This window comes from Oncorhynchus gorbuscha, linkage group LG01, assembly GCF_021184085.1.
Source record: "Oncorhynchus gorbuscha isolate QuinsamMale2020 ecotype Even-year linkage group LG01, OgorEven_v1.0, whole genome shotgun sequence".
NCBI classification, from domain to species: domain Eukaryota; kingdom Metazoa; phylum Chordata; class Actinopteri; order Salmoniformes; family Salmonidae; genus Oncorhynchus; species Oncorhynchus gorbuscha.
The window spans coordinates 26,676,066-26,748,154 of record NC_060173.1 but is presented as its reverse complement, the minus strand read 5'-3'; the positions used below and the strand labels follow the sequence as shown (position 1 = coordinate 26,748,154).

Below are 72,089 nucleotides of genomic sequence, written 5' to 3'. Positions count from 1 at the left end.
CAACTTTTCTCTTCACAAGAGAGAGTTTGGGAGAAAGGCTGCCCTGAGAGTTCTGCTTTACATACAGACATAATTTAAATGGTTTTAGAAACTTTAGAGTGTTTTCTATTCAATAATAATTTTCATATGCATATATTAGCAATTTTGGGAAAAAATATTTTCAGTTTACTATGGGTACGCACTTTCTCCAACGGGGGCAGTATAGAGGGGTAGTCTTAAGAGGTTAACAGGGATGTAAACAAATTTGTCCCAAAATTTGAGAGAAATAAGCTTTATATGAGTATTGAACATTTCTGGCATCTTTTATTTCAGGTCATGAAACATGAGATCAAAATTTAACATAATTTTGTTCAGTGCATCACATGTAACCTCATTGCTCTAATACTCTGGCTGTTGCCCTCTTCATTTTCTGGATGAAAACAAATCTTCCATTATGTTTCAGAAATGGTGAAAGGTTATTGTGTAATGACGTTCGTCTGTTGAATGAAGAGAGTCAGACCGAAATGCAGCGTGTAGGTTACTCATGACTTTAATGAAAGTATCGCGGTACATGAAATAACTGAACTAAATACAAAAACAACAAAACGGAACGTGAAACTAATTACAGCCTATCTGGTGAATACTACACAGAGACAGGAACAAACACCCACAAAATACAACGCGAACTCAGGCTACCTAAATACGGTTCCCAATCCGAGACAACGAGAATCACCTGACTCCAATTGAGAATCGCCTCAGGCAGCCAAGCCTAACTAGACACAGCCCTAATCATACACAATCCCAATTAATACAAACCCCAATATGAAACACAACATATAAACCCATGTCACACCCTGGCCTACCCAAACATATACCAAAAACGCAAAATACAATGACCAAGGCGTGACATATTGGTTCATTAATAATTAAATTAAACAAAACCTACCCTACTGTACTAGTGATAAGCCAACAAAGAGCATCGGCAAAATTCTACACTATAGTGTGTCCTTGTTTTGTAAATAATATTTGAAAAAATAACACTTTCTTGTGTGCTAAAAACAAATTCCTGCAAATAAAAACAAATTCCTGCAAATGTATTACTTTGTGTATGTTTTTGGTGTTGATGTTTCAGTCAAGTTGACCTTTTAGGGTAAACATTATGCATGACGCCACTGTGTTTTTCTATATCTATGATTCATTGAATTGGGTTCTTTTGTGGTGTTGTGGTGCCCAGATTCATATTTGCTCCCAAAAATACCCATGTCATTTATATTTGCAGGCATTTTTAAAAACATGCTTAATGATGTTCACATGTCTATGGTACAGTGCGTGTCTTTGTTTCCTCTTATACTTCTTGACAGATTGTTCCATCCTCCACAATATTCCTCAGAAACATTAAGACTTTTATAATTGCACCAGGCTGGTGATTAAACAGTGGGAACGTGTGGCTAAATTGCTTAACTGCAGCGATAAGGAGAACAAAGACAATTGCGTTGACATTTTATTAGCTTTAGCAATAAGTCATTCTATAGTGATAAGGTGCACATACTGCCTGAGCAGCATTTCTTCAAACACAGAGAAGTGTGACAGAGGGTGGATAGGAAAGGGCTTAATTCAGAAGATCAGATATGGCACAGTGTAACTTTTTAGTCTAATCAATTTAATATGCTGTCTGAGAGTCCTTTAGGTGGCTTTTGGCAAACTCCAAGCGGGCTGTCGTACCTTTAACTGAGGAGTGGCTTCCGTCTGGCAACTCTACCATAAAGGCTTGATTGGTGGAGTGCTGCAGAGGTAGCATGGAAGGTTCTCCCATCTCTACAGAGTAACTCTGGAGCTCTGTCAGAGTGACTGTTGGGTTCTTGGTCACGTCCCTGACCAAGGCCCGTCTCCCCCGATTGCTCAGTTTTGCCGGGCGGCAATCTCTAGGACGACTCTTGGTGGGTCCAAAGTTCTTTCATTTAAGAATTGTGGAGGCCACTGTGTTCTTGAGGACCTTCAATGCTTACAGAACATTTTTGTACCCTCCCCCAGATCTGTGCCTCGACACAATCCTATCCCCTGAGCTCTACGGACAATTCCTTCGACCTCTTGGCTTGGTTTTTGCTCTCATATGCACTGTCAACAGTGTGTGCTTATACAAATCATGTCCAATCATTAGAATTTATCACAGTTGGACCCCAATAAAGTTGTAGAAACATCTCAGGGATGATAAATGCTATGTTAAGCAATGCATGTCTGGTGTATTGATCTAGTGAGCATGTACACTACATTGAACAGCAAATTGTTTCTTAGCAAAGCAATTCATTTTCTCAGCTTGTTTCTTGTTGGGTGGTGTCTGATCTTGTTCGAGGAGATGTGGGAGCTGGCAGTGTTTTTGTTGTCTGACCGTAGATACCCCAAGCTAGTTCTTCAACTACAGAGTGGCTAGCTAAATAGTTAGCTTGGGTTTAGTAATGCAGTGTTACTAGCGTGGCAGTTCTCCAAAGTTATGTGTTGGCTTTTAACTTATCAAGACAGCTAGCTAGCTATGTTTCATGGAACATTTTGGGATATATCATCAACATTGCACTGTGGTCCACAAATGTACACACCACTGTTTTGGTATCATTGACTAGCTAGCTAGCTGGCTCGCTAATTGTCATTAGGATGTGAGCTAGGTAGTGGAGCTAGCTAGTAGCTAGCTATGTGTCAAGGTCAGCTGTTGTCTGACTCTAGCTATTTAGCTAATTCCAGGCTGAAGTAATTTGTGTAAAATCCTTCCATAACTAAATACAGCTAGCTAGCTTTCTTTGCCTGTTGGTTAGCTAGCTAGCACTCATCTGAGTGGTGTTAGCTAGCTAGATAGCTATTGGAGACGAGACAGAGGTTTCCGTTTGGATAGGTCACAGCTCGGAACATAGAACTTATAGATTTCCAATCAAGACCCGCTGCATTCTCAGTTTGAATGAGACTGTATGATCTGTAATACCAATTCTGACAATCATTTTCTGTTTTTCATTCAACAGAAATGAAAAATCAGCCAGTTAGACCCCATGTAATTAATTATCTTTCCAAATGTTTTTGATGGAAGAGATAGCAGAAAAAATATTGGTTTTAATTAAATCAACACCTTTTCAGATATTCCAATGGATTAATATTTAATAATAATAATTCATATTTCTAATTAATATAATAATATAATAATAATAATTAATATTTAATAATTAATATTTCTCTCTGATTCGCGTGTCAGTGTTGACAACTTATTGAGAGTTTTTCCTAGCCACCGTACTTCTACACTTGCATTGTTTGCTGTTTGGGGTTTTAGGCTGGGTTTCTGTACAGCACTTTGAGATATCAGCTGATGTACGAAGGGCTATAGAAATCAATTTGATTTGATTGGAATTTGTTGAATGTCTTCATGGGGATAGGGCTGTCTACTGCCCCCGCTGGAGTAATTGCGTGCCCATAGTAAACATATTTTTTTTGTCAAAAGTTGCTAATATATGCAAATAAAAAATATTATTGAATAGAAAACACTCTAAAGCTTCTAAAACCGTTTAAATTATGTCTGTATGTAAAGCAGAACTCTCAGGGCAGTCATTCTCCCAAACTCTCTCTTGTCATCATAAAAGTTGGCCCAACTTTGACGTCATCGCCCCCACCCGTCCCAAGCAGTTACAGGTCTGGGAACAGTCTCGCTGTCTTCAGGGCGATCTCAGCTTTCAATGGGGCTTCTCATTGTGAGAATCGCGCGCTCACGAGAGTTTTGGCGGGCCGAAACCTTTCGGTCACGCGAAAAAAACGGTCACTTTTATGCGCGCTCTTTTTTCCAAGATCGATTATACAATGCATGCGTTTCTGTTCGTCCTCACGATTGCTGTACACCTTTATAACATGTTAAAGCTTGATTATGAAGTTAGTTTGACAAGTTTAATCCACATATAGTATGTAAGTTCGACGTTTTGGTGCGCATCCACTTGACTTTTGGCTACATTTCAACCGAAATGTGTCGTGTTCGAGAACCGAAAGACACAGACTGCAAAACTAAACACTGTTTTTGGTAAGTATAATTCCTTCCACGTCTTCTGATGGAAGAACAGCAAAGTTAAGGGAATATTTATGTGGTAAATTTTGGTTTATGTGGACTCCAAGATAGAGGAGCCATAATGCTACTTTTTGAGCACCGACTCATAGTATAGCCTAGTGAACGAAACTTGTAACGTTAAAAATAAATGTAACACAGCGATTGCATTCAGAAGAAGTTTATCTAACTATGTATATGTAGAACATGCATATTTAATCAAAGTTTATGATGTGTATTCCTTGTTAGCTGACGTTATCTGCCGGAGCTATCGTCATTTCTCAGGACATTTGAGTAGCATTTTTTGAACGACGCATCATTGTAAACAGAGATTTATGGATATATATATAGCATATTATTGAAAAAAAAAACATAAATGTACTGTGTAACATGTTATATTACTGTCATCTGATGAAGATTTCAAAAGGTTATTTTTCTTTTAATCCTGCGTTTGTTGATTGCATATTTTTTTCAACCTGGCTATGCAAATTAGCCGTGTCTTCGGTGGTGGTTTGACATAAATATGTGCTATGTTTTCGCCGTAAAACATTTTAGAAATCTGACTTGCTGGGTAGATAAACAAGGTGTTTATCTTTCATTTGAGCCATTGGACTTGTTAATGTGTGGAGGTTAAATATTTTTAGGAATATTTTTGCGTTCCATGCGCCACCTTCCAGCTGAACGTGGGGGGGGGGTGTTCCAAAATTGGAACCCTAGTCCCCTTCTGGTTAAAAAATACCTATGGGAGAATATTATATTTCTATCCAGCCTTCTCAACCGGTGTGCCAAATTTCATTCTGTAATATGTGTTGACAGAGTGTTGACAGAGAAATTATGAGGGGGAAAATTATCGTCCCGTCTATAATGTATAAAATCACTTTTGAGAATGCTGATTACTTAGGACACCTGACTCAGTTCCTTCTATTTGACATATCCCATCATAGGCACAATTAGTCATTTTCATTTAGTCATTGTTTACCAAGAGCAGAATAGCTTTCTTCCATCATTTTGATCGAGAGTAAATGAAAGCCTGTCTCCCAACAGTTGTATTGAAGTGCTGAAACAAGGAAACATCAGATCAATCCAACCAGAGTAAAAGTTAACATTCCCAATGATGGGCTTAATTCATTAATTCAATTCCCACAATATTGATAGAAACAGTATATTTAACTTATTTTGGTATGTATTTCAGTCTCTAATACTTAAATGTTTCAAGCATGATTATCGACCTGTAGCACTCACACCTGTAGCCATGAAATGCTTTGAAAGGCTGGTCATGGCTCACATCAATACCATCATCTCAGACACCCTGGACCCACTCCAATTTGCATACCGCCCCAACAGATCCACAGATGATGCATTCTCTATTTGCCATTTCTTCAAACAATCATCTTTATTCAATATCGATTTAATTATTGCAATAATGAGACTGGTCAAACCAACAGTCTTAAGAATGCTAAGTCATGGCTGGTTTCACCCTCCCTGGCTTAGTTTCCCAGATGCAAGGTTGATTTTGAGACAATGAGGGATTGTTCTACTCCTAAGCTTTCTTTAGTAAAACACATTCTTGTCTATGTAATGTAGTATGTAATGTAGTCTTTAACTAATTTGTCAGCTCAAGCCATCTCTAGTGACCATACTCCCAGATTAGCTGCAGAGAACTAGAGTGCAGACCATAAAAACACATCATTAGTAGGACAGAAATATCTTACAATTAGTTCAATATTAATTGTTAACCATTATAATCAAGTAAATCAGGTAAATACGTAATTTTTCTATCACACATTCCACACTGCCCTATCACCACCTGGACAAATGGAACACCTACATGAGAATGCTGTTCATTGACTACAGGTCAGCATTCAATCCATTGTGCCCTCCAAGATAAAGTTCAGTACCATTTGACTAAACACCTCCCTCTGCAACTGGATCTCGGACTTCCTAATGAGCCACCCCCAGCTGATGAGTGTAGGCAACAACACATCTGCCACGCTGACCCTCAACACGGTAGCTCCTTAGGGGTGCCTGCTTAGTCCACTTCTTTACTCCTTGTTAACCCATGACTGCTTGGCCGCTCTTGACTCCAACACCATCATTAAGTTTGCCAACGACATGACGGTGGCAGGCCTAATCAGCGACAATGATGAGACAGCCTATAGGAAGGAGGTCAGAGACCTGGCACTTTGATGTGGGAACAACAACCTGGCACCTTCTCGTCAACAGGACAAGAAGCTAAACGTGGACTACAGGAAATGGAGGGCCTAGCACAACCCCATTCAACTCGCCTGGGCTGTAGTGGAGCAAGTCGTGCTCTTCAAGTTCCTTGGTGTCCACATCACTAAGGACCGATCATGGCCCAAATACACCAACACATTCGTGAAGAGGGTACGACAACGCCTCTTCCCCCTCAGGAGACTGAAAAGATTTGGCATGGGCCCTCAGAACCTCAAAAGGTTCTACAGCTGCAACGCAACATTGAGAGCATATTAACTGGCTGTATCACCGCTTGGTATGACAACTGCTTGGCATCCGACTGTAAGGTGCTACATAGGGTAGTGTTTATGGACCCATTCTTCACTGGGACCAAGCTCCTTGCCATCCATGACCTCTATACTGGCCGATTTTCAGAGGAAGGCACTAAACATTTGCAAAAACTCCCGCAACTCAAGTCATAAACTGTTCTTACTGCTTCCTCACGGCAAGTGGTACTGCAGCACCAAGTCTGGGACCAAAAAGGCTCCCGGACATGAGACTGATGTACAGAAATGACTACCCAGACTATTTGCATTGACCCCATTTTTTTTCACTGACTCTCTTGCACTGGCTCTATGCACACTCACTGGACTCTACCCACACACACTACACACACACACACACACACACACACACACACACACACACACACACACACACACACACACACACACACACACACACACACACACACACACACACACACACACACACACACACACACACACACACACACACACACACACACGCACTTTCACACACACACACACACACACTTTCACACTTACACACACACACACACACACACACACACACACACACACACACACACACACACACACACACACACACACACACACACACACACACACACACACACACACACACACACACACACACACACACACACACACGCACTTTCACACACTTCACATCCAATGCTGCTACTCTCTTTATCATCTATCCTGATTGCCTAGTCATTTTTACCCCAACCTACAGTTGAAGTCGGACATTTACATACACTTAGGTTGGAGTCATTAAAACTCGTTTTTCAACCACTCCACACATTTCTTGTTAACAAACTATCGTTTTGGCAAGTCGGTTAGGACATCTACTTTGTGCATGACACAAGTCATTTTTCCAACAATTGTTTACAGGCAGATTATTTCACTTATACTACACTGTATCATAATTCCAGTGGGTCAGAAGTTTACATACACTAACTTGACTGTGCCTTTAACCAGCTTCGAAATTCACGAAAATTATGTCAAGGCTTTAGAAGCTTCTGATAGGCTAATTGACATCATTTGAGTCCATTGAAGGTGTACCTGTGGATGTATTTCAAGGCCTACCTTGAAACTCAGTGACTTTGCTTGATATCATGAGAAAATGAAAAGAAATCAGAAAAAAATTGTAGACCTCCACAAGCTTGGTTCATTCTTGGGAGCAATTTCCAAATGCCTGAAGGTACCACGTTCATCTATGCAAACAATAATACGCAAGTATAAACACCATGAGACCACGCAGCTGTCATACCACTCAGGAAGGAGACGTGTTCTGTCTCCTAGAGCTGAACGTACTTTGGTGCGAAAAGTAAAAATCAATCCCAGAACAACAGCAAAGGACCTTGTGAAGATGCTGAAGGAAACTGGTGCACTTCACAAAATAGATGGCATCATGAGGTAGGAAAATTATGTGGATATTTTGAAGCACCATCTCAACACATCAGTCAAGAAGTTAAAGATTGTTCGCAAATGGGTCTTCCAAATGGACAATGACCCGAAGCATACTTCCAAAGTTGTGGACAACAACGTCACGGTATTGGAGTGGACATCACAAAGCCCTGATCTCAATCCCATAGAAAATTTGTGGGAAGAACCGAAAATGCATGTGCGAGCAAGGAGGCCTACAAACCTGACCCAGTTTCACCCGCTCTGTCAGGATGAATGGGCCACAATTCACCCAATTTATTGTGGGAAGCTTGTGGAAGGCTACCTGAAACATTTGACCCAAGTTAAACTATTTAAAGGCAATACTACCAAATACTAATTGAGTGTATGTAAACTTCTGACGCACTGGGAATGTGATGAAAGAAATTAAAGCTGAACTAAATCATTCTCTCTACTATTATTCATACATTTCACATTCTCAAAATAAAGTGGTGATCCTAACTGACCTAAGACAAGGAATTTTTACTAGGATTAAATGTCAGGAAATGTGAAAAACTGAGTTTAAATGTATTTGGCTAAGGTGTATGTAAACTTCCGACTTCAACTGTATTACCTCAATTACCTCGTACCCTGGCACATTGACTCGGTACCAGTACTCCTTGTATATTGCCTTGTTATAGTTATTTTATTGTGTTACTATTTCATTTTCTTTCTTTTTTAACTCTGCATTGCTGGGAAAGGGCTCGTAAGTAAGCATTTCATGGTATAGTCTACACACCTGTGTATTTGGAGCATGTGACAAATACCGTTTGATTTGTATACAGCTTGCCAGCTCATATAGAACCTGAAAACCAACAAAAAAATATTTGAAAAAATCTTCAATTTACCTGTAGGTGATAGATCAAGTACGGAATTACTTCTCCTCAACGTAATAGAGACATCGGAGAGACATGGTAATTTTACAAGATACACCTTCACAAACCAAACAAGGGTGATGGGACATCCATCATCGCACCTGCATAATCACATGAAGGCGCTTTGTCTCACCCATCTATTTAACTCATACATAGAGAATAAACTGCAGATAATCTGTTTATGCTGGTCTGTCACTGCAAACATCCACAGCATAAATACATTGATAGGTGTGTAGGTGCCTGGGACATGTCTTTAACCTGTGCCAGTCCCTATGCCAGCTGTCCTCAGCAGCTGTGGTGGTTCCAAGAACGATGGTGATCAGAACATTTTGAAAATTAATACAATTAATAAAAACTAATTTAAAAAAACACCATGCTGCAATCACACACAGACACCATTTAAATGCAAAACATCATTGCATGTTGTGGATCCAAAATCCCCAGGCTGTTGACCAAGCTTATGACTGAAGACAATGACATTACTTGGCTTTCAGTCTTCCTAGTAGCTTTGATTCTCTCAACTGGTCAACACAACTGTATCTCACCAATGCTACATGAATAATTGATCCACTACTCTGGAAATAAGTTTCGGTGTACTTACTATTTTCTATTGTTTGCCATTCAACATTCAAGTCATTACATACAGTGCCTTCAGAAAGTATTGAGACCCCTTGACTTTTTTTCCACATTTTGTTAGGTTACAGCCTTATTCAAACATTGATTGAATTGTTTTTTTTGTTCCCTTATCAATCTGCACACAATGCCCCATAATGACGAAGTAAAAACAGGTTTTTAGGCAGGTTTCTCCCATTCTTCTCTGCAAATCCTCTCAAGCTCTGTAAGGTTGGATGGGGAGCGTCATTGCACAGCTATTTTCAGGTCTCTCCAGAGATGTTAGATCGGGTTCATGTCCAGGATCTGGCTGGGCCACTCAAGGTCATTCAGATTCTTGTCCAGGAGTAATTTGCGTTGTCTTGGCTGTGTGCTTAGAGTCATTGTCATGTTGCAAGGTGAACCTTCGCCCCAGTCCGAGGCCCTGAGCGCTCTGGAACAGGTTCTCTCTGTACTTTGCACCGTTCATCTTTGCTTCGATCCTGACTAGTCTCACAGTCCCTGCTGCTGAAAAACATCCCCACAGCATGATGCTGCCACCACCATGCTTCACCGTAGGGAAATGCCAGGTTTCCTCCAGACCTGACGCTTGGCATTCAGGCCAAAGTGTTCAATCTTGGTTTCATCAGACCAGCAAATCTTGTCTTTAGGTGCATTTTGGCAAACTCCAAGCAGGCTGGCCACTACCATAAAGTCCTGATTGGTGTAGTGCTGCAGATATGGTTGTCCTTCTGGAAGGTTCTTCCATCTCCACAGAGGATCTCTAGAGCTCTGTCAGCGTGACCATCGGGTTCTTGGTCACCTCCCTGACAAAGGCCCTTCATCCCCGATTGCTCAGTTTGGCCGGACGGAAAACTCTAGGAAGTGTCTTGGTGGTTCCAAACTTCTTCCATTCAAGAGTCAACTGTGGGGACTTTCAATGCTGCAGAAATGTTTTGGTACCCTTCCCCAGATCTGTGCCTCAACACAATCCTGTCTCGGACCTCTACAGATAATTCCTACTACCTGATGGCTAAGTTTTTGCTTTGACATTCACTGTCAACTGTCAGACCTTATATAGACCGGTGTGTGCCTTCCCATATCATGTCCAATCAATTTAATTTACCACAGATTGAAACAGGATGTACCTGAGCTCAATTTGGAGTCTCATAGCAAAGGGTCTGAATAGTTATGCAAATAAGATGTTTCAGGTTTTTATTTTTTTAAACCTTTTCTAAAAACCTGTTTTCGCTTTGTCATTATGGGGTATTGTGTGTAGACTGCTGAGGAATTGTTTTTTATTTAATCCATTTCTTAATAAGGCTGTAACTTAACAAAATGTGGCAAAAGGTAAAGGGGTCTGAAGGTACTGTATATGTTGTCAGCTATTTGATTTAAGATAAGAGCACTGATATTGAATCATTATCACAGGTAATCACTACCCTATCCTCCTGATTTGAAACATCATCAATCTTATCAACCCCCTCAAAAGCACTCCAGCAAAAAAGGGTCCAGTCTCTCATGCAGCTAATCAATATTCCCATAATGTCCATGCACAACAGTGTAAAGGCATCTGAAACCCCCTGGTAACTTCAACACTGTAGTACAGTAGTCAGCACTGGGCTCCCCCATGACCTGCAGTTGACCGTGAAGCTAACCACCCAGCTAATTAGCACAGTGCTCTCTCCAGGGCCATCCTATCTGATGTGCAAATCAGGGTGACCCACAGCCCATCAACCATCAGGCATCAGATGACAGAGCTTCACTATCCATTGTGGGATTGTACCGTCCTTTGCAAATTGCCATGGCTTGAGTACTGGTAAGTGAATATAAGGTCTTAGGAAATACAGTTGTCATAATGGAAGAAAACATGTAACACAATGTTTACAGATGTTGAGAGAAATTAAAACTGAGAAAAACATACTATTTTTCAGTGTAAAGCAGAACACAAAATACCATGGCTTTGGTTGTACCTCCCATGACAATTCTACATTTTACAAAGTTAAGTTAAAGTAAAGTTAAGTCAAGATTTAAGAATAGTCAAGTGTCATATACATGCTGCCACTACTAGGCAATGTGGCTACGAGAATAAACTTTCCCCTCATCATTCCCTTAGAAAGAGAAGAACTTGAATAGTCACTTTAAGTAGGGACCTGGGCATTGGGCTACTCTAGCTAATCATTCCGTGTTATGTAAGGTCGGTGGTCTTCCTGATTTAAAGTGGGGGTCCACCTAGGTTATTTAAACATTTTCACACAAAAAAACATTAATCGTGCTCTTCTAACTTCATCGACTGACACTGTAGTATATTAGAATTTCACAATGAAATATATGTTGGAATAAAAGACTAGTTCAAAGAGCTTACTTTATGCTTCAGTTTTTAATGCCTGTAGTTGTGTCAGGATATGGGCAGCACAAACATTGTTGCAGTGATGCTGTTGTCAGTGTAGGGAAACCCTTCATGTAATTTTCACTTGTGTTATTCCTCATATATACTACTCAAGATTCTGATCAGTGACCCCTCTCTTTGCCATTATATTCTGTTTCAGGAACATGAAAAATATCTGGCATATAGGGGAAACCATAACCAAACAAACTAGCATGCTAGACAGCATTATTACATCACCCAGAAGCACAACAGAATGCTAATGTGACCATCAAAGGAATATTGTCCATGATGTTATGCCAATAAGAAGATCCCCTACAGGTTTCTCTTCACTTGTTGTTTGTTGTGTTTCTCTGGGATTTCCTGTCAAGTGTTGACACTGAGAAACATGTGGTGACTGTACAAGGCCGGATTCATCCTGCTAAAGCCACTTGAGTAGGATCCCTCTGAGGCAGCTCATACTCTGGCTCTCTCAGCCACTCCTCCTACCTTAACACCACAGAAATTGTTTTGTTACCTGAAACCGTCATGCGTGCCTGAATAATATCTTGTTGTCGCTTTAGGGAAATCAAGTGTCAGTCTAAGCAGACGAGTACAAAATGTGTTTCGCAAAAAAAGATAAAAAAACGAAGGACACGTAAATTATAAGCAGACAGTTCCTTGGCTGTCAGAGAAAGATAAGACGAGATTGTTTCAAGCGATTTCAACCCCCCAAAGCTCTTACGTGAGTGAGAAACCTTTTTCTCTTTGTTTTATGACTTTTATCTCCCTGTTTTCATATATATAATCTATGGGAAAGGGGCTTTTTGAGTGCTGATAAGATATCCTGAGGGGTATCCATCAGGGCCACATCAAAAACAAAACAGAAAGATTTTGAAGAGTGGGTGTTAAAATTCACATTTAATTCTGTGAAAAATACCTTCTGAGGTCTGGATTCTAGAGAACATCAATGTTGTGTTTCTCCCCTACTTGAACCGTTGCCTTCTCGCTCCTGTCCAGGAAATGATCTCTGACTGCTACAGAGGTGGCTGGGGTTGGGGCTGTCATGGGAGGAAGAGGAGGAGTGTGCAGGCTGTTTGACAGCTGATGGCTGCCTCCAGGCTGGATTGTTCCAGTGGTGCTTTTGAAGTGTCCTGTCTGTATCTGGATACAGTAGCCTACAATTCATGGAAGGAATTTAGAGCAGACCTCCCATTTCTGTACCTAGGAGCACCATTCTTGATGTTGTTTTGCATGTCGCACACACACAAACACACACTTTACCTATATTCCCATTGAACCTGAGCCAAGGACACCAGGGAAAGCATAGGACTAGTGACAGAAAAGGGTAAACAATACATGTCGAAGTAAATCCTCTCCACACTTACCTCACCATTGTGTGTGTTTTTGCTTCACACTGTTAGTGAAGACTGTATCATAGGCCTGATTAAACTAAAACCAGATACCGGGTTTCCGTTTTTTTTTCCGGTTATCATGGTTCATTCATGCAATTCATTTAATCTTCTCATGTGTGAGTTCCAATATATCTCTAACCATCACCCCTGTGTGAGTTTTTTTATGTGCGTGATGTCAGAATGTTCTCACTCTTCCAAAATGTGATTGTTACGCAACTGGACAGTTACCCATGTGCCCTCAAACCAAGGCAGGCTGCCTGTTAATTATCTATAGGCTATGTTTCAACTGGACAGTTACCCGTGTGCCCTCAAACCAAGGCAGGCTGCCTGTTAATTATCTATAGGCTATGTTTCAACTGGACAGTTACCCGTGTGCCCTCAAACCAAGGCAGGCTGCCTGTTAATTATCTATAGGCTATGTTTCAACTGGACAGTTACCCGTGTGCCCTCAAACCAAGGCAGGCTGCCTGTTAATTATCTATAGGCTATGTTTCAACTGGACAGTTACCCGTGTGCCCTCAAACCAAGGCAGGCTGCCTGTTAATTATCTATAGGCTATGTTTCAACTGGACAGTTACCCGTGTGCCCTCAAACCAAGGCAGGCTGCCTGTTAATTATCTATAGGCTATGTTTCAACTGGTCAATTTCAAATTATTTTCCAACAAGTTTTACTTCCTAAAAACATTTTGAATGAATTCACATAAGAAGAAACCCACTTCACTGTTGCAGACAATTTATGTTTGAGGCTTTAGTGAGCTGGACAAACTTTTCTCTTCAACAAACTTTCCTCTTCAACGAGAGCCCAAGCAATTCCCTAGTGATTTCCCAGATCAAATATGAAGACATTGTGCATCTCTAGGCAGAACAGGCCTTGCGCAAACGTTTTCGGGCTGACGCCTGCATTGCCTTCATGGCTGTTTTCCTTACAAATGTGACTTTGGACATGTGTGCGTTCCTATCAAAGTAAGTGGCTTATTTTCTGTATATCGTGTTATCGTTTCTGCTGTAGCACACCGTATGTAAATCTAATTTTATTAATCACATGTGCAGAATACAACAGGTGTAGACCGTACAGTGAAATGCTTACTTACGAGCCCCTAACCAACAGTGCAGTTTAAAAAAATCTGGATAAGTATAAGAGACTAAAGTAACAAGTAATTCAAGAGCAGCAGTAAAAAATCAAATAACAATAGAGGGGGGCGCCGGTACAGAGTCAAAAAAGTGACAATGCATAGATTAAAGTGACAATGGATAGATAACAACAGTGTGTGTGTGTGTGTGTGTGTGTGAAGGGGGGGGGGTCAGCAATGTGAATAGTCTGGGTAGCCATTTGACTAGATGTTCAGGAGTCTTATTGCTTCGGGTAGAAGCTGTTTAGAAGCCTCTTGGAACTAGACTTGGTGCTCCGGTACTGCTTGCCGTGTGGTAGCAGAGAGAACATTCTATGAAGAGGGTGGCTGGAGTCTTTGACAATTTTTATGGCCTTCCTCTGACACCGCCTGGTATAGAGGTCCTGGATGGCAGGAAGCTTGGCCCTAGTGGTGTACTGGGCCGTTCGCATTAACTTCTGCAGTGCCATACGGTCGGAGGCTGAGCAGTTGCCATACTGGGCAGTGATGCAGCCCGTCAGGATGCTCTCCTGTAGATGTAAAACCTTTTGAGGATCTGAGGACCCATGACAAATCTTTTCAGTCTCCTGAGGGGGAATAGGTTTTGTTGTGTTCACTTCATGACTGTCATGGAGTGCTTGGACCATGTTAGTTTGTTGGTGATGTTGACACCAAGGAACTCTCAACCTGCTCCACTGCATCCCCGTCGATGAGAATGCTCGGTCTTATTTTTCCTGTTGTCCAAAATCATCTTTGTCTTGATCACTTTGATGGAGAGGTTGTTGTCCTGGCACCACACGACCAGGTCTTTGACCTTCCTATAGGCTGTCTCTTTGCTGTCGTTGGTCAGGCCTACCACTGTTGTGTCATTGGCAAATTGAATGATGGTGTTGTAGTCGTGCCTGGCTGTGCAGTCATGAGTGAACAGGGAGTACAGGAGGGGGCTGAGCACGCACCCCTGATGGCCACTGTGTTGTTACCTACCCTTAGCACCTGGGGGCGGCCTGTCAGGAAGTCCAGGATCCAGTTGCAGACGGAGGTGTTTAGTTCCAGGGTCCTTAGTTTATTGATGAGCTTTAAGGGCACTATGGTGTTGAACACTGAGCTGTAGTCAATGAATAGCATTCTCACATAGGTGTTCCTTTTGTCAAGGTGGGAAAGGTCAGAGTTGAGTGCAATAGAGACTTTATCATCTGTGGATCTGTTGGGGCAGTATGCAAATTGGAGTGGATCTAGGGTTGCTGGGATGATGGTGTTGATGTGAGCTATGACCAGCCTTTCAAAGCACTTCATAGCTACAGATGTGAGTGCTACGGGTCGGTAGTCATTTAGGCAGGTTACCTTAGTGTTCTTGGGTACAGGCACAATGTGGTCTGCTTAACCTCCCAAGGCTAGGGGGTGGTATTTTCACATCTGGATGAGAAGTGTTCCCAAAGTAAACTGCCTGCTACTCAGGCCCAGATGCTTGATATGCACAGTATTAGTAGATTAGGATAGACAACACTCTGAAGTTTCTAAAACTGTTTGAATGATGTCTGTGAGTATAACAATACTTATTTGGCAGGCGAAACCCCGAGGACAAACTATCCAGGAATATTTTTTTTTTGAGGTCACTCTCTTTTCAATGAGTTTTCTATGAGGATCTAGAATTCTAAGGCATTTGCTTGCAGTTCCTATCGCTTCCACTGGATGTCAACAGTATTTAGAAATTGGTTGATGTTTTTCCTTTGCGAAATGAAGAAGTAGGGCTGTTCAGAACGTGGGTCGAGTCTAGTGTACTGTTGTGGTTGGGGCGCTCGACCTGAAAGCTCGCTCCACTATGTTTTTATCTGCTATTGAACACAGTATGTCCCGTCTTAAATTTTATCTATTATTTACGTTAAAAAATACCTAAAGTTGTATTAGGAATATTGTTTGAAATGTTTGGACAAAGATTACAGGTAACTTATTAGATATTTGGTAGTCATGTTGCGCGAGTTGGAACTGGTGTTTTTCTGCATCAAACATGCCAAAAAAATTGACATTTTGGAGATATAATGACGGAATTAATTGAACAAAAGGACCATTTGTGATGTTTATGGGACATATTGGAGTGCCAACAGAAGAAGCTCTTCAAAGATAAGGCATGAATTATATAGTTATTTCTGAGTTTTGTGTCGCGCCCTGAGGAATTAAATATGATAGTCTGTGTTTGTTTGATGGGGTGCTCGCATGGTTTGCTTTCGCCTTAAATCTTTTTTTTAAATCTGACACCGTGGCTGGATTAACAAGGAGTTAAGCTGTATTGTGATATATTGCATGTGTATTTTCAAGAATGTTAAATATTTACAATTCTGTAGTTTGAATTTGGCGCCTTGCACTTTCACTGGATGATGGTCAGGTGGGACTGTAGCCTCCCATCTAGCCTAGAGAGGTTAAAACATGTTGGTATTACAGACTCGGAAAGGGAGAGGTTGAAAATATCAGTGAAGACACTTGCTACTTCGTCAGCCCATGCTCGAATGTATGTATGTATGGATCATAATGTATTTATTGTTTTATTCACATGTTTTCAAGTACTGGTGATGAATAATGCATTCCGATTCTTGCATAGATTGTAATGGACACATGACGTGTGTAAAATACTTTTTTGAATGTTGTACTGATTATGATGAGCTAATGATAAGCTATTTACCGGATATGTTTGGCACCATGTTTGTGGACATCATACAATGCATTCTGGTTGTCATTTAAGCATCTGTCAGACCAAAGCTGTTATAGCAAGGGACAGTTCACTCGACTGACTTTTGGTGCTTTCAAGACAACTGTGAACTCTTAAAAATACTAGATAAAATTATGACATCAATGATCTTCAGGTAGGAAAGTTGGAGCTCTAGAAGGAGACCAGAGCTCCCGAGTTCAAATTCAAAACTATTTTTCCAGTTGTCTTGAACGCACTGAATTCGGAGATTTCCCTGTTCCCAGTTGTTTTGAACATGCCATCAGATTGTAACTTTGGTACTTCAGGATTGCCAGCTCAGACCTCCCTTTCGGCAGTTTTAGTTTTTATTTAGCGTATAAACTTATTTTTTGTTTTTTGTTTGCCCCCATTTATTGATAAATCCTCCATCATAGTAATATGACACCCCAACATGGACTTGAAACCACCCCCCCACAAATTCAATTAACCCCCCCACAAACGGTTTCATCCCTGTTTAGCTTTCACGCTATGGTTAGGCTAGGCAGTAGGCTTGCATTTGGTGTGATGATCTGTGAGGTGAAAACCTTTCATTTGCTTTGTGATTTGTCAAATAAGGTAAATGACTTGTCAAGTCATGTGCTCCGGTTCTTGTATACTCTGTAACAAGTACATCAACGATTTGTAATATGCTGAAAAGTGGTTAAACTAAGTTCATATTTTTCAGGCAATGAACGTAGCCATCTTTGACTTTGTTTATTTGCGTTTTATAGCGAATGGCCTTTTGGGATTAAGGAGTTTTCTCCAAGTCAAACATAAACAAACATTGCTTGCGTCATAAACAATTTACCTTCTCTTAGCTTAGCTGACACCCATCTATTTTCAAAACAATATTACATTTCTCCCTTGTGCTCACCAGAGATGTGGTACATTGTAAACTAGTCTCGCTGTTAGGTCGCTAACTTATGTTTAGTTTTTTTGTCAGCAAAACCTGTTATTTAGACTGGTTTATGGAATGGGTTTAGCTGTGTATCCCATCTTTTACAATAAAATATGAAATTGAGGAATAAAGTTGTGAAGACCTTTATTTCCCATCAGTACAAAACATTGTTGAGACTCTTTTCAGACAACAATGATGTTTAGACGCATTTATTGCATCATACGTTCTGTCGCTACTGTTCCAATCACATGTTTGTGATCGTACGCTGCAGGGACCACTCAACAATGATCACAAATAAGTGATCGTACGTGTCAAAGGGTTAATCATGTTTACTCAATATCACCATTCAATGAAAAGAGCTTGGCTGAAGAATTCATAATCTTAACAATATGTCGATCACTGCAAGGCTATGACTAGCTCAAATCAGGTTTCCTGGTCCTCATGTCAATGTGAATCTGCATGTTTATAAGCATGGCTGTTAGAGACACGGAGGAAGAAAATGGCCTAATGGATCCATGTAAATGAAGATGGAGAGTAAATAGACGTGGAAATTTTGAAATTGGGCTGGCACGCTAATCAGAGGCAGACGGGAGACACCAATCAGTCTTCCAGGACGGAGACCGGGCACATCCAATGGCACTTCTTATTTCCATTCTCCACGCTCGTAAATCCTGTCAGCTCCCTCACACACAGACAGCGGCTGCATTTCACGCTGTTCTCTGAGCCACAATCAGCAGAGCCACAGTCTCTGTGGCTGGAGGAGAGGAGAGAGGGAATGAGACAGAGGGAGAGAGATTTATGTTTTTTTTTTATTCGGATCCCCATTAGCTGTTAAAGAAGCAGCAGCTATTCTTCCTGGCATCCACACAAAACATAGGACAAAATACAGAACACTAATGGACTTGAGGTATGGTTTTTAAAACTGATTTTATTGCTTGCCTGAGTTACCTGAGGTGGAGGAGAATTCCATGTAGTCATTGCTCTATGCAGTACTGTGTGTCTCCCAGCCTCTGTTCTGGACTTGGGGACTGTGAAGAGATCCTTGATTGCGTATCTTGTGGGGTATGTATGGGGTTTTGAGCTGTGGTTTGTGTCTGAACAGTCTATTCGGTACTGTCAGCACGTCAATACTTCTTACAAAGACCAGCAGTGATTCAGTCAATCTCTCCTCCACTCCGAACCAAGAGAGACATACGTGCATGTTATTGAAATTGGCAATTCATGTACATTTGATGGCCAGACGTGCTGCTCGGTTCTGGGTAAGCTGCAGCTTTTCTAGGTACGTTTTTGCTTCATCTGAACATACAACTGGGCAATAGTCAAGATGCGACAAAACCAGTGCCAGTAGGACTTGTTTGTTTGCATGTGAAAACAGAACATATCTTTATAACAGATGGACCTCTCCCCATCTTTACAACAACATAATCAAAATGCTTTGACCATGTTTACACAGTTTACAATCTACACTGAACAAAAATATAAATGCAACATGTCTTGGACCCATGTTCCATGAGCTGAAATAAAAGGTCCCACAAATGTTCCATACGTACAAAAAGCTTATTTCTCTCAAATGTTGAGCACACATTTGATTACATCGCTGTTAGTGAGCATTTCTTATTTGCAAAGGTATTTCATCCACCTGACAGGTTTGGCATATCAAGAAGCTGATTAAAAAACATGATCATTACACAGGTACACATTGTGCTGGGGACAATAAAAGGCCACTCTAAAATGTGCAGTTTTGTCACACAACACATATGTGTCAAGTTTTGAGGGAGCATGCAATTGGCATGCTGACTGCAGGAATATCCACCAGGACTGTTACATTAGAATTTAATGTTAATGTCTCCACCATAATCCGCCTAAACATCACGTTAGAGAATTTTTCAGTACGTCCAACCGGCCTCGCAGACCACGTGTACATGTGGGCAAGCGGTTTGCTGATGTCAACGTTGTGAACAGAGTGCCCCATGGTTTGGTTATGGTATGGGAAGGCATAAGCTATGGACACCAAACACAATTACATTTTATCTTTGGCAATTTGAATGCACAGAAATACTGTGACGCGATCATCAAGCCCATTATCGTGCCATTCATCATCACCTCATATCATCACCTCATCATCACCATCATAATGCATGTCCCCATGTCACAAGGATCTGTACACAATTCCTGGAAGCTGAAAATATCCCAGTTATTCCATGGCCTGCATACTCACCAGACATGTCAGCCATTGAGCATGTTTGGGATGCTCTAAATCGACGTAAACGACAGCGTGTTCCAATATCCAGAAACTTCATACAGCCATTGAAGAGGAGTGGGACAACATTACAAAGGCCACAATCAACAACCTTATCAACTCTATGAGAAAGAGATGTGTCACGCTGCATGAGGCAAATGGTGGTCACACTAGATACTGTCTGGTTTATCTGATCCATGCCCCTGACCTTTTGACAGATGCATATTTGTATTTCCAGTCATATAAAATCCATAGATCAGGGCCAAATTTATTTATTTCTGATTTCCTTATATGAATTGTAACTCAGTAAAATCTTTGAAATTGTTGCATGTTGCGTTTATATTTTTGTTCAGTATAATATAACACCAAGAGGTTTAGTCTCATTGACTTGCTCAAAAGCCACATTGTTCATTACCAGATTCAGCTGATGTCCAGTACCTACATGTGTCACGACTTCTGCCGAAGTCGTTGCCTCTCCTTGTTCAGTCTTCTAGCCATCATTGATCCTTTTTTCATTTTCCATTGGTTTTGTCTTGTCTTCCCACACACCTGTTTTCAATCCCATTCATTACATGTTGTGTATTTAACCCTCTGTTTCCCCTCATGTCTTTGTCAGAGATTGTTTTTATTGTCAGTGTAGTGTGATTGTTGTATAAGTGCGTGTCGGGTCCTCGTACCAATGTTTGTTTGTTTGTTTGTTTGTTTATGTACATTTAGTGTTATGGAGCATACTATGTGGACTTTATTAAAAGACTCCGTTTTACACTCCATTTGACTCTCCTGCGCCTGACTTCCCTGCCACCTATTACACCTATGCATGACAACATGGGTAATATATGGTCAACAATATCTAAGGCTACCAAAAAAGGGTTCTCTGGCTGTCCCCATAGGAGAACCATTTGAAGAACCCCTTTTGGTTCCAGGTATAACCCAAAATAGTTGTTGTTTTACCCAATAAATTACTGTGAGTTTATATATACAGTATATAGCACCTGTAATACTGAGGGATAAATACAAATTGAGCTTGGTTTAGATATTATTACCCCTGTACTCTATTCATTGGGGGATTTTTTTTCTTCCTGGCATTTGTTACACATCCATTATGCTCTGTGTTTGATTATTTTAATACAAATAATATTCAAATTCCCGAATGCAATGCATTTCTCCCACAGGAAAACAGCTGCAGTGCAGCAAGGCAGTTTGATGGCACTGGGTCTGACTCCCATCATGGTATTACAGTCACATGGTATCACTCTGCACAAAACCAATATCAGCATCAACAGCACTTTGGCTATACCGTAAACCATGTAAGACTCCTCTGTTTTCACACCATGTGTATTTCATTGCTAGGTTATATGTTATTTTATATGTTGTGTAAGTTGTTTACTTTTGAAATGTTTTTTTTTTCTGTGGCCTCCTTTTCTGAGATCTCAGGCTCTGAGTACTCACAATAGGAGAGGCGAGGTGTTGACATGTCACTCCATTTAAGTTGAGAGCACAGCACACATTTAAGAGAGAGTGAGAAGGACAGATTGGTACCAATAGAACAAGTGAGTGGGAGGGTGTGGGAGTGTTTGTGTGTTACACTGCTATTTTCTCTTTACAGTCTCTCTGCAACTCCTCTGATTCCTCACGAGGCCAAGACTAACACATACACACTCTACTCTACTCTGGAGTGGCACATTTGGAGTGGCTGACCAGCGAGGAGCAGAGAAGTGTTAATGCTGTCGGGGAGGAGAAAGGCTGAGCCCTGAGTGGTTTGTTGTCTCCCTCTGTGAATTACACATTCTGTTGACAGTAGATGAGATTCTGCCATCTGAAGAATTACAGCTGTACATAGGGATGTCAAGTGCCACTCAGCGAGGAGTCTCCACTATGATTGCAATCAATATCGGTTAAAGTGGAGGTTAACAGCACAGTGACTGTCAGTAGTTTCAGCTGGTTGGTTATTGGCATCGTATCTGTGAACTATTGACACAATTTCCCTTCCCACAGATTCCCTCCGAGAGGCTCTTAGTAACTTGAAGCAGAATAGCTGTAAATATAGTTGTTTCTGGGGAATTTGTAAGGGAAAATACATCCAAAGCGTTCCTTATAATTTGGTCAATATATCCCAACCACAACTGAAATAACAATTTCTGTATTACTTGAAACTGTTGGTCAGTTCAGAAAGTAACCACGCCTGGCAATTTTATGCAGAACCACTGTGTGAAAGTCAGTTCTGGATCTGTTCAGTTCGATTGAACGTTTCTACATTGTATAATGTCTTGTACTGAACAACACATTTCCCCAAAACACTTTTCAACATTCTTGAACAGACTTTGAGGTAGCTTACGTTTGCTCCATTTGGTGGGTGTGGTGGGGTGTGGCTTGAAGCAATGAGTGGCGTACTTGAAGCGCAGTGGTACATTTTGAACCCACAACCCACCCCTCCCCATTTTTCAACTGGTCATTCAACAGCACCGTTTCCATTTCATTTAACCTTGCATTACATTTTTTCATACTGAACGCAGCCCTGGTGACTTTTTTACTCCAGAATGTATGGTGGTACCATTCAAATATAATTTTCCCCTCCAAAAAATGTTCCTAACTGATTTAGTTTAGTAGCTATAACTAAATAGGCTGAAGCATCGGGTTGCCCATCTGTATTTGTGCTAATCATTAGCTAGACCAATGCATCTCAAACTTTTTCAGTCATGGCCACCGTTCATCATGGTGGAAGATTCTATGCCCCCTCACCTCCCTCAATTAAATGAACTGCAACTATTGTTACACAAGAATTAAGTATAAGAATACCTTTTATTCAACCAAAAACAGTATATACAAACACCAGTATCTGGTTTCCCTTCCATATTGAAATAAAAACAACTATTCATGAAGGAGAAATAAACCTGCTTACTGCTGTGCAATATCACATCCATCTCTATCAATAAAGACTATTGTCATGATTCTCCTATGATGATCCAAAAGATCAGACTGCAGTGGATCAGCTCTACAGAGTTATATCTCCCACAGAGGGAGGAGGGATGGATGTGGGGTTTTTATAAACCATAGGCAGCTGACAATTCCTTTTGGGGTCTAGTTTGGGTGATTGGAATGTCTGTGTGCCTTATGAAGAGTTTGCTGCCTAAAAACTACAACATCAAACAATGGACACTGGAACATATTTCAACATCTTAATGTTATTAAACAATGAATTTATATTTTGTGAAAGTAGCTTGAAGACGTTGTAACGAAAACTTTGTAACTTGTAGAGTTTTCATACCGTGTATGTCATGTTTACATATTTTACGTTGCATATTTTACGTTGCATGGAAAATATATAGGATGAAGAGAATGTTTTGTTGACAATAAGATGATTTTAGTTCTCTAACGAGATCATAGTAAATTGTGAAACCTTGCCTCGTAACTAGCCACGCCCCAGGGAACCCAGAGAGCGTGTCAATATGATGTAAACGCCCCCTTTTTACCCGAGGGTATAAAGCATTTGAGTTAAGAATTCATTTGGGGGTGGGGGGGGGGGGGTGGCCTGTTTTGTGACTATGTTTAACAGCAGAGAAAGCACCCTAAATTATATTTTTTTCAATTTGAAATTTGAGGATTTTTCCTAGCAACCCCAACATTAGAAATGTTAAACATTGCCATTATTCATATTTCCACGAAAGCTGTACACTACCACGGTACAAAGATTGTCTTAGGGTCATTTTTGACCTGGCAGTTATAAAATCATTTACACACACACACACACACACACACACACACACACACACACACACACACACACACACACACACACACACACACACACACACACACACACACACACACACACACACACACACACACACACACACACACACACACAATGATAAATTGAGATTGTGTGATACTGACTGAACTAAACTATTGTGCATGTGCAGCATCTCCCCTCAACTAACCCACATGACTCAAGTTCACAGACAAAATAAAAAACATTTTAGACAAAATAAAAACAATTTCAGACAAAATAAAAATGTATTGAAAGCATTGTTTACAATTGGGGAATTCAATCAGAGGCTATGCACTCCTCTCAACAAGGGGGAGAGAGGCCTTCTCATCAAAGTTTGCCTTCACCCCACCACCACTCTAGTTTCTTACCTCCCAAAGAGGAACACGAATGTGGTCCCCCCAAGCACACTGCACAAAACGGCTGAGATCAGTATACGTGAGGGCAGGAAGCCAGCCATCATCCTGGACTACAACCACAACAAAGGAGGCGTGGAAAACCTGGACAAGGTGATTGGAATTTAGAGCTGCAGGAGGATTACTGCCTGCTGGCCGATGGTCATCTTCCATAACATCATTGATGTGTCCTCATACAATGCCTTTGTGATATGGAACAAGATCAACCCTACCTGGATGCCTGATAAGCGGAACAGGAGGAGGGTGTTCTTGGAGCAGCTGGGAAAGGCACTTGTAACCCCACACATTCAAAGAAGGGAGCGCCTCCCCCACACAGCAACCACTGCAGTGCTTGTGAAAGCTGTTCAGGGGGCTGTATCTTGTCCTGATCCACCGGAGGCTGCAGCTGGGACAGGCAAGAGGAGGAGATGCCAATAATGCCTGCCAAAGAATAACTGTAAAACAAATAATATATACTGCACATGTGAGAAATACATCAGTAAAGTCCATGAACACACACTTGCAAACTGTCCTACATGTGCTAATTAGAGTTGATTTATGTTCTTCACATTTTTGTTTTGTATCTATTATCTTATTATATTGTTATGTATTGTTGTTGTTTATACACCTTGTGGGTGGGAGCAATTCGTGGCGGATGGTTTCTCATCAGAGGCAAACGGAAAAATACTGCAGCTGGAGATTACGCAATAATTGCAACGGAGGACACCTAGCGACCACCTGGTAGATGTAGTCTCTTATGATCAATCTTCCAATGATATGCCTACAAATACATCACAATGCTGCAGACACCTTGGAGAAAACGTGGAACACGTAAGCTGACTCCTAGCTCCTCCACAGCCATATAAGAACTCATTGGCATGAGGCGGTTTCAAAAAATGTGGCACTTCCTGATTGGATTTTTATCTGGGTTTCGCCTGTAACATCAGTTCTGTTGTACTCACAGATAATATATTTGCAGTTTTGGAAACGTCAGAGTGTTTTCTTTCCAAAGCTGTCAATTATATGCATAATCGAGCATCTTTTCGTGACAAAATATCTAGTTTAAAACGGGAACGTTTTTCATCCCATAATTTTTATAGCGCCACCTAGTCGCAAGAAGTTAATGTTCCAACCGGACAATTCCTTTGTCTGTACAAATGAAGTGGAACGTAGCTACCTTTCATGTGAGCGCGCCAGACCGAGGCTGTAGCACTCTGCCAGACCACTCACTCAAAGAGCCCTTATTTTCCCTCAAGAGTATAATCCTCAAAACAGTTTGTAAATATTTTTGACATCTAGTGGAAGCCTTGGGAAGTGAAACATAACTAATATCCCACGGTATCTTCAATGGGAGTTGAAAAACTATAAACCTCAGATTTCCCACTTCCTGGTTGGATTTTTTTCTCAGGTTTTTGCCTGCCATATGAGTTCTGTTATACTTACAGACATCACTCAAACAGTTTCTGAAATTTCAGAGTGTTTTTTTACGTCTCAGTAGCAGGCAGCTTAATTTGAACACGTTTTTCATCCAAGCTACCCAATACTGCACCCTACCCCAAAGAAGTTAAGCTGTTTCATTTTAGGGGTTTAGTGAAGGCGGGTCATTTTTATCCTTAGAACAAGGGCAGTATACAGAATGTTAACTTCTTGTGGTATAGGGGACGCTTGCGTCCCACTTGGGCAAAAGCCAGGGAAAATGCAGCGCAGCAAATTCAAAAATATTATATAAACATCAAACTTTCATTAAATCACACATGTAAGATACTAAATTTTATTTTATTTTTTATTTCACCTTTATTTAACCAGTAGGCTAGTTGAGAACAAGTTCTCATTTGCAACTGCGACCTGGCCAAAATAAAGCATAGCAGTGTGAACAGACAACACAGAGTTACACATGGAGTAAACAATTAACAAGTCAATAACACAGTAGGAAAAAAATGGGCAGTCTATATACAATGTGTGCAAAAGGCATGAGGAGGTAGGCGAATAATACAATTTTGCAGATTAACACTGGAGTGATAGATGATCAGATGGTCATGTACAGGTAGAGATATTGGTGTACAAAAGAGCAGAAAAGTAAATAAATAAAAAACAGTATAAAAACAGTATGGGGATGAGGTAGGTGAAAATGGATGGGCTATTTACCAATAGACTATGTACAGCTGCAGCGATCGGTTAGCTGCTCGGATAGCTGATGTTTGAAGTTGGTGAGGGAGATAAAAGTCTCCAACTTCAGCAATTTTTGCAGTTCGTTCCAGTCACAGGCAGCAGAGTACTGGAACGAAAGGCGGCCAAATGAGGTGTTGGCTTTAGGGATGATCAGTGAGATACACCTGCTGGAGCGCGTGCTGCGGATGGGTGTTGCCATCGTGATCAGTGAACTGAGATAAGGCGGAGCTTTACCTAGCATGGACTTGTAGATGACCTGGAGCCAGTGGGTCTGGCGACGAATATGTAGTGAGGGCCAGCCGACTCGAGCATACAAGTCGCAGTGGTGGGTGGTATAAGGTGCTTTAGTGACAAAACGGATGGCACTGTGATAGACTGCATCCAGTTTGCTGAGTAGAGTGTTGGAAGCCATTTTGTAGATGACATCGCCGAAGTCGAGGATCGGTAGGATAGTCAGTTTTACTAGGGTAAGCTTGGCGGCATGAGTGAAGGAGGCTTTGTTGCGGAATAGAAAGCAAACTCTTGATTTGATTTTCGATTGGAGATGTTTGATGTGAGTCTGGAAGGAGAGTTTGCAGTCTAGCCAGACACCTAGGTACTTATAGGTGTCCACATATTCAAGGTCGGAACCATCCAGGGTGGTGATGCTAGTCGGGCATGCGGGTGCAGGCAGCGATCGGTTTAAAAGCATGCATTTGGTTTTACTCGTGTTTAAGAGCAGTTGGAGGCCACGGAAGGAGTGCTGTATGGCATTGAAGCTCGTTTGGAGGTTAGATAGCACAGTGTCCAATGACGGGCCAAAAGTATATAGAATGGTGTCGTCTGCGTAGAGGTGGATCAGGGAATCGCCCGCAGCAAGAGCAACATCATTGATATATACAGAGAAAAGAGTCGGCCCGAGAATTGAACCCTGTGGCACCCCCACAGAGACTGCCAGAGGACTGGACAGCATGCCCTCCGATTTGACACACTGAACTCTGTCTGCAAAGTAATTGGTGAACCAGGCAAGGCAGTCATCTGAAAAACCGAGGCTATTGAAGCTACCCTCGTTGTGAATTCAGCCAACATGTCAGATTTTTAAAAGGCTTTTCGGCGAAAGCATAAGAAGCTATTATCTGATGATAGCACAACAGTAAACATGGAGGGTAGCATATTTCAACCCTGCAGGAGCAACACAAAACGCTGAAATAAAATATAAAACATGCCTTACATTAGACGACCTTCTTTTGTTGGCACTCCAATATGTCCCATATACATCACAATTGGTCCTTTTGTTCAATTAATTCCGTCCATATATCTCCAAAATATAATTTTATTTGCCGCGTTTGATCCAGAAAAAAACAGCTTTCAAAATGCACACCGTCACTACAAAATATTACAAAAGTTGGCTATAAACTTTGCCAAAATATTTCAAACTACTTTTGTAATACAACTTTAGGTATTTTAAACGTTAATAATCAATCAAATTGAAGATGGGTCTATCTGTGTTCAATACAGGAACACAACAAACCAAGCTACTTTTCAAGTCTTGCGCAACTCTCAACAGTGTTACGCAGTTCCTAGATGGCCGTACTTCTTCATTGCACAAAGGAATAACCTCAACCAAATTCCAAAGACTGGTGACATCCAGTGGAAGCGGTAGGAACCGAAAACAAGTACCTAAGAAATATCATTTGCTAATGAGACTCAGTGAACAGACAGAGACCTAAAACAAAACAATTCTGAACGGTTAGTCCTCAGGGTTTTGCCTGCTACATAAGTTCTGTTATACTCACAGACATGATTCAAACTGTTTTAGAAACTTCAGAGTGTTTTCTATCCACATCAACTAATAATATGCATATCTTATATTCCTGGCATGAGTAGCAGGAAGTTGAAATTGAGACGTCGCCGCCAAAACTTCAGCATCGAACAACGGATACTGGGACAATATGTTTCAACATCCAAACGTTGGGGATGATTTGGGATGGAATATGAAAAATGCATTAAAATGATCTGAAAGACTGTATCATGGAAATACTGTAACTTAGTAAGGAAACACATTCTAGCTGTAAAGTTTCCACCCTATAGCTTAATACAATATGAAGAACGATGAAGAAGATAGAAATGTGAGTTTAGTCTTCTAATGAGATAATGTTTTATCATGTCTCTTAGACACTAACTAAGCCACACCACTAATGAGGTCAGAGTTCGTGTCCACATGATGGAACCACCCTCCAAGGCCAGAGTGCTTAAAAGGACTCGCTGAGTATTTAAATACAGACCATAGAACATCAAATCAAATCAAATGTATTTATATAGCCCTTCGTACATCAGCTGATATCTCAAAGTGCTATACAGAAACCCAGACTAAAACCCCAAACAGCAAGCAATGCAGGCGTAGAAGCACGGTGGCAAGGAAAAACTCCCTAGAAAGGCCAAAACCTAGGAAGAAACCTAGAGAGGAACCAGGCTATGTGGGGTGGCCAGTCCTCTTCCTGCTGTGCCGGGTGGAGATTATAACAGAACATGGCAATGATGTTCAAACGTTCATAAATGACCAGCATGGTCAAATAATTATAAGGCAGAACAGTTGAAACTGGAGCAGCAGCCTGGCCAGGTGGACTGGGGACAGCAAGGAGTCATCATGTCAGGTAGTCCTGAGGCATGGTCCTAGGGCTCAGGTCCTCCGAGAGAGAGAAAGAAAGAAAGAGAGAATTCGAGAGAGCACACTTAAATTCACACAGGACACTGAATAGCACAGGAGAAGTACTCCAGATATAACAAACTGACCCTAGCCCCCCGACACAAACTACTGCAGCATAAATACTGGAGGCTGAGAGACACTGGAGACACTGTGGCCCCATCCGAGGACACCCCCGGACAGGGCCAAACAGGAAGGATATAACCCCACCCACTTTGCCAAAGCACAGCCCCCACACCACTAGAGGGATATCTTCAACCACCAACTTACAATCCTGAGACAAGGCCGAGTATAGCCCACAAAGATCTCCGCCACGGCACAACCCTAGGGGGGGGGGGTGCCAACCCAGACAGGATGACCACATCAGTGACTCAACCCACTCAGGTGACGCACCCCTCCAAGGGACGGTATGAGAGCCCCAGTAAGCCAATGACTCAGCACCTGTAATAGGGTTAGAGGCAGAGAATCCCAGTGGAAAGAGGGGAACCGACCAGGCAGAGACAGCAAGGGTGGTTCGTTGCTCCAGAGCCTTTCCGTTCACCTTCCCACTCCTAGGCCAGACTACACTCAATCATATGACCCAATGAAGAGATGAGTCTTCAGTAAAGACTTAAAGGTTGAGACCGAGTTTGCGTCTCTGACATGGGTAGGCAGACCGTTCCATAAAAATGGAGCTCTATAGGAGAAAGCCCTGCCTCCAGCTGTTTGCTTAGAAATTCTAGGGACAATTAGGAGGCCTGCGTCTTGTGACCGTAGCGTACGTGTAAGTACGTATGGCAGGACCAAATCAGAGAGATAGGTAGGAGCAAGCCCATGTAATGCTTTGTAGGTTAGCAGTAAAACCTTGAAATCAGCCCTTGCTTTGACAGGAAGCCAGTGTAGGGAGGCTAGCACTGGAGTAATATGATCAAATATTTTGGTTCTAGTCAGGATTCTAGCAGCCGTATTTAGCACTAACTGAAGTTTATTTAGTGCTTTATCCGGGTAGCCAGAAAGTAGAGCATTGCAGTAGTCTAACCTAGAAGTGACAAAAGCATGGATTCATTTTTCTGCATCATTTTTGGACAGAAAGTTTCTGATTTTTGCAATGTTACGTCGAAGGAAAAAAGCGGTCCTTGAAATGGTCTTGATATGTTCTTCAAAAGAGAGATCAGGGTCCATAGTAACGCCGAGGTCCTTCAGTTTTATTTGAGACGACTGTACAACCATTAAGATTAATTGTCAGATTCAACAGAAGATCTCTTTGTTTCTTGGGACCCAGAACAAGCATCTCTGTTTTGTCCGAGTTTAAAAGTATAAAGTTTGCAGCCATCCACTTCCTTATGTCTGAAACACATGCTTCTAGCGAGGGCAATTTTGGGGCTTCACCATGTTTCATTGAAATGTACAGCTGTGTGTCATCCGCATAGCAGTGAAAGTTAACATTATGATTTCGAATGACATCCCCAAGAGGTAAAATATATAGTGAAAACAATTGTGGACCTAAAACGGAACCTTGAGGAACACCGACATTTACAGTTGATTTGTCAGAGGACAAACCATTCACAGAGACAAACTGATATCTTTCCGACAGATAAGATCTAAACCAGGCCAGAACTTGTCCGTGTAGACAAATTTGGGTTTCCAATCTATCCAAAAGAATGTGGTGATCGATGGTATCAAAAGCAGCACTAAGGTCTAGGAGCACGAGGACAGATGCAGAGCCTCGATCTGATGCCATTAAAAGGTCATTTACCACCTTCACAACTGCAGTCTCAGTGTTATGATGGAGTCTAAAACCAGACTGAAGCATTTTGTATACATTGTGTTATGCAGGTGAATGAGGACCCAAAAGCGACTTGGCGAAAACAGAGTCTTTAACCTGTTAGTCCTACCCACACCGTATTCGGTAGCGTAATCATAGCCTCAAGCTCATTACCATAACGCAACGTTAGCGATTTCTAAAAATCGCAAATGAAATGAAATAAATATGCCTATCCTCAAGCTTATCCTTTTCTTAACAATCCTGTCGTCTCAGATTTTCAAAATATGCTTTAGAACCAGAGAAAATCAATAATTTGTGTAAGAGTGGTGATAGCTAGCTTAGCATTTAGCGTTAGCATTTAGCACGCAACATATTCACAAAAACCAGCAAAGGGATCAAATAAAATAATTTACCTTTGAAGAACTTCAGATGTTTCAATGAGGAGACTCTCAGTTACATAGCAGATGTCCAGTTTTTCCTGAAAGATGCTTGTGTAGGACACAACGTTCCGTTTTGTTACTATGCATTTGGCTACCGAAACTAACCGAAAATTCAGTCACCTACACTCAAATCTTTTTCCGAATTAACTCCATAATATCGACTGAAACATGGAAAACGTTGTTTGAATCCATCCTCAAGGTGTTTTGTCATATATCTCTTCATTGAAATGCCATTCCTGGAAGCCTGCATTGTTCTCAGATTCGGATGGAAAAATACTGGTAGGTGACTTTTGCGCACCAATTTCCACACAGACACCGTGCGGGACCCCTGGTAAATGTAGTCTCTTATGGTCAATCTTCCAATGATATGCCTACAAATACGTCACAATGCTGCAGACACCTTGGGGAAACGATAGGAAGTGTCCGTTCATTCCTGTCGCATTCACAGCCATATAAGGCGATCATGGAAAACGTGCCATCAGAAATCCTGTTGATTTCCTGGTCGCTCAAACATCTTGGTTTTGCCTGTAGGTTTTGTTCTAAGGCACTCACAGTGAAAATCTTTGCAGTTCTGGAATCGTCAGAGTGTCTTCTTTCCAAAACTATCAATTCCAAGCATAGTCGAGCATCTTTTCGTGACAAAATATTGCGCTAAAAACGGGCACGTCTTTTTATCCAAAAATGAAATACTGCCCCTAGAGTCTTAACCGGTTAATCCAGTTTAAGGAAATAGCAATACTCCTAGACAAATCGGAGCGGTAAATAAAGCATAAAAACAATTTCACTCGTAATCACGAGAACTGACTGGAGACTCGATAATAAACTGCAGGTTGCCTCGGGAAGGCACTTGACCGTAGCAGACTCAGACACCTGCTCACCACGCAGCATCTGAGGGAAACACGACACGACAGGGCGATACAAAGACACAGCACGGTGAACAATATACAAGGATCCGACAGGACAGAAACGGAAAACAAGGGGAGAAATAGGGACTCTAATCAGGGGAAAAGATAGGGAACAGGTGTGGGAAGACTAAATGATTGATTAGGGGAATAGGAACAGCTGGGAGCAGGAACGGAACGATAGAGAGAAGAGAGAGAGGAAGGGAGAGAGAAAAAGGGGAACGAACCTAAAAAGACCAGCAGGGGGAAAACGAACAGAAGGAAAAGCAAAATGACAAGACAATATAAGACAAAACATGACACATTGTTTGTCTTCAGGAAGGCAGTGAGTTGCTGCTCAACAGTCTTTTCTAAAAATTTTGAGAGGAATGGAAGATTCGATATAGGCCGATAGTTTTTTATATTTTCTGGGTCAAGGTTTGGCTTTTTCAAGAGAGGCTTTATTACTGCCACTTTTAGTGAGTTTGGTACGCATCCGGTGGATAGAGAGCCGTTTATTATGTTCAACATAGGAGGGCCAAGCACAGGAAGCAGCTCTTTCAGTAGTTCAAATCAAAAAAATTGATTTGATTGGATTTCAGTAGTTTAGTTGGAATAGGGTCCAGTATGCAGCTTGAAGGTTTAGAGGCCATGATTATTTTCATCATTGTGTCAAGAGATATAGTACTAAAACACTTGAGCATCTCTCTTGATCCTAGGTCCTGGCAGAGTTGTGCAGACTCAGGACAACTGAGCTTTGAAGGAATACGCAGATTTAAAGAGGAGTCTGTAATTTTCTTTCTAATAATCATGATCTTATCCTCAAAGAAGTTCATGAATTTATCACTGCTGAAGTGAAATCTATCCTCTCTTGGGGAATGCTGCTTTTTAGTTAGGTTTGCGACAGTATCAAAAAGGAATTTCGAATTGTTCTTATTTTCCTCAATTAAGTTAGAAAAATAGGATGATCGAGCAGCAGTAAGGGCTCTTTGGTACTGCACGGTACTGTCTTTCCAAGTTAGCCGGAAGACTTCCAGTTTGGTGTGGCGCCATTTCCGTTCCAATTTTCTGGAAGCTTGCTTCAGAGTTCGGGTATTTTCTGTGTACCAGGGAGCTAGTTTCTTATGAGAAATGTTTTTGGTTTTTAGGGGTGCAACTGCATCTAGGGTATTGCGCAAGGTTAAATTGAGTTCCTCAGTTAGGTGTTTAACTGTTTTTTGTCCTCTGGCGTCCATGGGTAGACAGAGGGAATCTGGAAGGAGATCAAGGAATCTTTGTGTTGTCTGTGAATTTATAGCATGACTTTTGATGTTCCTTGGTTGGGGTCTGAGCAGATTATTTGTTGCAATTGCAAACGTAAAAAAATGGTGGTCCGATAGTCCAGGATTATGAGGAAAAACATTAAGATCCACAACATTTATTCCATGGGACAAAACTAGGTCCAGAGTATGACTGTGACAGAGATATGTTGGACAAAACCCACTGAGTCGATGATGGCTCCGAAAGCCTTTTGGAGTGGATCTGTGGACTTTTCCATGTGAATATTAAAGTCACCAAAGATTAGAATATTATCTGCTATGACTACAAGGTCCAAGTTGAATTCAGGGAACTCAATGAGGAGTGCTGTATATGGCCCATGAGGCCTGTATACAGTAGCTATAAAAAGTGATTGAGTAGGCTGCATAGATTTCATGACTAGAAGCTCAAAAGACGAAAGCGTCTTTTTTTTTTGTAAATTGAAATTTGCTGTCGTAAATGTTAGCAACACCTCCACCTTTGCGGGATGCACGGGGGATATGGTCACTAGTGTAGCCAGGAGGTGAGGCCTCATTTAACACAGTAAATTCATCAGGCTTAAGCCATGTTTCAGTCAGGGCAATCACATCAAGATTATGATCAGTGATTAGTTCATTGACTATAATTGCCTTTGAAGTAAGGGATCTAACATTAAGTAGCCCTATTTTGAGATGTGAGGTATCATGATCTCTTTCAATAATGACAGGAATGGAGGAGGTCTTTATCCTTGTGAGATTGCTAAGGTGAACACCGCCATGTTTAGTTTTGCCCAACCTAGGTCGAGGCACAGACACGGTCTCAATGGTGATAGCTGAGCTGACTGCACTGACTGTGCTAGTGTCAGACTCCACTATGCTGGCAGGCTGGCTAACAGCCTGCTGCCTGGCCTGCACCCTATTTCATTGTGGAGCTAGAGGATTTAGAGCCCTGTCTATGTTGGTAGATAAGATGAGAGCACCCCTCCAGCTAGGATGAGTCCGTCACTCCTCAGCAGGTCAGGCTTGGTCCTGTTTGTGGGTGAGTCCCAGAAAGAGGGCCAATTATCTACAAATTCTATCTTTTGGGAGGGGCAGAAAACAGTTTTCAACCAGCAATTGAGTTGTGAGACTGCTGTAGAGCTCATCACTCCCCCTAACTGGGAGGGGGCCAGAGACAATTATTCGATGCCGATGTTGCTTTTTCTAACTTGAGGTTATGGTCCACATGGTGAAATGAATATAATTAAAAGACCAGGAAATGGTAAAACCCTCTGAAACACTTTACGAGAGAAGAGGGGGAAGACCAAACATTCTCAGTCTGCAGCTTGGTATTGTGGAGTAGTCTAGGACAATTGAGCAAAGACAGGAGGGAAGAACATATCCCTCTCACCACCGGGTGGTACACCTCTGATATATCCATTCTAACGAACACTCCAAGACAAAGAAGAATACAACTAAGAAGGACATTGTGACCTCTGTTGGACAACCAGAGACTTAGTCGCAATAGACGGAGCGAGTGGTTTCAACAGAGAGATGACAGAGAAAGATGTCTACGCTTAAATATATGTTGCTTTTCTAATTCGAATGAGCGGTTATTAGGGTGCTAAATATTCATGTTAACGATGAGCGTAGTTGCCAAATGTATGTACGACAAGTCCACTCTCTTTGTCTCACCCGATCTTTATCTTTCCCCACCCCCTTTCCATTGTGTAGCAAGCCATCATATCGGGTTAGTCCACTAGGGACTGTTTTCATTGCAGTACGTTAGTAATCAATAACCTATACCGTGTGTGTGTTTATGTATTTCTGCGTGATTATTTAATTAGTTAGTAAATAAATAATTAAGCCACTTTTTGTATCGCTGATTCATCACTTAGGTTAGGGTTCGTGCAGATTTACGAAGTCAACGACGTTCAGAATGAGACTGATGAGGTAATAAGTAATCATTTAATATTAACGATGCAAGAGATATTTATAATATCTTTCGAGTTTAAGTCGGAAGACAGTAACTCGTTCAAGAATGATTCCCGTGGTTCCCCAAATTCCTAATGAGTTAGTTGTTACATTATTAATTTAATTGAGTAATTGAGTGATTAGCCGTCCTCAGGAGACCACTCTTCCAGAACAAGTGCAAGTAAACAGACGACTGGGCCTCCCGGGTGGCGCAGTGGTTAAGGGCGCTGTACTGCAGCCCGAGGAAAACCTCCCATTATTGGTGGATCTGTCGCATAGCAGCGCTAGCTGTGCCACCAGAGACTCTGGGTTTGCGCCCGGGCTCTGTCATAACCGGCCGCGACCAGGAGGTCCGTGTGGCGACGCACAATTGGCATAGTGTCGTCTGGGCTAGGGAGGGTTTGGCCGGTAGGGAAATCCTTGTCTCATCGCGCACTAGCGACTCCTGTGGCGGGCCGGGCGCAGTGCATGCTAAACAAGGTTGCCAGGTGCACGGTGTTTCCTCTAACACATTGGTGCGGCTGGCTTCCGGGTTGGATGCGCGCTGTGTTAAGAAGCATTGCGGCTTGGTTGGGTTGTGTATCGGAGGACACATGACTTTCAACCTTCGTCTCTCCCGAGCCCGTGCGGGAGTTGTAGCGGTGAGACAAGGTATTAGCTACTAACAATTGGATACCACGAAATTGGGGAGAAAAGGGGGGTAAAACAAAATTAATTCATTACAAATGAAGTAAACAGACAACTAAGAAGAACAGTATGACATCTTATGAACTATAAGAGACTTACACCAGAGAACGAAGGAGAAGGCCATCCGAAATATGAAGGCCCAATCGAACACTCCTCACCAAGCAGAACCCGGCCCACTAATAATTTGTTAAATGACTTGTCTAAAATAAAAAAAATCTGGAACTTTAGCTGGACTTCTTTGGAGCTTGAGGACATCTTTTGTATGCTAGCGTACACTCCTTAACAGTTTTACTGGGTGAAAACACAGCAAGAAAACACAGGCCAATATATGTAATAGTAGTCTATTTTATTGCAGCATTGGTGGTTGGTTCAACAACAACTTGTTTTACTAGAGGGAAAAAACTGAATATGCATAACCCATATTTAATAATCATGAAGTGACTGAACAACAACTGCATTTCCACCCCCACCTCTAAAGGCATAGAATCATGGCAGGTCACCTGTCAAGTCACCTGTCAGGTCAGTCAGTCACTAATTTCTGCAGATGTGGTCAATATTTATTGAGCATATGATACTCCTCAAACACATGTACTTTGTCAACTTTCTCTGCTTACTTCTCCTGGTGCCAGACAGGCTGACATTACAGCGCCTCTGTGTGTGACTACCTTGAGCAGCAGTTTGAGGAACTTTGCAGGGAAAATGCCGTGCAGGCAGGCATAGGGGATTGTCCACAGCAGGGCGACCCCCAGTGGATGGGCACCGAGTGGTGTGGTGCTCCTCCAGCAGCTCTCTCATGAGGTTTTCTCTATACTTTTTGTAGAAAATGACTTTACCTATGAGGGAGTTGGGAGGATGAGGAAAGTTAGAGGATGATGAGGCAGTGGGTAGGTGGGTGAGATATTGTCAATATAATAGCATTATGGATTTGTATGTGAACTGTACATCCAATTACAAAAATACCTTGTCCAGTAATTATCTCAACTGTTAGTTGGCGGTGAACTATGCTGCCGTTGAGGGCAATCGGATGGAAAAATATATTCTTATACAACTTGGTCGTTTTCTGAGTGCACAAAGCTGTTTTTCATGTCCGCCTTATCCACTGCCACAATTTTGAGGTTATAGTCAAGCACACAGTCTGATTTGATTTTTCTCTCTCCCGTCAGGTGGTCCACCTTCCCTGCGGCCGACATGGTTGCTGTATGGACAGTGGAGAGGACATGGACTTTACTGCCAACATTTCATCGTTCTCCTTGAACTCCACCTCCCCTCTGCATCTTCCTGCATTCGAATGTCGGCATCCCCTTCCTGTTCGGCCTGACTGTGCCACAGGCACCTGTGCTGTTGGAGAGCAGATGCCTGAAGAGTGTGGGACTGCTGTACCAATTGTCCACGTACAAAGTCTGTCCCTTGCCAAGATGAGGAGCCAGCATGGTCATCACCACGGACCCAGACACACCAAGCTCCTCATAATTTTGGATGTCAGTGGTGGACTCTGTGTAAACTATAATGTCCTGGACAAATCCTGTCTTCACACGTCGCACATGAAAAAGAACTTGACCCCAAGCCTGTGCCCTTTGGAGGGAATATATTGACGGAACGCCAGTCTACCTTTCCATAACATCAGGGACTCATCAATGCATAGGTCCTTGTATGGCACAAATACCCGACCAAATGCTGATGTCAGGCTGATAGGAACATTTCTTATTTTGTAAACACGATCACTTAGGATGGCAATAGCATTGTTGACGAAATGCAGGCATCGCAGCAGAACTAGGAAGCGATCTTGGGAGAAGAGAGTGGCATCCCCATGAGAAGAACTGTCACCAGGAAGGTATACCAGGAAGGTATATGTTTCACTAATTGTGGTTGTCACCCATTTAGCGAGTTTCCCCCTCACTCCTGGCTCACTCTTGTCCTGTAGCTCCAAGGCATAGCGATTGGTCTCCTCTACATTTACATTTACATTTAAGTCATTTAGCAGACGCTCTTATCCAGAGCGACTTACAAATTGGTGCATTCACCTTATGACATCCAGTGGAACAGTCACTTTACGATAGTGCATCTAAATCTTAAAGGGGGGAATACTTATCCTATCCTAGGTATTCCTTAAAGAGGTGGGGTTTCAGGTGTCTCCGGAAGGTGGTGATTGACTCCGCTGTCCTGGCGTCGTGAGGGAGTTTGTTCCACCATTGGGGGGCCACAGCAGCGAACAGTTTTGACTGGGCTGAGCGGGAGCTGTACTTCCTCAGTGGTAGGGAGGCGAGCAGGCCAGAGGTGGATGACCACAGTGCCCTTGTTTGGGTGTAGGGCCTGATCAGAGCCTGGAGGTACTGAGGTGCCGTTCCCCTCACAGCTCCGTAGGCAAGCACCATGGTCTTGTAGCGGATGCGAGCTTCAACTGGAAGCCAGTGGAGAGAACGGAGGAGCGGAGTGACGTGAGAGAACTTGGGAAGGTTGAACACCAGACGGGCTGCGGCGTTCTGGATGAGTTGAAGGGGTTTAATGGCACAGGCAGGGAGCCCAGCCAACAGCGAGTTGCAGTAATCCAGACGGGAGATGACAAGTGCCTGGATTAGGACCTGCGCCGCTTCCTGTGTGAGGCAGGGTCGTACTCTGCGGATGTTGTAGAGCATGAACCTACAGGAACGGGCCACCGCCTTGATGTTGGTTGAGAACGACAGGGTGTTGTCCAGGATCACACCAAGGTTCTTAGCGCTATGGGAGGAGGACACAATGGAGTTGTCAACCGTGATGGCGAGATCATGGAACGGGCAGTCCTTCCCCGGGAGGAAGAGCAGCTCCGTCTTGCCGAGGTTCAGCTTGAGGTGGTGATCCGTCATCCACACTGATATGTCTGCCAGACATGCAGAGATGCGATTCGCCACCTGGTCATCAGAAGGGGGAAAGGAGAAGATTAGTTGTGTGTCGTCTGCATAGCAATGATAGGACAGACCATGTGAGGTTATGACAGAGCCAAGTGACTTGGTGTATAGCGAGAATAGGAGAGGGCCTAGAACAGAGCCCTGGGGGACACCAGTGGTGAGAGCGCGTGGTGAGGAGACAGATTCTCGCCACGCCACCTGGTAGGAGCGACCTGTCAGGTAGGACGCAATCCAAGCGTGGGCCACGCCGGAGACGCCCAACTCGGAGAGGGTGGAGAGGAGGATCTGATGGTTCACAGTATCGAAGGCAGCCGATAGATCTAGAAGGATGAGAGCAGAGGAGAGAGAGTTAGCTTTAGCAGTGCGGAGCGCCTCCGTGATACAGAGGAGAGCAGTCTCAGTTGAATGACTAGTCTTGAAACCTGACTGATTTGGATCAAGAAGGTCATTCAGAGAGAGATAGCGGGAGAGCTGGCCAAGGACGGCACGTTCAAGAGTTTTGGAGAGAAAAGAAAGAAGGGATACTGGTCTGTAATTGTTGACATCGGAGGGATCGAGTGTAGGTTTTTTCAGAAGGGGTGCAACTCTCGCTCTCTTGAAGACGGAAGGGACGTAGCCAGCGGTCAGTGATGAGTTGATGAGCGAGGTGAGGTAAGGGAGAAGGTCTCCGGAAATGGTCTGGAGAAGAGGGAAGGGGATAGGGTCAAGCGGGCAGGTTGTTGGGCGGCCGGCCGTCACAAGACGCGAGATTTCATCTGGAGAAAGAGGGGAGAAAGAGGTCAGAGCACAGGGTAGGGCAGTGTGAGCAGAACCAGCGGTGTCGTTTTGACTTAGCAAACGAGGATCGGATGTCGTCGACCTTCTTTTCAAAATGGTTGACGAAGTTGTCTGCAGAGAGGGAGGAGGGGGGAGGGGGAGGAGGATTCAGGAGGGAGGAGAAGGTGGCAAAGAGCTTCCTAGGGTTAGAGGCAGATGCTTGGAATTTAGCGTGGTAGAAAGTGGCTTTAGCAGCAGAGACAGAGGAGGAAAATGTAGAGAGGAGGGAGTGAAAGGATGCCAGGTCCGCAGGGAGGCGAGTTTTCCTCCATTTCCGCTCGGCTGCCCGGAGCCCTGTTCTGTGAGCTCCAATGAGTCATCGAGCCACGGAGCGGGAGGGGAGGACCGAGCCGGCCTGGAGGATAGGGGACATAGAGAGTCAAAGGATGCAGAGAGGGTGGAGAGGAGGGTTGAGGAGGCAGAATCAGGAGATAGGTTGGAGAAGGTTTGAGCGGAGGGAAGAGATGATAGGATGGAAGAGGAGAGAGTAGCGGGGGAGAGAGAGCGAAGGTTGGGACGGCGCGATACCATCCGAGTAGGGGCAGTGTGGGAGGTGTTGGATGAGAGCGAGAGGGAAAAGGATACAAGGTAGTGGTCGGAGACTTGGAGGGGAGTTGCAGTGAGGTTAGTGGAAGAACAGCATCTAGTAAAGATGAGGTCGAGCGTATTGCCTGCCTTGTGAGTAGGGGGAAGGTGAGAGGGTGAGGTCAAAAGAGGAGAGGAGTGGAAAGAAGGAGGCAGAGAGGAATGAGTCAAAGGTAGACGTGGGGAGGTTAAAGTCGCCCAGAACTGTGAGAGGTGAGCCGTCCTCAGGAAAGGAGCTTATCAAGGCATCAAGCTCATTGATGAACTCTCCGAGGGAACCTGGAGGGCAATAAATGATAAGGATGTTAAGCTTGAAAGGGCTGGTAACTGTGACAGCATGGAATTCAAAGGAGGCGATAGACAGATGGGTAAGGGGAGAAAGAGAGAATGACCACTTGGGAGAGATGAGGATCCCGGTGCCACCACCCCGCTGACCAGAAGCTCTCGGGGTGTGCGATGACACGTGGGCGGACGAAGAGAGAGCAGTAGGAGTAGCAGTGTTGTCTGTGGTGATCCATGTTTCCGTTAGTGCCAAGAAGTCGAGGGACTGGAGGGAGGCATAGGCTGAGATGAACTCTGCCTTGTTGACCGCAGATCGGCAATTCCAGAGGCTACCGGAGACCTGGAACTCCACGTGGGTCGTGCGCGCTGGGACCACCAGATTAGGTGGCCGCGGCCACGCGGTGTGGAGCGTTTGTATGGTCTGTGCAGAGAGGAGAGAACAGGGATAAACAGACACATAGTTAACAGGCTACAGAAGAGGCTACGCTAATGCAAAGGAGATTGGAATGACAAGTGGACTACACGTCTCGAATGTTCAGAAAGTTAAGCTACGTAGCAAGAATCTTATTGACTAAAATGATTAAAATGATACAGTACTGCTGAAGTAGGCTAGCTGGCAGTGGGTGCGTTGTTGACACTACACTAATCAAGTCGTTCCGTTGAGTGTAATAGTTTCTACAGTGCTGCTATTCGGGGGCTAGCTGGCTAGCTAGTAGTGTTGTTTACGTTACGTTGCGTTAAAAGAACGACAATAGCTGGCTAGCTAACCTAGAAAATCGCTCTAGACTACACAATTATCTTTGATACAAAGACGGCTATGTAGCTAGCTGAGAAGAAATTGCTAAGATTAGACAAATCAAACCGTTGTGCAATAATGAAATATAATGAAATGTAAAAAGTTATACTACCTGCTGGAGCGAAGCGCCGATGCGCCGATGCGACCACTCGCTCCAAACCGGAACCGGAACACTCCCACCAGCTCCTCTGTCAGAAACAACTTGAAGCACTCTGCCTCAGTTAAAAATGGCAAGGGGAGTTGCACTCCAGACTGGGACTTTTCAAAGCAAACAGCAGGGCCAGGAGGGGTGAAATGGCTGGCGGCCTTCCAGCTACCACAGAACTCCTGTACTTCATCCACTGTCGGTCTGCCTCCTAGCTCACTAGCTACATACATAAACAACAACACTGAATGGCTCAGAGTGGGAGTGAGAGGTTACGTGTTTGACTGCCGGCACGTGCCAATTGTATCAATAAATCACTATCAGAAAATGTTTTGTGTGGTAATTATTTATATATTTACTGTTTTATTCACATGTTTTCAATTACAAGTGACAAATCATTCATTCTGATTCTTGCAAATTATGTGTGTAAAATACTTTTTTGAAGGTTGCAGTGATTATGATGAGCTAAGCTAATTCCAGCTGTGTAGCCATGTTTGTTGACATACAAAGCATTCTGGGTTTCACGTAATTGTCTGTTTGACCAAAAATGAGGTGAGTAAGGGTTCACTAATTTTTTGAGGACTTCCGGATATTAATGGTGGGATGTGAACGATGGTAGAAGACATACCCCTTCAACATGCATAATATAAACAGACCAAACTCATCTTGTCTTCTCTTATTATCTTTGGTTTTTCAGAGAAAAAAAAGCATGGCTGCACGCTGAAACTAATCATAGTCGGATTACTTTTAATTTCTAGAAAGTGTTTTACTAAATTTTTTTGATCAATGGTGAGCTCATCCGTGATGTGATAAATTATACATAGTAATTGCTATTAGCCGAGAATTTAAAAAATATGACCACTTGTGACTTTCCTCAGTTAGTGCTAGGACAAATGTAGCCTAGATTTTTCCGGTTAGGATGATTGTGTTATGCTATAGATACTTCTGTGAATATCTGAACATTGCATCCAAAAATATGCTGCTCACATTTTGGACATAAGTTTGTAAGGACTGTGTTTGTGTAAATAGTTTCTGAAAAACAGTGTGGCCAGCTCAAATGCTGACTGTTGCGTCATTCGAAATTGGCTGTTCTAAGTAAGCATTTTCAATAAGCGTTCTAATCACACGGGTGTGATCGTAAGCTTCAGGGACCACTGTAGAATGATCACACCCGTGTGAAAGGGTTAAACACATTTTTCCCGTGGTACCCCAAATTCCTATGAGTTAATTGTTACATTCATTTAATCGAGTAATAATTAAGCGTAGTAGGTCATTATTCGATAAATAGCAGTCATCACATTAATGATATCATGTTTGAAGGTAACACCCAGGTGCAGACAATGTCGAAGTACAACATTTGAACACGGGCACGCAAAGGCAGGCAGGCTCAGGTCAGGCAGAGGTCAGTAATACAGAGTAGTGGGGCAAAGGTACTGGACGGCAGGCAGGCTCAGGGCAGACAGAGGTCGGTATTCCAGGGTAGAGGGGAAAGGTACAGGACGCAGGCAGGCTCAGTGTCAGGGCAGACAGAAAGGACAAACCGGGAAAACTAGAAAATAGACAAGGCAGGAGCAAGTGGAAAACCGCTGGTAGGTTTTGATGAACAAAACGAACTGGCAACAGACAAACAGAGAACACAGGTATAAAAACACGGGGGAAATTGGGGGAGATGGGCGACACCTGGAGAGGGTGAAACAGAACAGGGCGTGACAAATGATAGTCACGTCACGACACTAGGGTCGGCCAATTTATTTTGTGATTCTCTCAATTGAAATAAAATCTAAAGATGGTTCTGGAAGTATTCTTTGAATGATTATCAGGTTGCATAAACATGATGAGTGCTTTAACCCCACAATTTTTGCATAAATAAGGAGGATAAGTTGCTGCTGCTGGTCAGTCTGTGAGCCAGGCATACTAACTCTGACTGGGGAAAGAAACAGGCTTGCTTGAGCCTATTGCCTGAGGTTCACAGAAACAACCCTTCTCTCATTCTGTGACCTACTAGATACCAATTGTTTCAAAGTTTATAATACTACCAAAGTTGTCTTTGAAATCACAAAATTGAGGACATTATAACTGTTACCAATTATCACTTGTTTTGAGAAACCGTGTACACATGAGAAATGCACATCGTCACTTCGCAATAGAAACTTTCTCTATTAGAAAAATATAATGTTCTATATAAGTCTTATTTGTGCAAAATGTGACTTTACTTCTTTATTCGTTACACGTTAGCTCACAGAATTAAAGGTTTGTTAGGAAGAGAGAGAGAGAAAGAGAGGAGCTATTGGAGCGATTTCTCCATTCTCCTTACAAGCCTTGCACAACATTTTTTTCCCTTCACAAACCAAGGCCTCTGAGGACTGGCCAAACCAAATGCATAATTGGCTGCGGGGGGGTGTCCAATCACAAAATTAGGAATTAAGTAGTACTGCGTAGTGTAAAGCAGTGAGAAAATAATTTCCAATCTATAAAATTCATCAGGGTAAAATTGACCTGTCTCTAATATGGGGGGGGGGAGCTCATGACTCCCCTGTCCCCCGCATGTTACGTGCCTGCTCATGGGTCAAACAGTGGTTTGCCCTTCAAAGCAGACCATATCCATGTCTTTCCCCACTAAAGTGAGAAAATAAATCCACACACGAGTCATATTGATCCCAATGGTTTTACCCAACTGAAAAGATAAAAGGAAAAGATAAAAGAGGGACACTTCCCCCTCTGCTCTCTCCCTTTCTTACACATGTACGCACGCACGCACACACACACACACACACACACACACACACACACACACACACACACACACACACACACACACACACACACACACACACACACACACACACACACACACACACACACACACACACACACACACACACACACACACACACACACACACACACACACAACCCTACCAACAAAGAAAAAGAGAGCTAGCAGTGTGCCGAGTGTATAACTAGACAAGTTATCAAAAAGACATGAAAACCATTGGCTTTGGTCTGAATTGTATGAATTCGGATGTGTGTTAAGGGAGTTAATGAGTATATCAGACCAACAAGGCATACAAATCTTTCAGAGCTGTGGCGCCACAGAAGGCATGGTGCCAATTATGTATCGATAGACATTAAAGATGTCTGCTACGTCCAGCATTCAGTTGACAAATGTGAGCTGCAAACATAAATAATACAGTCTGACATTTGTTTTTTTCTCTGAGTGTGTGGTAATCTGAAAAACATGACTCTCTCCTCGTGTAATTTGTTTGGCGTTGTTGGTATACAGTATAAAAAAATCCTCTGCAGCACTCTGCCTGTGTCCATAGTCCCTGTTCACTTCTTATCACTAAGCCCTGAGGTGTGACACCAAACCACTAATAACTTTCCACTTTTTGTCATCATTCTTGCATGAAATTGGCTATTAGATGATTCTCGGGGACAAAGAGGGACTCTAATACAACAGGACGTGCACTGCAACTATTTGCTGGAAGATGCACAAAATACATACAGTATGCCTGACGGACACACACACACACACACACACACACACACACACACACACACACACACACACACACACACACACACACACACACACACACACACACACACACACACACACACACACACACACACACACACACTACTTTCAAAGTCAAATCCTGAAGTGGAATATGTTCCACCTATTTCTAATGCTGAAGGAGAAGCAAGATGGAAGGGCATGAAAATCTGAGAATGCACAAGCATCCCCTTGAGGCAGGAGACTGATTTTGCTCACTAGCAGTGTCATTGTTTGAATATAGTAAGTGAGTCTGTCTCATGAAACAAAAATGATTTGATATGGGGTGGCTGGTAGCCTAGTGGTTAAGCACGTTGGGCCAGTAACAGAAAAGTTGCGGGTTCCCCAAGCTGACTAGGTAAAAAAATATGTTGATAAGCCCTTAAGCAAGGCACTGAACCTTAATTGCTCCTGTTAGTTGCTCTGGACAAGAGAATCTGTTAAATTAGTGAAATTGTATTAATTTCTAGGAATGGCATTTTATTTCTTCTCTATGAGTTTAAGGTTTTTAACCGATCTGATTAAATCTGGATATCAAATCAAATCAACGTTTATTAGTCATGTGCAAAGAATACAACAGGTGTAGACCTTACAGTGAAATGCTTACATACAGGCGCTAACCAATAGTGCAAAAAAGGTATTAGGTCAACAATAGGTAAGTAAAGAAATAAAAACAACAGTAGAAAGAGAGTGAAAAACAGTAGCGAGGCTATACTCTATGTTCTCTTAAATTATTCCTTCACTCTGAAAATGTCTTGCTAGCATTGGTCTCTCTTCGGTTAGACAGTCAGTGACTCAAAAACAGTCTACGGTACCAACTTTATGTGGGTCTGTCTCTACCTCACTGCATTTTCCTGCTTTCCTGCTCCAGCGCAGGAGCATGCTATTCATTCCATGGTTATTGATTGGACAGAGAGAGAGGGGCAGAGAGGGAGAGGAGGCGATGGAGAGAGTGTAAGAGAGACAGATAGATGGAGAGTAGTGAGAAAGAGAGACAGAACACACTATTTTTGGGTGGCATTAAAGCGGCGTTTGTGTCAAACGAATGCTCTTTAGGAAATTTTGACTTGTAAAAGCCAGCGCCCTGCTATTTTCCAACCCTATAAAGTGCCTTCAGAAAGTATTCACACGCCTTGATTTTTGCCACATTTTGTTGTGTTACAGACTGAATTTTAATTGGATTAAAATTAGATTTTTTTTTGTCACTGGCCTACACACCCCATCAAGTCAAAGTGGAATTGTGTTTTTATTTGTTTATATTTTTTTTATTGCGTCAATAAGTGTTCAACCCCTTTGTTATGGCAAGCTTAAATATGTTCAGGAGTAGAAATGTGATTTACAGGTCACATAATAAGTTCCATGGTTCCAAATGTGCAATAATTGGCTTTAACATAATTTTTGAATGACTACCTCATCTCTGTACCCCACACATACAATTATCTGGGAGGTTTTCCAATGCCTCGCAAAGAAAGGCACCTATTGGAAAATGGGTAAAAAAAAGAAAGTGGACAGTGAATATCCATTGAGCACGGTGAAGTTATTAATTTCACTTTGGATGAGGTATCAATACACCCAGTCACTACAAAGATACAGTCATTGTTCCTACCTGAATTGCCAGAGAGGAAGGAAACCACTCTGGGATTTCACCATGAGGTAAATAGGAGAGAAATATAAAAAAACTTCAAAAACAACATTCGTAGTTACTCCACAATACTAACCTAATTGATAGAATGAAAAGAAGGAAGCCTGTACAGAAAAACAATATTCCAAAACATACATCTTGTTTGCAACCAAGCACTAGAGTAATACTGCAAACATATGGTAAAGCTATTACCTTTTTTTCCTGTATACAAAACTGTTATGTATGGGGCAAATCCAATACATTACTGAGTATCACTTTTCATATTTTCAAGCATAGTGGTGTCACACCTTGGTCATTGTATTTTGTGTTTTCGTTATATTATTTGGTCAGGCCAGGGTGTGACATGGGTTTATGTTGTTATATTTCGTATTGGGGTTTTGTATTATCGGGTTTGCGGTTGAGTAGGGGTGTTGTATAGGCTTGGCTGCCTGTATAGACTTGGCTGCTATGGAGCGCACCGGTTCATACCAGCTCTTCGTATTGGTCGGGCTAGAGTGGGCATCGAGCCAGGTAAGGTTGGGCAGGCTCTACCGGAGTCTCCCGCCTGTTCAGCGCAGCTAGAGCCTTCTTCCTCTACAGCGCTGCTGGAGTCTCCTGTCTGTTCGGAGCAGCCAGAGCTGTCAGCCTGCATGGAGCAGTCAGAGCTGTCAGTCTGCATGGAGCAGCCAGAGCTGTCAGTCTGCATGAAGCAGCCAGAGCTGTCAGTCTGTATCAAGCAGCCAGAGCTGTCAGTCTGCATGAAGCAGCCAGAGCTGTCAGTCTGCAAGGAGCTGCCATTCTGCAAGGAGCTGCGAGTCTGCAAGGTGCTGTCAGCCTGCATGGAGCAGTCAGAGCTGTCAGCCTGCATGGAGCAGTCAGAGCTGTCAGCCTGCATGGAGCAGCCAGAGCTGCCAGTCTGCATAGAGCAGCCAGAGCTGTCAGTCTGCAAGGAGCTGCCAGTCAGCCAGGATCCGCCAGAGGTGCCAGTCGGCCAGGATCTGCCAGTCTGCCAGGATCCGCCAGAACTTCCAGTCGGCCAGGATCTGCCAGTCAGCCAGGATCCGCCAGTCTGCCAGAATCCGCCAGTCAGCCAGGATCTGCCAGATCCGCTAGTCAGCCAGGATCTGCCAGTCAGCCAGGATCTAGTAGATCCATCAACCTGCCTGAGCTTCCTCTCACTCAGGAGCTTCCTTTCACTCCTGAGCTTCCTTTCACTCCTGAGTTTCCTTTCACTCCCGAGCTTCCTTTCACTCCCGAGCTTCCCCTCAGTCCCGAGCTTCCCCTCAGTCCCGAGCTTCCCCTCAGTCCCGAGCTGCCTCAGTCCCGAGCTGCCCCTCAGTCCCGATCTGCTCCTCAGTCTAGTGGGGTTCTGGGTGAGGACTACTAGGCCATGGTCGGCGGCGAGGGTGGACTATCCAAGGACGCGAGGAGGGACTAAGACAGTGGTTGAGTGGAGTCCATTTACATCATTACATTTAAGTCATTTAGCAGATGCTCTTATCCAGAGCGACTTACAAATTGGTGCATTCACCTTATGACATCCAGTGGAACAGCCACTTTACAATAGTGCATCTAAATCTTTTAAGGGGGGGGTGAGAAGGATTACTTTATCCTATCCTAGGTATTCCTTAAAGAGGTGGGGTTTCAGGTGTCTCCGGAAGGTGGTGATTGACTCCGCTGTCCTGGCGTCGTGAGGGAGTTTGTTCCACCATTGGGGAGCCAGAGCAGCGAACAGTTTTGACTGGGCTGAGCGGGAACTGTACTTCCTCAGTGGTAGGGAGGCGAGCAGGCCAGAGGTGGATGAACGCAGTGCCCTTATTTGGGTGTAGGGCCTGATCAGAGACTGGAGGTACTGAGGTGCCGTTCCCCTCACAGCTCCGTAGGCAAGCACCATGGTCTTGTAGCGGATGCGAGCTTCAACTGGAAGCTAGTGGAGAGAGCGGAGGAGCGGGGTGACGTGAGAGAACTTGGGAAGGTTGAACACTAGACGGGCTGCGGCGTTCTGGATGAGTTGTAGGGGTTTAATGGCACAGGCAGGAAGCCCATCCAACAGCGAGTTGCAGTAATCCAGACGGGAGATGACAAGTGCCTGGATTAGGACCTGTGCCACTTCCTGTGTGAGGCAGGGTCGTACTCTGCGGATGTTGTAGAGCATGAACCTACAGGAACGGGCCACCGCCTTGATGTTAGTTGAGAACGACAGGGTGTTGTCCAGGATCACGCCAAGGTTCTTAGCGCTCTGGGAGGAGGACACAATGGAGTTGTCAACCGTGATGGCGAGATCATGGAACGGGCAGTCCTTCCCTGGGAGGAAGAGCAGCTCCGTCTTGCCGAAGCTCAGCTTGAGGTGGTGATCCGTCATCCATACTGATATGTCTGCCAGACATGCAGAGATGCGATTCGCCACCTGGTCATCAGAAGGGGGAAAGTCCCGCGCCGATGCCGCCACCATGGACAGACGCCCACCCGGACCCTCCCTATTGTTTTGAGGTGCGTTCGGGAGTCCGCACCTTAGGGGGGGGGGGGGGGTTTGTCACGCCCTGGTCGAAGTATTTTGTGTTTATCTTCATTTATTTGGTCAGGCCAGGGTGTGACATGGGTTTTTGTATGTGGTGTGTAGGTATTGGGATTGTAGCTTAGGGGGGTGTTCTAGGTAAGTCTAAGGCTGTCTGAAGTGGTTCTCAAATCAGAGGCAGGTGTTTATCGTTGTCTCTGATTGGGAACCATATTTAGGCAGCCATATTCTTTGGTTGTGTTGTGGGTAATTGTCCTTGTAACTAACTACTAGTGTCTTTGTAACTATCTACTGTTAGTTTGCACCAGTTTAGGCTGTTTCGGTTTTCGTTACGTTTATTGTTTTTTGTATTGATTCGTGTTTGCGATGCATGTTTAATGGAAAAAACACACGTAATCTACACGCTGCATTTTGGTCCAACTCTCCTTCATCACACCTAGAAAACCGTTACATAATCACTTCCAAAGGTGCTTCTACTGTCACGCCCTGGCCATAGGGAGGCTTTTTATTCTCTATTTTGGTTAGGCCAGGGTGTGACTAGGGTTGGTGTTCTATGTTCCTTTTTCTGTGTTTTGTATTTCTTTGTTTTTGGCCGGGTATGGTTCTCAATCAGGGACAGCTGTCTGTCATTGTCTCTGATTGAGAAGCACACTTAGCTAGCTCTTGCCCACATGGGTTTTGTGGGTAGGTGTTTTCTGTCTTTGTATTACTTACCAGACGGAACTGTTTCGGTTGTTCTTTTTGTATTGTAGTGTTCAGTTCAGTTTAATAAAATGACGAACACTTACCATGCTGCATATTGGTCCGATCCTTCCTACTCCTCGTTAGAAGAGGAGGAGAACCGTTACATCTACAAGGTGTTGAATGTGAATACTTATGTAAATTACATTTTTCTGTATTTCATTTTCTAGAAATGTGCAAAAATGTCTAAAAACATGTTTTCACTTTGTCATTATGGGGTATTGTGTGTAGATGAGTGAGAGAAAAACATATATGCAGGCTGTAAAACAACAAAATGTGGAATAAGTAAAGGGGTATGAATACTTTCTGAAGGGACTGCATCAACTCACTTGAGCTGAGATGGGAGGGTAGAAATATTTGTGGTGTGTCCTTAAAAATAATGTGTGCCAGTGTGCCAATTTCAAACAGTGTTACTCACCAAAAGCTGGTCTTAACGGTAATTCAATTAGGTATGGCACAGTAGCCGAATCAGTAGCCTATAACCAATGTTTTATTAAAATATCAGGAGCAGCAAAACAGCAGACATTCACCTTGTTTTTTATATTCAACATGATTTTTGTCCACGTAGCTTCTTTGAAAAGTTTTGCCTTATTAAGCCTATGTGGGATGCCCACTGAATGAAATGTCCGCTTTCATCTGTTGGACCTAACTGTGTTATCGTGGGAATTCCGATTGCCGCCCTTTTCTGCTAAATCTGCTTGTTTGTTTACCTTTCAGGTGGCAAAGTCACTAACCGGCCATATAAATGGCGATGTGTAGGCTAATATTTTATAACATTTGGGAAATGTCCAAGTGTCCATTGCTCGAACAGGCAGTGCATTTTTTTGAAATGTGAATATTTCCATGTTGAAGTCAATAAAAAAACAAGATTGGCTACAAGTTTGTTATAACTAGGCTTATTCTACAGTTACTGTATACTGTTTTAAAAACATATTTCATGGATAGGACAAACATCCATGCCTCCTACTGAATGGCCCATAGGCCTATGTATGCAAACATTACCCTATGCTCATGGAACAAGATGTGTGATTTATGAAATCATACTTTTTTTTCTTTGTTTAATTTGATTTAAAAAAAAACTTATTAGGAAGATTCAGAATGGGTTTATGGTGAGAACGTACATGGGTCGAATGCAATTCAATATAATCTGCTATTTCTGGAGAACTGCCAATATGATCTGTAAGATGGTTCCAAGCATTACATTTGCAATCAGTATAAAGTCGAGTGAACATTCCCCCTTTCTCTTTCTATTGGATCTTTTTCTAGCTCTTGTGAAAAGTTTGGATGTGCATAAAACTCTCCATAGTCTAAAATGCCTTGTCTGTATTATACGCACATGGGGAGCAGCTATGGTGGCTGTAACTGTATTTAGACATGTAACTGTAACTGTATTTAGACATGTAACTGTAACTGTATTTAGACATGTAACTGTAACTGTATTTAGACATGTAACTGTATTTAGACATGTAACTGTATTTAGACATGTAACTGTATTTAGACATGTAACTGTATTTAGACATGTAACTGTAACTGTATTTAGACATGTAACTGTATTTAGACATGTAACTGTATTTAGACATGTAACTGTATTTAGACATGTAACTGTAACTGTATTTAGACATGTAACTGTATTTAGATATGTAACTGTAACTGTATTTAGACATGTAACTGTATTTAGACATGTAACTGTAACTGTATTTAGATATGTAACTGTAACTGTATTTAGACATGTAACTGTATTTAGACATGTAACTGTATTTAGACATGTAACTGTATTTGTGGTCCTTCTGTAGCTCAGTTGGTAGAGCATGGCGCTTGTAACGCCAGGGTAGTGGGTTCGATCCCCGGGACCACCCATACGTAGAATGTATGCACACATGACTGTAAGTCGCTTTGGATAAAAGCGTCTGCTAAATGGCATATATATTATTAGACATGTAACTGTATTTAGACATGTAACTGTATTTAGATATGTAACTGTAACTGTATTTAGACATGTAACTGTAACTGTATTTAGACATGTAACTGTAACTGTATTTAGATATGTAACTGTATTTAGATATGTAACTGTAACTGTATTTAGACATGTAACTGTATTTAGACATGTAACTGTAACTGTATTTAGATATGTAACTGTAACTGTATTTAGACATGTAACTGTATTTAGACATGTAACTGTATTTAGACATGTAACTGTAACTGTATTTAGACATGTAACTGTATTTAGATATGTAACTGTAACTGTATTTAGACATGTAACTGTATTTAGACATGTAACTGTAACTGTATTTAGACATGTAACTGTAACTGTATTTAGATATGTAACTGTAACTGTATTTAGACATGTAACTGTATTTAGACATGTAACTATTTAGATATGTAACTGTAACTGTATTTAGACATGTAACTGTAACTGTATTTAGACATGTAACTGTAACTGTATTTAGATATGTAACTGTAACTGTATTTAGACATGTAACTGTATTTAGACATGTAACTGTAACTGTATTTAGACATGTAACTGTAACTGTATTTAGACATGTAACTGTAACTGTATTTAGATATGTAACTGTAACTGTATTTAGATATGTAACTGTATTTAGATATGTAACTGTAACTGTATTTAGACATGTAACTGTAACTGTATTTAGACATGTAAATGTAACTGTATTTAGATATGTAACTGTAACTGTATTTAGACATGTAACTGTAACTGTATTTAGACATGTAACTGTATTTAGACATGTAACTGTAACTGTATTTAGACATGTAACTGTATTTAGACATGTAACTGTAACTGTATTTAGATATGTAACTGTAACTGTATTTAGATATGTAACTGTATTTAGATATGTAACTGTAACTGTATTTAGACATGTAACTGTAACTGTATTTAGACATGTAAATGTAACTGTATTTAGATATGTAACTGTAACTGTATTTAGACATGTAACTGTATTTAGACATGTAACTGTATTTAGACATGTAACTGTAACTGTATTTAGATATGTAACTGTATTTAGACATGTAACTGTATTTAGACATGTAACTGTATTTAGACATGTAACTGTAACTGTATTTAGATATGTAACTGTATTTAGACATGTAACTGTAACTGTATTTAGACATGTAACTGTAACTGTATTTAGATATGTAACTGTAACTGTATTTAGACATGTAACTGTAACTGTATTTAGACATGTAACTGTATTTAGACATGTAACTGTATTTAGACATGTAACTGTAACTGTATTTAGACATGTAACTGTAACTGTATTTAGACATGTAACTGTATTTAGACATGTAACTGTATTTAGACATGTAACTGTATTTAGACATGTAACTGCATTTAAACTAGCTAAAACACGTTCATGTTTCCTTTTTATTAGAATTTGATTAGAATTATACATTGTCTTTGTATGCCTTGTGCATAGCCTATTGACTACGTTTAGCATGTCCATGTCCGGACTGCAATATACAGTAGGCCTTTTACATTCAGCATAACAGTGTGAATGCTATAGCCTATGTGTAACAATGTATTTCCATATTGAAGCAATACGGCTATGCCGTATTAAGTGATATGACATGCTATTCTATAAAATCCTTTCTCCGTAATTAATATTACCTGATTGAGCTAATCATGTAAATGTAATTGACTAGAGGTCCGGGGCACCACAAAATAATATTTATAGAGCTGTTATCTTCCGAATAAACTCTTAAAGACCTAGTAATATTTTACATCAATAGCAGTCAAAATTAATCATCACCTTAATTCAGTCTCATCTGAAAGTTGTACAATATTGGTTATCTTCACGAACCCTGGCTAACAAGAATCAGCAATACAAAATACCGAACTCATCACACAGAATTACATATACAAAGAATGAATCATACCTTGATTACAAATTACGTCATAAAGGAAAATTTCCCTAGCGGGCGGAACAGATGTGACAGCTGCTTACAAAAAAGAAAAGGGGCTAGGTTTGAGTGAAAGAGCGGGAAGACTGAGGGACAAAGGAAGAAGCTGTGCTGTCATAAATGCAATATCTTATGCATTCTAAATTACCGCCCATTTGGAAAAGGAAAATGCTATAAATATTTACTCTGAGCTGCGCTTCGGTAGGTTGGTGATAGATGGAAGGCCGTGTTGCCAAACCGAGTCCTTTGAAGAAGGTGGTCAATTGGATACGTTGTAGTAATGTCGTTGTGTGGTAGACAGGATACTCTATCTGGTCTTTCCTAGACCACGTTTGCAGCTGCTGTTGCTAACTGAACGACTAGGAGATATCACTTCTGTAGTGAATAAGAGTTCAAAGTTCATACCATTCGCAACCAAAGCTCACGCTGAGGTTGGCTTAGTTCTGTAGTTGACATGTTAGTCCTTTTAATGCAGAGGCTGCAGACCTCACGTACTTGGAGCAGGAGGTTACATTTTCATCAAGGCTTTATATAGTGGAGCGAGAAGGGTGTGTTTGAAAAGTTTTATAACCCATGTCTCCTCACAGGGGCATGCCACTGATTGAACAGAGCCCTAACCTTATGAAAACCCAAAATCTCATTTGGAAGCTAAAATTGCCATTAATTTTATATTCAAACATTTAAATTGAACAACAATTCCATGTGACTCCGATAACTACAATGTGCAGACTTTCCACTGCAGAGTTTGTCATACTATCATTGATGAGAATGTCCCAGATGACAACCGAACTGACATCATATTCATTAAGTACCACCGCATATGTTCAATTGGTCGGATTACCAGAATATAGTTCATTTCCCCCCACCTTCTGATGTACCCAGAATCTCTATGTTAACCAAGGGGTTTTCAAATTTCACATCAGTAGGGTAGAGAGGAAAAAGGGGGGAAGAGATATCTATGACTGTCATAAACCTTCCCCCAGGCCAAAGTCATGACAAATGCAATTAGAACATTGTGGACTGCAAACATATCCGAAATATTTAGCAAATATGGATGGGGCAGGCTATTTAATGAACTAGGCTATAATGGACTCACATTTGAATTAGAGCAGATGACAACACAATATATAAAATACGTAAATACACAACTTGAAGCAACCACATATTTAACCATGGAGCATGTTCTGATTGGCCAGTGAGGGGCCATGCCTCGACGCAGAGAGAGCGGAAGGAAGGAAGGAAGGAAGGAAGGAAGGAAGGAAGGAAGGAAGGAAGGAAGGAGAGAGAGAAAGAGAAAGAGAGAGAGAGAGAGAGAGGTACGTAGAAACAGAGTCTGCAGAGTTTCCTGTGTTGTGTTTTAAAACACCATTAAAGAGCTTCAAATCACTGGCAGGACACATTAAAGGGGAAAAGGAGTCCTTTCACTTTGATTTACTCTGGAGCCATCACTTATCCCCGCGTGGCAATTACTATCGTCATGCTGGGCCATGACCTCACCCCAGTCCTGTAAACGCAATTACAATTCAGTGCCCCGTCTGTGTTCCCCACATCCTATCCTCTGGGAGTGAGGGGGGGGGGTGTCCATGTGAAGTGCCTGCTTATAATTTAAATGAAGACAACAGTGTTTACAAGCTACCAACATAACCACCCCCCTATTCCCCTCATTGTGTAGCTTGATCGCTAGATGGACTTTCTCAACATGACTTTCTCAGTGTCACATCTTCTCCACTGTGTCAACAAATAAACTGGGGATTTGGAGTCGTATCAATACCGAAGCTTTAATAAGGGAAGCAGCTGACTGTGGATAACTTCCACAACACATTGGAAGAGGTGTCCGTTTCCCTCCATCTTTTCCATCACAGGAATGATTAGGTAATATGCTAACACAACCTTCCAAAAGTGAGTGGAAGGTGATATATTCTGATAGAACATGAGAAACACATTACGTGTTCTAAAAATAGTCTGTGTTGTGTTGGTGTTGCATTGGCATTCTGTGTCAAGCTCTCTGTAGATGGAAGCCTTCATCTTGCATTTCCTTTGTTTATTCCCAACGGTTGATGTTGTGGCAGATGCGTGTATAATGTATTTTTTAGTGTGCCCATAGCCACCTTTTGAATCCTCAGGGCATTTAAAACTAGGTAGAATCATTAGAACTAGGCTACTGTGGGAGCTCACCTTGCTACAGTCATCCCTCCACCTGTCCCTCCCTTAAAGGTGTCCACTTCCTGTTTGAGTGAATATGGGTTATATGGTGACAGAGTGACCATGAGTCATTCCTGTAGTGAGGGAGGGGTTGACGACAGCTGCTGTAGTATACCTGAATGAATAATTCATTCTCCATATTGTCTGTGTTCTCATTCTTCATGCTTATCTCACAGTTGGTGCTGGGAACAAATATTGTTAATGTGCATTTTACAGAAAAGCCATAGAAATAATATAATTCCATAATTGTCTTTAATGTGCATATTGCCATGTTTCTAGCCCATTTATTTTCAAATGGAAATGTCTGAGATGCACAGTGCAGGAATAAAAAAAACACATGGTGAGGCAGTAAATAAATACATATATAAATAAGTTATGGTAGAGTTAATTCATCTTTGGCTTTTCACTTACAAATGTCACCTTGATGGTGCACTTATGTTAGAGCGTGGAGACCTGGGGGCCTGGGGAGCCAAAGAGGATTTGTAGACAGCAAAGGATGCTTGGCAAGAGAGCTGTCTGACAATCCACAATGACAAGCCTGTCATATGGCAAAACACCAGCGCACACTGCTCAGAACTCCCATCCCCCTCTGGCACTGAGCACTGGGCAAGAGTGGGAGTACAAGAAAATACATATTTATTCCCTCTCCAGAAAAATTATGTTTTGTTTTAAAGTGCTTCGGGAGGGGAGGTGGGGGGCACACATATTTCTGGTAGAGTGAACAAACATAGCTTGAGGAATTTGTTTATATTTAATCATATTTAAACATGACCTTGTTCTGCAGGGGTGGGTGCTGAACTCCCCCGCTCTTTTCCAAGGTGCATGGCGGCGGATCTCCTTTCACTCCAACACTGAAGATGTCAGAGGATGAGCTTTATCTTTATTGAGGAAGCATTTCAAATATCAATGTGTTTCACCAGCAGCCTGGATGAGGGGGGAGAGAGAGACTGGACATTGGTATTTTTCAGTGATAAGACTAAAACGGTATTCCAACAGATCCACAGAGTAGCATATCAGTGCTGTCAGGCAGAACATGAGTATGAGGGTCATATGGATGCAGAAATGGAAAAGAACCCCCCCCCTACACACACAGGGTTAATATCTGGTTATCATGTTCAGTAGATATTGAGAATGGCACAGTGAATCCATTCAGCCTACAGCATCGCCATGTACATGACGTAACCAGAAAATGTACAGTTGAAGTCAGAAGTTTACAAACACATAGATTGGAGTCATTAAAACACGTTTTTCAACCACTCCACACATTTCTTGTTAACAAACTATAGTTTTGGCAAGTCGGTTAGGAAATCTACTTTGTACATGACACATGGAATGTTTCCAACAAGTGTTTACAGTGTAACGTACTGGGTGTAGTGGGTGAGAAGTCAGGCGCAGGAAGCATAGAGTTCAGGGTAGTGCTATATTTAATGCACAAAACGGCGAACATAAGCCAACCCCACGAAAACACAACAAAAAAAATGCCCCAAACATGGGGACTTAAACTGTCCAGCAAAACCCACGAAATGGGAAACACGTAACCCACAGATGTGCACACAAGTTACACAAAACAATCCCGCACAAAGAGCAGGTGGGCCTACTGGTAAATAAAGCCCGACTAATCAGTCTAAAACACAAACAGGTGAAACCAATAAACAGAAAGGGGAAAAGGGATCAGTGGCAGCTAGTAGGCCGGTGACGACGACCGCTGAGCGCCACCCGAACAGGAAGGGGAGCCACCTTCGGTAGGAGTCGTGAAATAAAGGCAGATTATTTAACTTATAATTCACTGTATCACAATTCTAGTGGGTCAGAAGTTTACATACATTAAGTTGACAGTGCCTTTAAACAGCTTGGAAAATTCCAGAAAATTATGTAATGGATTTAGGCTAATTTACATAATTTGAGTCAATTGGAGGAATACCTGCGGATGTACTTCAAGGCCTACCTTCAAACTCAGTGTCGCTTTGCTTGACATCATGGGAAAATCAAAAGAAATCAGCTATGGAACTCAGAAACAAAATTCTAGACCTCCACAAGGCTGGTTCATCCTTGGGAGAAATTTCCAAACACCTGAAGGTACCAAGCTCATCTGTACAAACAATAGTATGCAAGCATAAACACCATGGGACCACGCAGCCGTCATACCGCTCAGGAATCTCCTAGAGATGAACATACTTTGGTGCAAAAAGTGCAAATCAATCCCAGAACAACAGCAAAGGACCTTGTGAAGATGCTGGAGGAAACAGGTACAAAAGTATCTATATCCACAGTAAAACGAGTCATATATTGTAATAACCTGAAAGGCCGCTCAGCAAGGAAGAAGCCACTGCTCCGGAACCGCCATAAAAAGCCTGACTACGGTTTGCAACTGCACATGGGGACAAAGATCATACATTTTTGAGAAATGTCCTCTGGTCTGATGAAACAAAATAGAACTATTTGGCCATAATGACCATCGATATTTTGGAGGAAAAAGGGGGAGGCTTGCAAGCTGAAGAACACCATCCCAACCGTGAAGCACGGGGGTGGCAGCATCATGTTGAGGGGGTGCTTTGCTGCAGGAGGGACTGGTGCACTTCACAAAATAGATTGCATCATGAGGGAGGGAAATTATGTGGATATATTGAAGCAACATCTCAAGACATCAGACGTTAAAGCTTGGTCACAAATTGGTGTTCCAAATGGACAATGACCCAAAGCATACTTCCAAAGTTGTGGCAAAATGGCTTAAGGACCACAAAGTCAAGGTATTGGAGTGGCCATCACAAAGCCCTGATCTCAATCCTACAGAAAATTTGCAGGGAGCACTGAAAAAGCATGTGCTAGCAAGGAGGCCTAAAAACCTGACTCAGTTACACTAGCTCTGTCAGGAGGAATGGGCCAAAATTCACCCAACTTATTGTGGGAAGCTTGTGGAAGGCTACCCGAAATGTTTGACCCAAGTTAAACAATTTAAAGGCAATATTACCAATTACTAATTGAGTGTATGTAAATTTCACTGGGAATTTCATGAAAGAAATAAAAGCTCAAATAAATAATTCTCTCTACTATTATTCATACATTTCATATTCTTAAAATAAATTGGTGATCCTAACTGACCTAAGACAGGGAATTTGTCAGGAATTGTGAAAAACTGAGTTTAAATGTATTTGAATAAGGTGTATGTAAACTTCCGACTTCAACTGTATGTGAACGCCTGCTCGTCAAACATCTCATTCCAAAATCATGGGCATGAATATGTAGTTGGTCCCCACCCTTGCAGCTATAACACTCTTCTGGGAAGGCTTTCCATCAGTGGAGGCTCCTCAGAGGAGGAAGGGGAGGACCATCCTCCTTAGTGAATTTCATAATAATAAAAATGGTAAAACATTAAAAAAGTTTAGATAAAACTATTCTGAATATAATCACGTCACCAAATAATGTATTAAAACATACTATTATGCGAAGGTCTACATTAGCTTCAACAGCACTCTGTAGGGTAGCACCATGGTGAAGCCAGTGGACAGCCAGCTTCCTTCCTCCTCTGGATACATTGACTACAATACAAAACCTAGGAGGCTGGTGGTTCTCACCCAGTTCCAGACTTACACAGTAAGTTCCAGAGATTGTCCTCCAACCTAGAGATAGATTTGTCGTTTTTTAAATTTTCAGTTTCACTTATTTAGCTAGCAAATGCAGCTAGCTAGTTTATCCTACTGAAACACCCAGCTCAAACAGAGGGATGCTATGTTATCTATGTCAGGAGCCGGTTACGAACCCGGGTCTCCGGAGTGAGAAACAGTCACTTAACCAACTGAGCCACGAATAGTCGGCAGAACCCAGAAGATGAGGCAGACACAGCAGTACTTGAGACGGTGTATTTAATGAAGTAAAAAGTGAAGTTCTTCAGGAAAACATGTAACTCCACAACCTCAAAAGGAATTCCACAAGAACAAAGGTAATCCTCCAAGACATAAAGGTAAATCCACAAGGTGGAAGGTATAGCACAAAAAGCCTCAAAAGATACTCAAAAAACAGAATTCCACAAGCGAGTCCACCGGGATCAACAAGAGTTCACAGAGTACTAGGGCTGGGTGCTAACATACAAACACAGAGCACAGAACTGAGGAAAACAAAGGGTTTAAATACAATCAGGGGAAACGAGGCACAGGTGCAAATAATAATGGGGATCAAGGGAAAACAAATGGTCAAAAGGCACAATGGTGACCAAAAACCGGAACAACCCTGTCAGGATTTGGCCAATCTAGCTGGCTATGACTATCCAACACAACACTGGAACTCTTCCAAGTTAAGGTAAGCTTTTGATTTTACTAATGTATTGCCACCGGGGCCCACCAGTGTAACTGCTTACTGACTGTACAATGTAACCTTTACTGCATGATTGTTGCGGGTTAACTACCGCATTAGTTCTATTAGCTATGACTACGACGTTACTTTAGCTAATATGGTGACAACGATGTGTATGTAGCGGTTTGTTTTGGAAAGGTTTTTACAGCTGATGTGTTGTGCATTGAAGTCCGCAAGTGAAGGAAAGAGGTGAGAGGAGGAGAGCGCATGGATGCGAGAAGGAATACACATGCTTCAATTCGTCCAATAGAAACTGGACTGGATTAATGGAATATGAATGACAGTCATTCAATATGCTGTAAGAGAAATACGGCCATGCTCATGAAAAAAACGTCTTGGGGTCTTGCTTCCATTCAGCGACAAGAGCATTAGTGAGGTCAGGCACTGATGTTGGGTGATTAGGCCTGGCTTGCAGTCAGCATTCCAATTCATCCCAAAGGTGTTCGATTGGGTTGAGATCAGGGCTCTGTGCAGGCCAGTCGAGTTCTTGATGTCAACAAACCCTTTTTGTTTGGATCTCACTTTGTGCACTGGGGCATTGTCATGCTAAAACAGAAAAGGGCCTTCCCCAAACTGTTGCCACAAGTTGATAGCACAGAATGGTCTAGAATGTCATTGTATGCTGTAGAGTTAAGATTTCCCTTCACTGGAACTCAGGGACCTAGCCCGAACCATGAAAAACAGCTACAGACAATTATTTATCATCCACCAAACTTTACAGTTGGAAATAAGCATTGAGGCAGGTAATGTTTTCCTGGCATCCTCCAAAACCAAATTTGTCCGTCGGACTGCCTTATGGTGAAGGGTGATTCATCACTCTAGTTAACATGTTTCCACTGCTCCAGAGTCCGATGGCGGCGAGCTTTATACCAATCCAGCCGATGCTTGACATTGCACATACAGTATTTGATCTTAGGTTTGTGTGCATGGCTGCTCGGCCATGGAAACCCACATTTCATGAAGCTTCCGATAAACAGTTCTTGTGCTGACGTTGCTTCCAGAGACAGTTTGGAACTCTGTATTGACTGTTGCAACCGAGGACAGACTATTTTTCCATGCAGCTTCAGCACTCGGCGGTCCTATTCTGTGAGCTTGTGTGGCCTACCACTTCACGGCTGAGCCATTGTTGCTACTAGATAATAATAATAATATATACCATTTAGCAGACGCTTTTATCCAAAGCGACTTACAGTCATGTGTGCATACATTCTACGTATGGGTGGTCCCGGCACAATAACAGCACTTACAGTTGACTGTGGCAGCTCTAGTAGGGTAGACATTTGATGAACTGACTTGTTTGAAAGGTGGCATTCAATAACAGTGCCACGTTGAAAGTCACTGAGCTCTTCATTAAGGCAGTTCTACTGTTAATATTTGTTTGTGGAGACTGCATGGCTGTGTGCTCGATTTTATGGGTGTTGCTGAAATAGACAAATCCACTAATTTGAAGGGGTGTCCACATCACAGTAGGGGAGAACAGCTCATAATAATGTCCTGGAACAGAGCTAATGGAATGGCATCAAACACCTGGAAATCATGTTTTTGATGTATTTAATATCATGCAACTGATTCTGCTCCAGTCATTACCACGAACCCCTTCTCCCCAATTAAGTTGCCACCAACCTCCTGTGGCCAACGTACTTTTGTATATATAGTGTACATCAGATAATGAGTCAAGGTGAAGAGGAGAGAGGGGAGAGAGAATGATTACTTAAAAAGGTAGACCCATGCAGCTCTGACATTGAAGCAACCACTCCTACGTTTGTAGGCCTACATTCTCACTCCTTTAATCCAATTACATGCTGCCTGTTTCGCTTACATACATGTTGGTATTTGTCATGTGTGGATGGAAATATTCATTGGTCACACAGACATGGGGTAGCAAAGGCAGATAAATGTATGTCTTAATCTATTGGTACTGTTTGACATGTGAGGTCTTTATGTTGTGTATACTGTAGGTAGCTTTCAATATACTGTAGCCTATACAGTATACTGTGCATAATAGTCTTCATATCTGTCATTAAACAGATGTATCGTTATGGTTAACAAAAAAGCATAACTGGAAAACATGTTAATTCTTACACCACAGGATGAGGTTGTAACTCATGTAATCTAATTGTTGCACAGTCCCTGCATGTTGTACAGCACTCCCCCATCCAATTAATATGGTTCAATGGTTCCAGAGATGAAATGACATTAGAAAGCCTTCCATCTGCATGACAAACCCAAAACTCTAGGCCCAGAATAGGCCCCCAGTACATTGCATCAGCACTAATGGGCCCTGGCCTTTACCAACATACACCACCTGAGAAATTACAACCTGGGGGTGACATTTAGCCTCACACAGTGGCCCAGACTGGAGTGGGGGAGGAAACTGTGCATCAGCAGGTTACATGTCCTTTGCTGCATGTTGGGTCCACAGCAGCACCTCCATCTGTTTCTCCCATAATGCAATTTGCTTTTAATTTCCTAATGTTCCTCTAATCATCCAAGCCGGGTGTAGCAGGGCTAATAGAGGGGTCATGAGTTGATGTCTGTCCAGAGGATCTAGAGGCTTTAATGGGAACCAGAAAATGTAAACTCCATTATGCCAGACAGCCTGCTATGCTGTTACAAATGGCAGGCCCAAGGAATGACCATTTGTTGCGTTGAATACGGGAAATGTTTGCTGGTCTGTTGGATATTTCACACATGTTGTTTTTTCTACTGTATGTTTTTTTTCTTCTTCTCCAATGCAGGGGCCCAAGATAAAGCTTCTAATGAACTGTATCTGCAAGTTGTTATGTTTGGCCCACTACTCCCTCATGGACACAACATTCTCTCACTTGCATGTGAAATCTTTTTCCAAGAAATGTTCCAACTTAAATACAACTTAAACAAATTGCACCAAAATATTCATGAGTATCATGTTATGGGAAAAAATGGCATGAGGGGGAGTTGTTTTTAGAATTCAGCCCAGAAATATGAATGAATAATAGATCTAAGTGTGGAAGATGTCAGTGAAGAAGATTTATTCCAAACAATTACCCTTCCCACCAAAATCATCTGTACATGAGCATGCAAGCAAATGCTCTTTACCCTTCACAGGCAAATCTTAGAAATGTGTTTCATTTACGCAATTAAAGCACCCTTGACTTGGTACAATACCTACATTTTCAGACTTTGAGCACGCATTTTGTATTCAGATCTCACCATCTCCAAATCTTAAAAAAAAAAACGTTCCCTTAGATATGCTTATGTATGCTGGATTTTAGATCAATGGCATAAAGCCCTCAAAGAAAGGAGCAGAGGGAAAACATCCGCTGTGAGGAACTTAAATAAGAAGCCAGGAGCTAGCATCTGTTTATATTCTCTCTCTTCTAAACTCCAAGCGCCTTTCACTAAAGGACCTCACGGCCAGACGCAAACAGAAAATATTTATTGGGGATGTTCAAACTGGTGTGTGTGTTTGTCTGTTGAAAAAAAATCTTAATTAGAACTTTTGAAGTGCCGGGGCAAAAATCCAAAGTCGTTATTTCTGGCTGGCATTTTATAATAATATATAATATAATAATAATATATGCCATTTAGCAGACGCTTTTATCCAAAGCGACTTACAGTCATGTGTGCATACATTCTACGTATGGGTGATCCCGGGAATCGAACCCACAACCCTGGCGTTACAAGCGCCATGCTCTACCAACTGAGCTACAGAAGGACCACATTTTATCCTTAAATCGGTTTCTGAACCAACCAGTTTGTCATGAATTGAATGAATGTTTTCTTACTACACATTTTCTTCCTGTATTTTCCTGTATATGCTTCTTCCAGTTGCCATACTCCCATGGGCATGATAAACAGTTGGGTAGTAGCTGACCACCTTTCCCTTCGCACACACTGCATAGCAAGCAGCATGCATGAGCCTTTATTGTTTTGTATGGTTGAGGGTCAATCTCATTACATGAGCAATCTGTGATCACCCATAAATCATACTTATCTTCAGGTAATTTAAAAGGCTAAAGATGGCTATGAAGCTGATAGGTGGTTAAATTGACTGATGATATTAGTCAAGCATGAATATTCTGATTTGAATCATTTTATTAAAACAAATATGTTCAACAAATATAATGAGATAAGAATGAAAGTCTTTAGGGCTAGTTGAAGGAGCAGAAAATCTCAAATGTTGGAATGCAGCCGGCAGTTAATAAAACCAAACTTTTGTTCAATCTGTCCCATGAATAAGTAGAGCAGAGACAGAAGGGTGAGGGGTTGGCTGAAAAACACTCTCAGTATCTATCTCCCCTTCCTTTCCAAGACAACTTTTCCAATCCATTTTGTCCTTAAGCTTTAGCCGAGCGTGGAGAGTGAGTTAAGAAAAGCCTGTTTATGCATATAAAAGGAGAGATGGGTCGCGTGCTCAGCCGACAGAAGCGAGGGGAGGTGCGTGTGGGAGTAAACTAGGTTCGGATTCAGCAGGCCTCTTCACCATCATCAAAGCTCTACTCCCCGCTTCCACCAGGGTAAAGCTAATCCCTACACACTGCTCCTCAAAGTGTGATGCAAGGCAAGGCCATTATAGTTTTGTGATTTAATATTTGTTTTTAGATTTTTTATATTAAATTCAGTTTAGTTTCAGTTAGTTTTCAGACTTGATTTACTTGTTTTTATTTAGTTTCAGTTTGACAAAAACATAGCGTATGAGTGGAAGGATAGGAGCTATTTATGTGTTGTAGGTCTATAGGTGATTTTCAGGGGGGATGCCACTTCTTGCCACTTGGGGAAAGTAGGACAAGGTTTGGTTAAGTTTAAATTATAAATCAATCCTAATGTGATTTGGATTTAAAGTACAAGCACCTAGACTGGTGCAAGAAATATGGCGGAAGGAAACTCGCTTGCCCATGTTTACACCAATACAATTTTTTTTTTACTTTAGTAGTTGATGTAAGAAGAATCAAGTACCTTTACCTTTCTCCGACATAAAGAGAGGAAAAACAACATATTATCTCTCTTGGGGAGGGGGCAGTATTTTCACCTCCAGATGAAAAGCGCACCCAAAATAAACTGCCTGTTACTCAGGCACAGGAGCTCGGATATGCATACAATTGGTAGATTTGGATAGAAAACACTATAGTGTGTCTAAAAGTGTTACGATAATGTCTGTGAGTATAACAGAACTGATATGGCAGGCAAATCCCCGAGGACAAACCATCCAAGGGAGAAAGAAATTGAGGTCATAGGATTTTCCAATTTTCCGAGCAGTCTTTAGAAATTGTTCAATGTTTTTCTTTTGAGAAATTAAGAAGTAATCCTATTCATTGTAGGTGGAATCTGGTGCGCGTGATCTGGAGCGCGCTTCATGTTGTTTTTATCCGGTATTAGAAACAGTTTATTCCGTCTTATTATTTTTTTTATATGACACAGTGGCTGTATTAACAAGAAGTTAAGCTTTATTTTGATGTATAACACATATATTTTCAAGAATGTTAAATATTTGAATTTGGTATTTTTTTATTTTTTTATTTTGCACTCTGCAATTTCACCTGATGTTGGCCAGGTGGGACGCTAACGTCCCACCTGCCCATAAGAAGTTTTGTCATGTCACATTAGTAAAGGGAGCATGTCAGTATGTCAGTGATGTTGACGCCAGCGAACCTGAAGCTTTTGACACACTCCACTGCGACCCTGTCGATGTGCATTGAGGCATGCTCTCTCTGCTATCTCCTGTAGTCCATGATCAGCTCCTTCATTTTGTTTACTTTGACGGAGAGGTTTTTTTCTGGCGCCACTCCACCAGGGCTCTCACCTCCACCCTATAGGCTGTCTCATCATTATTGGTAATCAGGCCTACCACTGTTGTGTCGTCAGCAAACATGATGATTGAGTTGGGGAAGTGCATGGCCACGCAGTCATGGGTGAACAGGGAGTACAGCAGGGGGCTGAGTACGCACCCCTGTGGAGCCCCCGAGTTGAGGATCCGTGTGGTGGAGCAGTTGTTGCGTACCTTCACCACTTGGGGTCAGCCAGTCAGGAAGTCCTGGACCCAGTTGTACAGGGAGAGATTCAGATCCAGGGTTCAGCTTAGTGTAGAGGTTGGAGGGCACTATGTTGTTGAAGGCTGAGGAGTAGTCGATGAACAGCATTTTTACATAGGTTTTTCCCTTGTCCCGGTGGGATAGGGGAGTGTGCAGTGTGTCAATATGAAAATTGTAGTGAGTCTCTGGTGTCGAGTAAAAGTGGAGGTGATATGGTCCTAAACTAGCCTCTCAAAGCACTTCATGAGGACACAAGTGAGTGCTACTGAGCAATTTAATTCAGTTACCTCTGCTTTCTTGGGTACAGGAACAATGATGGACATCTTGAAGCAAGTGGGGACAAAAGACTGGGAAATAGAGAGATTGAATATGTCTGTAAACACTTCAGCCAGCTAGTCTGCACATGCTCTGAGGACGCGGCTTGGGATGCCGTTGTCGGGACCTTGGATTGATTGTGACGGCCGCTGTTCATCGAATGATTAACTGTTTATAAGTACGTGATTAAATTAATCAGGTACTTTTTAATTCAGTAACCTGGGGCACCATGGGAATATTTGGCTTTATTGAGTTTCTATTTCCATAATTAACTCAAAGAATATCAGAATATCGATTTTACAATAGTCGCTAATTAATTAATTTCCTCTACAGTCTCATTCTGAACGTCGCATAATCCGGGAATCTGCACAAACCAGAGTCCCACTAAATAAGTCCGTACCACACCAACTGAGTTGATTATTGATTTACTAACAAGCTAAATTGATAATATAAGATACACATAGATAAACACACAGTCTAGGCTATTGATTAGAATTTAGTACAATGATATAGGTCCCTGGCGGGCCAACACAATATGACACGTGTTACACAAAATTGAGATTTAAAAATAAAATTAAAGAGAGAGTGCACAAGAGAAAAGCACACTTGGGTACATTTGTAAACTATGCTTATTTAACTCTAACCTTGCCCCAAACTGCCACTCTTATGGGTCAGAATATAATGATATCTTCGTGGACCGGGTTTTGACTTCTCCTCTGATGGTGACACTTCTGTTGTTACCGGGTGTAACTCTCTGATTGTCCACACGATGTCAGTGTCCTTTCTCTTAGTGGTCTGTTTCCTCGCCCCTGTTCTGAAAGAGGGGTCTTCTGAGGACGGCTAATCAGCCATTTAGGTGGTTCCAGCGTGGGAATGAAAGCAGTGTAAACACATGATTCCTTGGAGAAAATAGCCGGGTGGTCCTGCTTGAATTCACCATCTTAGACACAGCTACTCATCCGTAGCATAGATTGTTAAAAGGTTCCTTTGTCTTCATCAACCTCATTTTGGTTTTACAAATAATCGGACCCTGGCTGCAGCTCGTGGTGACCTAGTCATAATGTTAATTCTTAACTCGCATGTTTTATACCCTCGGGTCAGAAATGGGCTTTTAGGCCTTCAGGGCAAGTTCTGGAGGCAAGTTCTGGATTTTACCCAGATCCAATTTAGACAACTAACTTCACATTTAATCTTTACAAAAACATTCTCTTTGATCTGGACATTTTCCACACAAAGTACATTATGCAAACATCAGGTACATATTGTGAAACTTCAAGTTACAATGTTTTTGTTATAACGTCATCATTTAACTTTTAATAAAATAACAAAAACAACATTCATTTACATATTCTATCTATCGTCATTACTACCATTTTGGCTGATGAAACATGTTGTCCCAAAGTCCATTTATTGCATGTTACTCTTCTGAGGTAGGTTCTCCATAGGCCCATCATACATTCCATTCCTCCACAGTGAGAGGACAAAAGGGATATTGTCTGCTGCCTTAAGATTTACAGGTGTCATAAAACCCCCCGACCTTCATACCTCTCGATCACTCCCCCTCAGCCGGGTGTGAGTGATGTCTCTTGTAGGAGTGTGGTCCATGGTAACCTGACCCGAACAGGCCAGTCATGACATCGAATTGGCAGGCAGCATTGCAAGGTTTAACATGCTGAAATGGCTTACTCGTCGGCCACGGAGAACGAGAGCACACTGTCCTCGTGACCGTCTGGGGGCCATGTCTGCAGCTCGATATTGTTTTCCTCAAAGTAGGAGAAGAAGGTGTTTAGCTTGTCCAGGAGCAAGTCATCAGCATCCATGATGTTGCTGGCTTTCCCTTCATAATCTGTGATTGTCTGGAGTCCCTGCCACATACAGTACATCTCATGTCTGAGCCGTTGAATTGAAACTCCACTTTGTCCCTGTACTGTCATGTTGACTCTTTGATTGCCTGACGGAGTTCGTTGCTGGTCTGTATGTAATCGTCCCTGTTCCCAGTCAACTTGCCGTGGTTAAATATGGTGGGTCTTGCTTTCAGTTTGTGTGAATGCTGCCATCTATCCACAGTTTTTGATTTGGATAAGTTTGAATTGTCATAGTGGGAACAACATCCTATATGCACTTCCTGATGAGCCCAGTCTCCGATTCAGTGTATAAGTCGATACTATTCTCATAGGCGACCTGGAACATTTGCCAATCCGAGTGATCAAAAAGGTCTTGAAGCATAGATTCCAGTTTAAGTTTTTGCCTATCAGTGGGGAGGAGCAGAACTGAGGCGTGGTCTGATTTGCCAAAGGGAGAAACCTTGTAGCCGTCCCAGAAGGGAGAGTAGCAGAACATGCGGTTTCCAGTGTGCACATAGTCCAGTTTGGTTCCTTGAGAGTCATTGAGGTGTCGGCTTGAGGGTGAATATACACTGACGAAAAATATAAATGCAACATGTAAAGTGTTGTTCCCATGTTTCATGAGCTGAAGTAAAAGATGCACAACATTTTTCATACTCACAAAAAACGTATTTCTCTTAAATTGCTCATGGCCAATAAGTGGTACAATACCTCCTGTGCTTTGGAAACCCCGAGCTCTCCAGAATTGAAGGACTCCAGCAGAGAGGAAGAAACTACAAACAGCAGGAGTACATTCTGTGTCTAAGTAGAGCCCTTCTCTGCAATAATGCACATTTGGAATGCAGTGAACACAGCCCAGATTTCCCACAGTGCCAGAGCAGTTACCTTCTGCAAGGACAATGATCAAAAAGCCCAACCTGAAAGACATTTGTTTTAAAACAAGGTGAAACACAGACTCGCTTCTCCCCAGGCTGGTGTATTGTTAGAGTTCTCAGTGTGATACACAGATCAAAGATGTCCCCTGAACGGGTGATATAATGAATATTAATAATAACTGAACTTTTAATGCCAGTTATGTTATTTAGTGTACTATAGTTTGGGTTTGTTAAGACCTATGGTGCATACTGTACTATCTGAAAAAAGTATGGTGGTGTCTTTCCCAATTACATGGCCGAGTTTTGAATCATTATGACATTTGTATTTGTATTTATTGTGAATCCCCATTTGCTGCTTCCAAGGCAGCAGCTACTCTTCCTGGGGTCCAGTAAAATTAAGGCAGCTTTACAATTTTAAAACATTACAAAACATTCACAACAGATTTCACACACATTTAAGTGTGTGCTCTCAGGCCCCTACTCTACTACCACATATCTACAATACAAAATCCATGTGTACATGTGTGTATAGTGAGTATGTTTTTGCATGTTTGTATACATGTGTCTGTGCCATTGTTTTTGTTGCTTCATGTTCTATAAGGTGTATTTGTATCTGTTTTTTAATCTAATTTTACTGCTTGCATGAGTTACTTGATGTGGAATAGAGTTTCATGAAGTCATGGCTCTATGTAGAACAGTGTGCCTCCTATAGTCTGTTCTGGACTTGGTGACTGTGAGGAGACCTCTTATGGCATGTCTTGTGGGGTATGCATGGGCGTCTGAGCTGTGTGCCAGTAGTTCAAACAGACAGCTCAGTGCATTGAACATGTCAATACCTCTCACAAATACAAGTAGTAATGAAGTCAATCTATCCTCTGCTTTGAGCCAGGAGAAACTGACATGTTAGCTCTCTGTATACATCTAAGAGCCAGCCATGCTGCTCTGTTTTGAGCCAATTGCAAGTCCCTCTTTGTGGCACCTGACCACACGACTGAACAGTAGTCCAGGTGCCACAAAACTAGGGCCTGTAGGACCAGCCTTGTTGATAGTGTTGTTAAGAAGGCAGAGCAGAGATGTATTATGGACAGACTTCTCCCCATTTTAGCTACTGTTGTATCAATATGTTTTGACCATGACAGTTTACAATCCAGGGTTACTCCAAGCAGTTTAGTCAGCTCAACTTGCTCAATTTCCTCATTATTCATTACAACATGTAGTTGAAGTTTAGGGTTTAGTGAATGATTTGTCCCAAATAGAATGCTTTTAGTTTTTGAAATATTTAGGACGAACTTACTCCTTGCCACCCATTGTGAAACTAACTGCAGCTATTTGTTAAGCGTTGCAGTCATTGTAACTGACAGTTAGACTTACAGGTTATGTCGTTGTCTTTTGTTTGAATTGTTTATGTGTCCGCTGTGCGGGGGAAATGATAATACAAGCGGAACTACGTAGCTAATACTGTTGTAACGGGGATCCTTATTGTAGCAACACACTTTTAGAGGGAAGGCAATCCTGTGCTGCGTTAGCTAAGTTTTCATGTCATCGGGTGTAGTTCATAAAGGTTGAAGAGCGTATGTTAGGATGAAGTGTGAATTCATGCAAGGAATAATAAGTGTGAAGTTTGATTTCCTCCCTTCTGTAATAAGCAGCCAATGAGGTATTTGTTCCTTTATTCATGTGTTAATCTGAACCTGTTATAACGCCGGTTAAACTGTTATGTATGTAAGCACTTCAGAGTTATACCAAGCTAATAAGTCACTCGTAAGATAAGGTTGTAAGAGTGTGCTTAACTGTATTTTTCATTTACTTTATAGTTCTCACGGAAGGTGATAATTCTGACTAAAACTACAGAATAAAGCCGCCAGTTAAAATCAAGGAACGGTTGTGCTCGTGGTTACTGAAGGGAGCTATAGTAATTTCAGTCGCTGTAGTAGCTGACGTGTATAGTGTTGAGTCATCCGCATACATAGACACATAGGCTTTACTCAAAGCCAGTGGCATGTTGTTAGTAAAAATTGAAAGTAGTAAGGGGCTGGGGAATTCCTGAATCTACCTGGATTATGTTGGATAGGCTTCCATTAGACAGGTAACTATCCACAATATAGCAGGGGTTATAAAGCCATAACACATACTGTATGTTTTTCCAGCAGCAGACTATGGTTGTTAATGTCAAAAGCCGTACTGAAGTCTAACAAAACAGCCGCCACAAACTTTTTATCATCAAATTCTCTCAAACAATCACCAGTCATTTGTGCTTGTAGAATGTCCTTCACTATAAGTGTGCTGAAAGTCTGTTAAATTATTTTATTTCACTTTTATTTAACCAGGTAGGCCAGTTGATAAAGATAAAGATAAAGCAAATCAGTGAGACAAAAAACACCAACAAAGAGTTACACATGGGATAAACTGTCAATAGCATTGTATCTGGTCAA

At 42.1% G+C, this 72,089-nt stretch overlaps 1 long non-coding RNA gene and 1 pseudogene across 1 annotated transcript; one reads left to right on the top strand and one right to left on the bottom strand.

Annotated features, from left to right (window-relative positions):
• Window positions 1-18,474: 18,474 nt before the first annotated feature.
• On the top strand, window positions 18,475-22,888 carry LOC124003056. Its single transcript, XR_006833187.1, has 3 exons — window positions 18,475-18,883; window positions 21,388-21,522; window positions 21,822-22,888. It is a non-coding gene; the product is annotated as an uncharacterized LOC124003056 (long non-coding RNA).
• A 14,359-nt stretch (window positions 22,889-37,247) lies between these two features.
• LOC124041270 lies at window positions 37,248-66,731 on the bottom strand (annotated as a pseudogene).
• Window positions 66,732-72,089: the final 5,358 nt, after the last annotated feature.